The 72,089-nt window shown below is 44.9% G+C and overlaps 3 long non-coding RNA genes across 3 annotated transcripts; 1 reads left to right on the plus strand and 2 right to left on the minus strand.

Annotated features, from left to right (window-relative positions):
• The first annotated feature begins 19,074 nt into the window (after positions 1-19,074).
• Positions 19,075-19,838, plus strand: LOC306777335. The gene is made up of 4 exons (XR_013771979.1): positions 19,075-19,193; positions 19,292-19,399; positions 19,631-19,692; positions 19,784-19,838. It is a non-coding gene; the product is annotated as an uncharacterized lncRNA (long non-coding RNA).
• Positions 19,839-38,942: 19,104 nt separating this feature from the next.
• Positions 38,943-39,481, minus strand: LOC306777999. Its single transcript, XR_013772020.1, has 3 exons — positions 39,387-39,481; positions 39,094-39,155; positions 38,943-39,002 (listed from the first exon to the last, which is right to left on the minus strand). It is a non-coding gene; the product is annotated as an uncharacterized lncRNA (long non-coding RNA).
• A 498-nt stretch (positions 39,482-39,979) lies between these two features.
• On the minus strand, positions 39,980-40,359 carry LOC306777441. The gene is made up of 3 exons (XR_013771989.1): positions 40,296-40,359; positions 40,112-40,166; positions 39,980-40,015 (listed from the first exon to the last, which is right to left on the minus strand). It is a non-coding gene; the product is annotated as an uncharacterized lncRNA (long non-coding RNA).
• Positions 40,360-72,089: the final 31,730 nt, after the last annotated feature.

Raw genomic sequence — 72,089 nt, forward strand, 5'->3', positions numbered from 1 at the left:
GTGACCGGACCCGGTGGTTCATGTCAATCACGTTAACGTTAAATAAACACGCACGTCTCCGTTGTATCACGTCACGTATCGTCATTAATGCATGTAGTTCATAGTTATGTACATTAACTGCTCCACGTGTGTTTGACAGCATTAGTTACTAGTTACTTGGCAGATTCAGGATATCAGACAAAATATACTCAACTAATAAATGATGTGTTATTACAGATTAAACTACCAGCAGTATATAAAGTCATTAAAGTGATGAACACATGCTTTTTTGTACTTTTACTTAAGTCAGACTTTGAGTAAGTAAGATTTGAATGCAGGACTTTCACTTAAAGAGTATTTACACCATGTGGTGGTATTAATACCTATTTTTTTACTGAAGTACAAGATGTGTAGACTTTCTCCATCACTGTTAAAATAATGTTTATGTACAAGAAGTGCAAGAAGATATTCATTTAATGAAGTTCTAATTCTCGTCTGTTTGCATCTCAGTGATGGATGAAGATGAAGAGCTGGAGAGAGGGATGCTGAGTATCTCCTTCAAAGCCACATGTGCAGAGCTGAGAGTAAACATTTGATGTCTTTCATTTCTACCACCTGAAGATTTAAAATCAGTTACAGTTCAGCCGGTTTGCTGAACGGTTAATTGTGTGTTCTATTCAGTGTATATGATATGTTTTTTGTTTATGTTTACCAGCTGTTTCTGCATCATCAAACAGCCAGATAACAACAGGCTCCGGGAACAGAAAGAGGTTTTTCACCAAAAACGTTCTGCCGTCAACAGACAAGCATGGGACCATGACTTCTTATCCCACATGAAGCATTGAACCGTTCTGTCTCATGTTTAGGTGTTCTGCTTGTTGTCCTCGTGACTATGAATTGATACCAGTCATGATGAGGGTACGTATCACTCTTTGTTTTCTTATATGGATAAAAAGAAACAATATGTATGTATGAAACTGCTGTGTTACTAACACCTGAATGCATGTGTTTGAAGTGTGCCATGTTGCTTCACCTGCCTAGGTTACATCACAATGACTGGCGACTGAATATTAACCCATTGAAAGACAAACACACGTGTATGAATGAAGTATATTCTTTATATATTAATGTGAGAAACAGTCTGTCATTGGATACGGCTGAGAAAGGTGAAGTAACGATACTAACAGTTGTGTTTCTTTGTCAAAATATAAATTACTGACAAGGTGTTTTCCATTGTAGAACCATCTGCTACACTGGCTGCACCAACTCATCTGAAGGGTTCACAAGTAGATGGTAAATACATCCAACATGTAAACACATCTGTCATATTCACTGTGCTCATATCTGTTATAAACCGTTGATTGTGTTTTGTGATCCTTCTCTCCTTGCAGCTGTAACTGTAAGGAGACCAGTGCCTGTTCCTCAGGAGCTCACGTGTCTGCTGCCAGAAGGAGCGGGTCGTCCAGCAACAGAGGCGACTGTCACAGTCCCTGGTGTGTGTTATTTTACCTATATTTGCATCTTAAAAATATACTTCATGTAGTGTTCATCAAAACTGTTGTTAATTCTATACAATTGCTGCTGCACTGTATTCAGACAACAGGTAGGCAGCACTCCAGTGTCCAGCTTGCTGAGTTTCACAGACTACAGTGTAGATGTCATGTTACATCCTTGCTTCATCTTACTGTCAATAATAATGACAACATGTTTAATATTCTCTGTAGTGTCAGAGGCCCCCCTGATTTCTCCTGAGACGTCTGCAGAGCCCGCTCAACTGTCACCTGCACAGAGAGATCAACGTTAGTGTGAGAAGGTTTTTCATGTCAAAAGATTAAATCAAGACGCACCCAGAATCGTACTAATTTGCTCCGTTTATTCTTGTCTGACTAGGTGAGCAATCACCCAGGCCGTTAGCTGTCCCCACCCGTCCTCCTCCACAGCTCCCTGGCTACGACCATGAAGTCAGCCAGTGGACCTGTTCACAGCAGCAGAGGATCTGGATGAAGACAGAGCTGGAATCCACGGCTCTCTGGCCAGGCTGCTTTCCTGTGCGCAACCTCATGAAGATGGTGTCATTGTGGCGTCTCCCTCCCCAGCCAGAATGAATCCACAGCATCTCTGATCTTCCTCCTCCAAAGTTCTTTCAGCTGGAACTGGATGCTACAAGGAAAAGGGTGGAGGACAGAGGACAGCAGAAGAGGAAGAGGACTGAATCCCAGCCCACAGGTCGCAAGTGTCGATTCTGTCAGATGGATCTGAAGCAGGATCCAAACAGTCCTCACATTCACACGGGGTTCCCTGGACTAACAGGGAAGTACATTTACTGCCCTGGTAAAGTCTTTTCCTTTTACAAAGACCAGGGCATGGAGAAGCAGACGACCTGCTTTTTATGAGACAGAAAAAAAGAGATGGGAGGTTGAAAAGGGAAAGTAAGAGAAAAGGGGAGTGTTTTGTCATTATTATATTTGTTTAACATATTTGTGTTGTGTATTTGTGACCTTGCATTATTGGCTCTGTGTTCAATATTCACTGTCCCTGTTGTGTTTAATAAATATATTTCAGTCACTAATGTTCACATGTCTCATTAATACGTGAATCATTATAGTCAACAGTAAAAACTGCAATATAATAGGTTTATAGCCAAAAATAAGTCAAGTACTTGATAATCTATCTGCCACTACAATCTAGTGACAATCAGTAAAAGGTAAAGCTGGATAAACATTTCTTGATTCATGAATAGCTCTTTGTCATTGATGAGTGGCTTAGCCCCAGTTAGACTCGAATCTGCGTCCAGGAGCTGAAACCAGCGATATGAAATGCTGCAATTTCATTGGCTGTCAGCGTATGCCAACTATACACGGCTTGCCCCCACGTGGCAGGCGAGAATTCTACCATTGAACCACCAATGCTGATGTAACACCAACCGGAGAAGGCGAGAACTGAAATTCCCGACCACCAGAAACATCTGTTTGATAGCTTTGCGTGGCCGGCATGTCAAGAATACAACCAATGTTTTCAAATGTCGGCAATCCAGCACTGACCTGAAACCATTGGCGTTTTCCCTGGTACACCATTGCATCCCAGTGTAAATGATTCCCGTAGAACCATTACCTGTATCATAACCACAGTTAACCCTTCTGCATTGGCCGGGAATCGGACCCGATCTCCCACGTGGCAGGCAAGAATTCTACCATTGAACCACCATTGAACCACCAACGCTGATGCAACAGAGAAGGCAAGAACTGAAATTCCCGACCACCAGAAACATCTGTTTGATAGCTTTGCGTGGCCGGCATGTCAAGAATACAACCAATGTTTTCAAATGTCGAGAATCCAGCACTGACCTGAAACCATGAGCGTTTTCGATGGTACACCCTTGCATCCCAGTGTAAATGATTCCCGTAGAACCATTACCTGTATCGTAACCACTTTAAAACCCTGCTGCATTGGCCGGGAATCGGACCCGGATCTCCCACGTGGCAGGCGAGAATTCTACCATTGAACCACCAATGCTGATGCAACACCAACCACAGAAGGCAAGAACTGAAATTCCCGACCACCAGAAACATCTGTTTGATAGCTTTGCGTGGCCGGCATGTCAAGAATACAACCAATGTTTTCAAATGTCGAGAATCCAGCACTGACCTGAAACCATGAGCATTTTCGATGGTACACCCTTGCATCCCAGTGTAAATGATTCCCGTAGAACCATTACCTGTATCGTAACCACTTTAAAACCCTGCTGCATTGGCCGGGAATCGGACCCGGATCTCCCACGTGGCAGGCGAGAATTCTACCATTGAACCACCAATGCTGATGCAACACCAACCGAAGAAGGCGAGAACTGAAATTCCCGACCACCAGAAACATCTGTTTGATAGCTTTGCGTGGCCGGCATGTCAAGAATACAACCAATGTTTTCAAATGTCGGCAATCCAGCACTGACCTGAAACCATTGGCGTTTTTCCTGGTACACCATTGCATCCCAGTGTAAATGATTCCCGTAGAACCATTACCTGTATCATAACCACAGTTAACCCTTCTGCATTGGCCGGGAATCGGACCCGATCTCCCACGTGGCAGGCAAGAATTCTACCATTGAACCACCAATGCTGATGCAACACCAACCAGAGAAGGCAAGAACTGAAATTCCCGACCACCAGAAACATCTGTTTGATAGCTTTGCGTGGCCGGCATGTCAAGAATACAACCAATGTTTTCAAATGTCGAGAATCCAGCACTGACCTGAAACCATGAGCGTTTTCGATGGTACACCCTTGCATCCCAGTGTAAATGATTCCCGTAGAACCATTACCTGTATCGTAACCACTTTAAAACCCTGCTGCATTGGCCGGGAATCGGACCCGGATCTCCCACGCGGCACCCGGGGATTCTTTAGCTAAAACTCCCTAAACCGTTTCCCATTCATTTTCAATGGTAGTCCTAAACCAGTACGGATGTAATATATCTTTGGCCACCAGCACCAGCAGCGCTGTGGTGCCGTTTTGCGAGAGAAAGATTTTCTCCGGTGTTTGTCAGTCAGTCGGAGCCTGGAAAGAGCATCGACAGCCCGCATTTTCCGGATCTATTCGCTGGGTGGACACTACGTTGAACGGTAAGTCATTAAGATGAATAACAATGAATTAAAATGTCATGACAATTAGTCTGGGCTGTCTGACATTCACTTGAAAGCTTCAAAGATAAAGTTAGTTGTGTTTTTTTTGTGTTATTGTGTCGAAGGCGGACTTCTGTATGAGTTCGTTACCTTACAACGTAACGTAATCTGGAGCCGTTAACGGTTCATATCGGTTAATTCATGTCCGACTTTGATGCGTTTTTGTGACCAAAAGTATCACAAGTTAACACGAACGTGCATTCAAATAAAATGAGTTGCCGTTTACGACGCATGTCAGTGAACACAGAGGCTGAGCAGCGGCCGGTTGAGGTTGTGGTGAACGTAAGATATACTCTGTTACTTTACGGACACGTAACAAAAGAACAACAAGCTGTGACCGGACCCGGTGGTTCATGTGAATCACGTTAACGTTAAATAAACACGCACGTCTCCGTTGTATCACGTCACGTATCGTCATTAATGCATGTAGTTCATAGTTATGTACATTAACTGCTCCACGTGTGTTTGACAGCATTAGTTATTAACGTTAGTTACTTGGCAGATTCAGGATATCAGACAAAATATACTCAACTAATAAATGTGTTATTACAGATTAAACTACCAGCACTATATAACGTCATTAAAGTGATGAACACATGCTTTTTTGTACTTTTACTGAAGTCAGACTTTGAGTAAGTAAGATTTGAATGCAGGACTTTCACTTAAAGAGTATTTACACCATGTGGTGGTATTAATACATATTTTCTTACTGAAGTACAAGATGTGTAGACTTTCTCCATCACTGTTAAAATAATGTTTATGTACAAGAAGTGCAAGAAGATATTCATTTAATGACGTTCTAATTCTCGTCTGTTTGCATCTCAGTGATGGATGAAGATGAAGAGCTGGAGAGAGGGATGCTGAGTATCTCCTTCAAAGCCACATGTGCAGAGCTGTGAGTAAACATTTGATGTCTTTCATTTCTACCACCTGAAGATTTAAAATCAGTTACAGTTCAGCCGGTTTGCTGACCGGTTAATCGTGTGTTCTATTCAGTGTATATGATATGTTTTTTGTTTGTTTACCAGCTGTTTCTGCATCATCAAACAGCCAGATAACAACAGGCTCCGGGAACAGAAAGAGGTTTTTCACCAAAAACGTTCTGCCATCAACAGACAAGCATGGGACCATGACTTCTTATCCCACGTGAAGCATTGAACAGTTCTGTCTCATGTTTAGGTGTTCTGCTTGTTGTCCTTGTGACTATGAATTGATACCAGTCATGATGAGGGTACGTAGCACTCTTTGTTTCCTTATATGGATAAAAAGAAACAATATGTATGTCTGAAACTGCTGTGTTACTAACACCTGAATGCATGTGTTTGAAGTGTGCCATGTTGCTTCACCTGCCTAGGTTACGTCACAATGACTGGCCACTGAATATTAACCCATTGAAAGACAAACACACGTGTATGAATGAAGTATATTCTTTATATATTAATGTGAGAAACAGTCTGTCATTGGATACGGCTGAGAAAGGTGAAGTAACGATACTAACAGTTGTGTTTCTTTGTCAAAATATAAATGACTGACAAGGTGTTTTCCATTGTAGAACCATCTGCTACACTGGCTGCACCAACTCATCTGAAGGGTTCACAAGTAGATGGTAAATACATCCAACATGTAAACACATCTGTCATATTCACTGTGCTCATATCTGTTATAAACCGTTGATTGTGTTTTGTGATCCTTCTCTCCTTGCAGCTGTAACTGTAAGGAGACCAGTGCCTGTTCCTCAGGAGCTCACGTGTCTGCTGCCAGAAGGAGCGGGTCGTCCAGCAACAGAGGCGACTGTCACAGACCCTGGTGTGTGTTATTTGACCTGTATTTGCATCTTAAAAATATACTTCATGTCGTGTTCATCAAAACTGTTGTTAATGCTATACAGTTGCTGCTGCACTGTATTCAGACAATAGGTAGGCAGCACTCCAGTGTCCAGCTTGCTGAGTTTCACAGACTACAGTGTAGCTGTCATGTTACATCCTTGCTTCATCTTACTGTCAATAATAATGACAACATGTTTAATATTCTCGATAGTGTCAGAGGCCCCCCTGATTTCTCCTGAGACGTCTGCAGAGCCCGCTCAACTGTCACCTGCACAGAGAGATCAAAGTTAGTGTGAGAAGGTTTTTCATGTCAAAAGATTAAATCAAGACGCACCCAAAATCGTACTAATTTGCTCCGTTTATTCTTGTCTGACTAGGTGAGCCATCACCCAGGACGTTAGCTGTCCCCACCCGTCCTCCTCCACAGCTCCCTGGCTACGAGCATGAAGTCAGCCAGTGGACCTGTTCACAGCAGCAGAGGATGTGGATGAAGACAGAGCTGGAATCCACGGGTCTCTGGACAGGCTGCTTTCCTGTGCGCAACCTCATGAAGATGGTGTCATTGTGACGTCTCCCTCCCCAGCCAGAATGAATCCACAGCATCTCTGATCTTCCTCCTCCAAAGTTCTTTCAGCTGGAACTGGATGCTACAAGGAAAAGGGTGGAGGACAGAGGACAGCAGAAGAGGAAGAGGACTGAATCCCAGCCCACAGGTCGCAAGTGTCAATTCTGTCAGATGGATCTGAAGCAGGATCCAAACAGTCCTCACATTCACACGGGGTTCCCTGGACTAACAGGGAAGTACATTTACTGCCCTGGTAAAGTCTTTTCCTTTTACAAAGACCAGGGCATGAGAAGCAGACGACCTGCTTTTTATGAGACAGAAAAAAAGAGATGGGAGGTTGAAAAGGGAAAGTAAGCGAAAAGGGGAGTGTTTTGTCATTATTATATTTCTTTAACATATTTGTGTTGTGTATTTGTGACCTTGCATTATTGGCTCTGTGTTCAATATTCACTGTCCCTGTTGTGTTTAATAAATATATTTCATTCACTAATGTTCACATGTCTCATTAATACGTGAATCATTATAGTCAACAGTAAAAACTACAATATAATAGGTTTATAGCCAAAAATAAGTCAAGTACTTGATAATCTATCTGCCACTACAATCTAGTGACAATCAGTAAAAGGTAAAGCTGGATAAACATTTCTTGATTTATGAATAGCTCTTTGTCATTGATGAGTGGCTTTGCCCCAGTGAGACTAGAACCTGCGTCCAGGAGCTGAAACCAGCGATATGAAATGCTGCAATTTCATTGGCTGTCAGCGTATGCCAACTATACACGGCTTGCCGCCTCGTGGCAGGCGAGAATTCTACCATTGAACCACCAATGCTGATGCAACACCAACCACAGAAGGCAAGAACTAAAATTCCCGACCACCAGAAACATCTGTTTGATAGCTTTGCGTGGCCGGCATGTCAAGAATACATCCAATGTTTTCAAATGTCGAGAATCCAGCACTGACCTGAAACCATGAGCGTTTTCGATGGTACACCCTTGCATCCCAGTGTAAATGATTCCCGTAGAACCATTACCTGTATCGTAACCACTTTAAAACCCTGCTGCATTGGCCGGGAATCGGACCCGGATCTCCCACGTGGCAGGCGAGAATTCTACCATTGAACCACCAATGCTGATGCAACACCAACCGAAGAAGGCGAGAACTGAAATTCCCGACCACCAGAAACATCTGTTTGATAGCTTTGCGTGGCCGGCATGTCAAGAATACAACCAATGTTTTCAAATGTCGGCAATCCAGCACTGACCTGAAACCATTGGCGTTTTCCCTGGTACACCATTGCATCCCAGTGTAAATGATTCCCGTAGAACCATTACCTGTATCATAACCACAGTTAACCCTTCTGCATTGGCCGGGAATCGGACCCGATCTCCCACGTGGCAGGCAAGAATTCTACCATTGAACCACCAATGCTGATGCAACACCAACCAGAGAAGGCAAGAACTGAAATTCCCGACCACCAGAAACATCTGTTTGATAGCTTTGCGTGGCCGGCATGTCAAGAATACAACCAATGTTTTCAAATGTCGAGAATCCAGCACTGACCTGAAACCATGAGCGTTTTCGATGGTACACCCTTGCATCCCAGTGTAAATGATTCCCGTAGAACCATTACCTGTATCGTAACCACTTTAAAACCCTGCTGCATTGGCCGGGAATCGGACCCGGATCTCCCACGTGGCAGGCGAGAATTCTACCATTGAACCACCAATGCTGATGCAACACCAACCACAGAAGGCAAGAACTAAAATTCCCGACCACCAGAAACATGTTTGATAGCTTTGCGTGGCCGGCATGTCAAGAATACAACCAATGTTTTCAAATGTCGAGAATCCAGCACTGACCTGAAACCATGAGCGTTTTCGATGGTACACCCTTGCATCCCAGTGTAAATGATTCCCGTAGAACCATTACCTGTATCGTAACCACTTTAAAACCCTGCTGCATTGGCCGGGTATCGGACCCGGATCTCCCACGTGGCAGGCGAGAATTCTACCATTGAACCACCAATGCTGATGCAACACCAACCAGAGAAGGCAAGAACTGAAATTCCCGACCACCAGAAACATCTGTTTGATAGCTTTGCGTGGCCGGCATGTCAAGAATACAACCAATGTTTTCAAATGTCGAGAATCCAGCACTGACCTGAAACCATGAGCGTTTTCGATGGTACACCCTTGCATCCCAGTGTAAATGATTCCCGTAGAACCATTACCTGTATCGTAACCACTTTAAAACCCTGCTGCATTGGCCGGGAATCGGACCCGGATCTCCCACGTGGCAGGCGAGAATTCTACCATTGAACCACCAATGCTGATGCAACACCAACCACAGAAGGCAAGAACTGAAATTCCCGACCACCAGAAACATGTTTGATAGCTTTGCGTGGCCGGCATGTCAAGAATACAACCAATGTTTTCAAATGTCGAGAATCCAGCACTGACCTGAAACCATGAGCGTTTTCGATGGTACACCCTTGCATCCCAGTGTAAATGATTCCCGTAGAACCCTGACATGCATCGTAACAACAGTAAAACACCGCTGCATTGGCCGGGAATCGGACCCGGATCTCCCACATGGCAGGCGAGAATTCTACCATTGAACCACCAATGCTGATGTAACACCAACCGGAGAAGGCGAGAACTGAAATTCCCGACCACCAGAAACATCTGTTTGATAGCTGTGCGTGGCCGGCATGTCAAGAATACAACCAACGTTTTCAAATGTCGGGAATCCAGCACTGACCTGAAACCATTGGTGTTTTCCCTGGTACACCATTGCATCCCAGTGTAAATGATTCCCGTAGAACCATTACCTGTATCATAACCACAGTTAACCCTTCTGCATTGGCCGGGAATCGGACCCGATCTCCCACGTGGCAGGCAAGAATGCTACCATTGAACCACCAATGCTGATGCAACACCAACCAGAGAAGGCAAGAACTGAAATTCCCGACCACCAGAAACATCTGTTTGATAGCTTTGCGTGGCCGGCATGTCAAGAATACAACCAATGTTTTCAAAGGTCGAGAATCCAGCACTGACCTGAAACCATGAGCGTTTTCGATGGTACACCCTTGCATCCCAGTGTAAATGATTCCCGTAGAACCATTACCTGTATCGTAACCACTTTAAAACCCTGCTGCATTGGCCGGGAATCGGACCCGGATCTCCCACGTGGCAGGCGAGAATTCTACCATTGAACCACCAATGCTGATGCAACACCAACCACAGAAGGCAAGAACTGAAATTCCCGACGACCAGAAACATCTGTTTGATAGCTTTGCGTGGCCGGCATGTCAAGAATACAACCAATGTTTTCAAATGTCGAGAATCCAGCACTGACCTGAAACCATGAGCGTTTTCGATGGTACACCCTTGCATCCCAGTGTAAATGATTCCCGTAGAACCATTACCTGTATCGTAACCACTTTAAAACCCTGCTGCATTGGCCGGGAATCGGACCCGGATCTCCCACGTGGCAGGCGAGAATTCTACCATTGAACCACCAATGCTGATGCAACACCAACCGAAGAAGGCGAGAACTGAAATTCCCGACCACCAGAAACATCTGTTTGATAGCTTTGCGTGGCCGGCATGTCAAGAATACAACCAATGTTTTCAAATGTCGGCAATCCAGCACTGACCTGAAACCATTGGCGTTTTCCCTGGTACACCATTGCATCCCAGTGTAAATGATTCCCGTAGAACCATTACCTGTATCATAACCACAGTTAACCCTTCTGCATTGGCCGGGAATCGGACCCGATCTCCCACGTGGCAGGCAAGAATTCTACCATTGAACCACCAATGCTGATGCAACACCAACCAGAGAAGGCAAGAACTGAAATTCCCGACCACCAGAAACATCTGTTTGATAGCTTTGCGTGGCCGGCATGTCAAGAATACAACCAATGTTTTCAAATGTCGAGAATCCAGCACTGACCTGAAACCATGAGCGTTTTCGATGGTACACCCTTGCATCCCAGTGTAAATGATTCCCGTAGAACCATTACCTGTATCGTAACCACTTTAAAACCCTGCTGCATTGGCCGGGAATCGGACCTCCCACGTGGCAGGCGAGAATTCTACCATTGAACCACCAATGCTGATGCAACACCAACCACAGAAGGCAAGAACTGAAATTCCCGACCACCAGAAACATCTGTTTGATAGCTTTCCGTGGCCGGCATGTCAAGAATACAACCAATGTTTTCAAATGTCGAGAATCCAGCACTCACCTGAAACCATGAGCGTTTTCGATGGTACACCCTTGCATCCCAGTGTAAATGATTCCCGTAGAACCATTACCTGTATCGTAACCACTTTAAAACCCTGCTGCATTGGCCGGGAATCGGACCCGGATCTCCCACGTGGCAGGCGAGAATTCTACCATTGAACCACCAATGCTGATGCAACACCAACCGAAGAAGGCGAGAACTGAAATTCCCGACCACCAGAACTATTAGTTTGATCGCTTTGCATGGCCGGCATGTCAAGAATACCACCAATGTTTTCAAATGTCGAGAATCCAGCACTGACCTGAAACCATGAGCGTCTTCGATGGTACACCCTTGCATCCCAGTGGAAATGATTCCCGTAGAACCATTATCTGTATCGTAACCACTTTAAAACCCTGCTGCATTGGCCGGGAATCGGACCAGATCTCCCACGTGGCAGGCAAGAATTCTACCATTGAACCACCAATGCTGATGCAACACCAACCAGAGAAGGCAAGAACTGAAATTCCCGACCACCAGAAACATCTGTTTGATAGCTTTGCGTGGCCGGCATGTCAAGAATCCAACCAATGTTTTCAAATGTCGAGAATCCAGCACTGACCTGAAACCATTCGCGTTTTCGCTGGTACACCCTTGCATCCCAGTGTAAATGATTCCCGTAGAACCCTGACATGCATCGTAACAACAGTAAAACACCCCTGCATTGGCCGGGAATCGGACCCGGATCTCCCACGTGGCAGGCGAGAATTCTACCATTGAACCACCAATGCTGATGCAACACCAACCAGAGAAGGCAAGAATTGAAATTCCCGACCACCAGAAACATCTGTTTGATAGCTTTGCGTGGCGGCATGTCAAGAACACAACCAATGTTTTCAAATGTCGAGAATCCAGCACTTACCTGAAACCATGAGCATTTTCGATGGTACACCCTTGCATCCCAGTGTAAATGATTCCCGTAGAACCATTACCTGTATCGTAACCACTTTAAAACCCTGCTGCATTGGCCGGGAATCGGACCCGGATCTCCCACGTGGCAGGCGAGAATTCTACCATTGAACCACCAATGCTGATGCAACACCAACCAGAGAAGGCAAGAACTGAAATTCCCGACCACCAGAAACATCTGTTTGATAGCTTTGCGTGGCCGGCATGTCAAGAATCCAACCAATGTTTTCAAATGTCGAGAATCCAGCACTGACCTGAAACCATTCGCGTTTTCGCTGGTACACCCTTGCATCCCAGTGTAAATGATTCCCGTAGAACCCTGACATGCATCGTAACAACAGTAAAACACCGCTGCATTGGCCGGGAATCGGACCCGGATCTCCCACGCGGCACCCGGGGATTCTTTAGCTAAAACTCCCTAAACCGTTTCCCATTCATTTTCAATGGTAGTCCTAAACCAGTACGGATGTAATATATCTTTGGCCACCAGCAGCAGCAGCGCTGTGGTGCCGTTTTGCGAGAGAAAGATTTTCTCCGGTGTTTGTCAGTCACTCGGAGCCTGGAAAGAGCATCGACAGCCCGCATTTTCCGGATCTATTCGCTGGGTGGACACTACGTTGAACGGTAAGTCATTAAGATGAATAACAATGAATTAAAATGTCATGACAATTAGTCTGGGCTGTCTGACATTCACTTGAAAGCTTCAAAGATAAAGTTAGTTGTGTTTTTTTTGTGTTATTGTGTCGAAGTCGGACTTCTGTATGAGTTCGTTATCTTACAACGTAACGTAATCTGGAGCCGTTAACGGTTCATATCGGTTAATTCATGTCCGACTTTGATGCGTTTTTGTGACCAAAAGTATCACAAGTTAACACGAACGTGCATTCAAATAAAATGAGTTCGCGTTTACGACGCATGTCAGTGAACACAGAGGCTGAGCAGCGGCCGGTTAAGGTTATGGTGAACGTAAGATATACTCTGTTACTTTACGGACACGTAACAAAAGAACAACAAGCTGTGACCGGACCCGGTGGTTCATGTCAATCACGTTAACGTTAAATAAACACGCACGTCTCCGTTGTATCACGTCACGTATCGTCATTAATGCATGTAGTTCATAGTTATGTACATTAACTGCTCCACGTGTGTTTGACAGCATTAGTTATTAACGTTAGTTACTTGGCAGATTCAGGATATCAGACAAAATATACTCAACTAATAAATGATGTGTTATTACAGATTAAACTACCAGCAGTATATAACGTCATTAAAGTGATGAACACATGCTTTTTTGTACTTTTACTTAAGTCAGACTTTGAGTAAGTAAGATTTGAATGCAGGACTTTCACTTAAAGAGTATTTACACCATGTGGTGGTATTAATACCTATTTTTTTACTGAAGTACAAGATGTGTAGACTTTCTCCATCACTGTTAAAATAATGTTTATGTACAAGAAGTGCAAGAAGATATTCATTTAATGAAGTTCTAATTCTCGTCTGTTTGCATCTCAGTGATGGATGAAGATGAAGAGCTGGAGAGAGGGATGCTGAGTATCTCCTTCAAAGCCACATGTGCAGAGCTGAGAGTAAACATTTGATGTCTTTCATTTCTACCACCTGAAGATTTAAAATCAGTTACAGTTCAGCCGGTTTGCTAAACGGTTAATTGTGTGTTCTATTCAGTGTATATGATATGTTTTTTGTTTATGTTTACCAGCTGTTTCTGCATCATCAAACAGCCAGATAACAACAGGCTCCGGGAACAGAAAGAGGTTTTTCACCAAAAACGTTCTGCCATCAACAGACAAGCATGGGACCATGACTTCTTATCCCACGTGAAGCATTGAACCGTTCTGTCTCATGTTTAGGTGTTCTGCTTGTTGTCCTTGTGACTATGAATTGATACCAGTCATGATGAGGGTACGTATCACTCTTTGTTTCCTTATATGGATAAAAAGAAACACTATGTATGTCTGAAACTGCTGTGTTACTAACACCTGAATGCATGTGTTTGAAGTGTGCCATGTTGCTTCACCTGCCTAGGTTACATCACAATGACTGGCCACTGAATATTAACCCATTGAAAGACAAACACACGTGTATGAATGAAGTATATTCTTTATATATTAATGTGAGAAACAGTCTGTCATTGGATACGGCTGAGAAAGGTGAAGTAACGATACTAACAGTTGTGTTTCTTTGTCAAAATATAAATTACTGACAAGGTGTTTTCCATTGTAGAACCATCTGCTACACTGGCTGCACCAACTCATCTGAAGGGTTCACAAGTAGATGGTAAATACATCCAACATATAAACACATCTGTCATATTCACTGTGCTCATATCTGTTATAAACCGTTGATTGTGTTTTGTGATCCTTCTCTCCTTGCAGCTGTAACTGTAAGGAGACCAGTGCCTGTTCCTCAGGAGCTCACGTGTCTGCTGCCAGAAGGAGCGGGTCGTCCAGCAACAGAGGCGACTGTCACAGTCCCTGGTGTGTGTTATTTGACCTGTATTTGCATCTTAAAAATATACTTCATGTAGTGTTCATCAAAACTGTTGTTAATTCTATACAGTTGCTGCTGCACTGTATTCAGACAATAGGTAGGCAGCACTCCAGTGTCCAGCTTGCTGAGTTTCACAGACTACAGTGTAGCTGTCATGTTACATCCTTGCTTCATCTTACTGTCAATAATAATGACAACATGTTTAATATTCTCTGTAGTGTCAGAGGCCCCCCTCACAGAGAGATCAAAGTTAGTGTGAGAAGGTTTTTCATGTCAAAAGATTAAATCAAGACGCAACCAGAATCGTACTCATTTGCTCCGTTTATTCTTGTCTGACTAGGTGAGCCATCACCCAGGCCGTTAGCTGTCCCCACCCGTCCTCCTCCACAGCTCCCTGGCTACGAGCATGAAGTCAGCCAGTGGACCTGTTCACAGCAGCAGAGGATCTGGATGAAGACAGAGCTGGAATCCACGGGTCTCTGGCCAGGCTCCTTTCCTGTGCACAACCTCATGAAGATGGTGTCATTGTGGCGTCTCCCTCCCCAGCCAGAATGAATCCACAGCATCTCTGATCTTCCTCCTCCAAAGTTCTTTCAGCTGGAACTGGATGCTACAAGGAAAAGGGTGGAGGGCAGAAGACAGCAGAAGAGGAAGAGGACTGAATCCCAGCCCACAGGTCGCAAGTGTCGATTCTGTCAGATGGATCTGAAGCAGGATCCAAACAGTCCTCACATTCACACGGGGTTCCCTGGACTAACAGGGAAGTACATTTACTGCCCTGGTAAAGTCTTTTCCTTTTACAAAGACCAGGGCATGAGAAGCAGACGACCTGCTTTTTATGAGACAGAAAAAAAGAGATGGGAGGTTGAAAAGGGAAAGTAAGAGAAAAGGGGAGTGTTTTGTCATTATTATATTTCTTTAACATATTTGTGTTGTGTATTTGTGACCTTGCATTATTGGCTCTGTGTTCAATATTCACTGTCCCTGTTGTGTTTAATAAATATATTTCATTCACTAATGTTCACATGTCTCATTAATACGTGAATCATTATAGTCAACAGTAAAAACTACAATATAATAGGTTTATAGCCAAAAATAAGTCAAGTACTTGATAATCTATCTGCCACTACAATCTAGTGACAATCAGTAAAAGGTAAAGCTGGAAAAACATTTCTTGATTTATGAATAGCTCTTTGTCATTGATGAGTGGCTTTGCCCCAGTGAGACTCGAATCTGCGTCCAGGAGCTGAAACCAGCGATATGAAATGCTGCAATTTCATTGGCTGTCAGCGTATGCCAACTATACACGGCTTGCCCCCACGTGGCAGGCGAGAATTCTACCATTGAACCACCAATGCTGATGTAACACCAACCAGAGAAGGCGAGAACTGACATTCTCGACCACCAGAACTATTAGTTTGATCGCTTTGCATGGCCGGCATGTCAAGAATACCACCAATGTTTTCAGATGTCGAGAATCCAGCACTGACCTGAAACCATTTGCGTTTTCGCTGGTACACCCTTGCATCCCAGTGTAAATGATTCCCGTAGAACCCTGACATGCATCGTAACAACAGTAAAACACCGCTGCATTGGCCGGGAATCGGACCCGGATCTCCCACATGGCAAGCGAGAATTCTACCATTGAACCACCAATGCTGATGTAACACCAACCGGAGAAGGCGAGAACTGAAATTCCCGACCACCAGAAACATCTGTTTGATAGCTTTGCGTGGCCGGCATGTCAAGAATACAACCAATGTTTTCAAATGTCGGCAATCCAGCACTGACCTGAAACCATTGGCGTTTTCCCTGGTACACCATTGCATCCCAGTGTAAATGATTCCCGTAGAACCATTACCTGTATCATAACCACAGTTAACCCTTCTGCATTGGCCGGGAATCGGACCCGATCTCCCACGTGGCAGGCAAGAATTCTACCATTGAACCACCAATGCTGATGCAACACCAACCAGAGAAGGCAAGAACTGAAATTCCCGACCACCAGAAACATCAGTTTGATAGCTTTGCGTGGCCGGCATGTCAAGAATCCAACCAATGTTTTCAAATGTCGAGAATCCAGCACTGACCTGAAACCATTTGCGTTTTCGCTGGTACACCCTTGCATCCCAGTGGAAATGATTCCCGTAGAACCCTGACATGCATCGTAACAACAGTAAAACACCGCTGCATTGGCCGGGAATCGGACCCGGATCTCCCACATGGCAGGCGAGAATTCTACCATTGAACCACCAATGCTGATGTAACACCAACTGGAGAAGGCGAGAACTGAAATTCCGACCACAAGAAACATCTGTTTGATAGCTTTGCTTGGCCGGCATGTCAAGAATACAACCAATGTTTTCAAATGTCGGGAATCCAGCACTGACCTGAAACCATTGGTGTTTTCCCTGGCACACCATTGCATCCCAGTGTAAATGATTCCCGTAGAACCATTACCTGTATCGTAACCACTTTAAAACCGTGCTGCATTGGCCGGGAATCGGACCCGGATCTCCCACGGCGCGGCACCCGGGGATTCTTTAGCTAAAACTCCCTAAACCGTTTCCCATTCATTTTCAATGGTAGTCCTAAACCAGTACGGATGTAATATATCTTTGGCCACCAGCACCAGCAGCGCTGTGGTGCCGTTTTGCGAGAGAAAGATTTTCTCCGGTGTTTGTCAGTCAGTCGGAGCCTGGAAAGAGCATCGACAGCCCGCATTTTCCGGATCTATTCGCTGGGTGGACACTACGTTGAACGGTAAGTCATTAAGATGAATAACAATGAATTAAAATGTCATGACAATTAGTCTGGGCTGTCTGACATTCACTTGAAAGCTTCAAAGATAAAGTTAGTTGTGTTTTTTTTGTGTTATATTGTGTCGAAGTCGGACTTCTGACTGTATGAGTTCGTTACCTTACAACGTAACGTAATCTGGAGCCGTTAACGGTTCATATCGGTTAATTCATGTCCGACTTTGATGCGTTTTTGTGACCAAAAGTATCACAAGTTAACACGAACGTGCATTCAAATAAAATGAGTTTGCGTTTACTATGCATGTCAGTGAACACAGAGGCTGAGCAGCGGCCGGTTGAGGTTATGGTGAACGTAAGATATACTCTGTTACTTTACGGACACGTAACAAAAGAACAACAAGCTGTGACCGGACCCGGTGGTTCATGTGAATCACGTTAACGTTAAATAAACATGCACGTCTCCGTTGTATCACGTCACGTATCGTCATTAATGCATGTAGTTCATAGTTATGTACATTAACTGCTCCACGTGTGTTTGACAGCATTAGTTACTAACGTTAGTTACTTGGCAGATTCAGGATATCAGACAAAATATACTCAACTAATAAATGATGTGTTATTACAGATTAAACTACCAGCAGTATATAAAGTCATTAAAGTGATGAACACATGCTTTTTTGTACTTTTACTGAAGTCAGACTTTGAGTAAGTAAGATTTGAATGCAGGACTTTCACTTAAAGAGTATTTACACCATGTGGTGGTATTAATACATATTTTTTTACTGAAGTACAAGATGTGTAGACTTTCTCCATCACTGTTAAAATAATGTTTATGTACAAGAAGTGCAAGAAGATATTAATTTAATGAAGTTCTAATTCTCGTCTGTTTGCATCTCAGTGATGGATGAAGATGAAGAGCTGGAGAGAGGGATGCTGAGTATCTCCTTCAAAGCCACACGTGCAGAGCTGAGAGTAAACATTTGATGTCTTTCATTTCTACCACCTGAAGATTTAAAATCAGTTACAGTTCAGCCGGTTTGCTATTAATCGTGTATTCTATTCAGTGTATATGATATGTTTTTTGTTTGTTTACCAGCTGTTTCTGCATCATCAAATAGCCAGACAACAACAGGCTCCGGGAACAGAAAGAGGTTTTTCACCAAAAACGTTCTGCCATCAACAGACAAGCATGGGACCATGACTTCTTATCCCACATGAAGCATTGAACTGTTCTGTCTCATGTTGTGGTGTTCTGCTTGTTGTCCTTGTGACTATGAATTGATACCAGTCATGATGAGGGTACGTATCACTCTTTGTTTCCTTATATGGATAAAAGGAAACAATATGTATGTATGAAACTGCTGTGTTACTAACACCTGAATGCATGTGTTTGAAGTGTGCCATGTTGCTTCACCTGCCTAGGTTACATCACAATGACACACACTGAATATTAACCCATTGAAAGACAAACACACGTGTATGAATGAAGTATATTCTTTATATATTAATGTGAGAAACAGTCTGTCATTGGATACGGCTGAGAAAGGTGAAGTAACGATACTAACAGTTGTGTTTGTATATTGTCAAAATATAAATTACTGACAAGGTGTTTTCCATTGTAGAACCATCTGCTACACTGGCTGCACCAACTCATCTGAAGGGTTCACAAGTAGATGGTAAATACATCCAACATTTAAACACATCTGTCATATTCACTGTGCTCATATCTGTTATAAACCGTTGATTATGTTTTGTGATCCTTCTCACCTTGCAGCCGCCGCTGTAACTGTAAGGAGACCAGTGCCTGTTCCTCAGGAGCTCACGTGTCTGCTGCCAGAAGGAGCGGGTCGTCCAGCAACAGAGGCGACTGTCACAGTCCCTGGTGTGTGTTATTTGACCTGTATTTGCATCTTAAAAATATACTTCATGTAGTGTTCATCAAAACTGTTGTTAATTCTATACAGTTGCTGCTGCACTGTATTCAGACAATAGGTAGGCAGCACTCCAGTGTCCAGCTTGCTGAGTTTCACAGACTACAGTGTAGATGTCATGTTACATCCTTGCTTCATCTTACTGTCAATAATAATGACAACATGTTTAATATTCTCTGTAGTGTCAGAGGCCCCCCTGATTTCTCCTGAGACGCTCAACTGTCACCTGCACAGAGAGATCAAAGTTAGTGTGAGAATGTTTTTCATGTCAAAAGATTAAATCAAGACGCAACCAGAATCGTACTCATTTGCTCCGTTTATTCTTGTCTGACTAGGTGAGCCATCACCCAGGCCGTTAGCTGTCCCCACCGTCCTCCTCCACAGCTCCCTGGCTACGAGCATGAAGTCAGCCAGTGGACCTGTTCACAGCAGCAGAGGATCTGGATGAAGACAGAGCTGGAATCCACGGCTCTCTGGCCAGGCTGCTTTCCTGTGCGCAACCTCATGAAGATGGTGTCATTGTGGCGTCTCCCTCCCCAGCCAGAATGAATCCACAGCATCTCTGATCTTCCTCCTCCAACGTTCTTTCAGCTGGAACTGGATGCTACAAGGAAAAGGGTGGAGGGCAGAAGACAGCCGAAGAGGAAGAGGACTGAATCCCAGCCCACAGGTCGCAAGTGTCGATTCTGTCAGATGGATCTGAAGCAGGATCCAAACAGTCCTCACATTCACACGGGGTTCCCTGGACTAACAGGGAAGTACATTTACTGCCCTGGTAAAGTCTTTTCCTTTTACAAAGACCAGGGCATGAGAAGCAGACAACCTGCTTTTTATGAGACAGAAAAAAAGAGATGGGAGGTTGAAAAGGGAAAGTAAGAGAAAAGGGGAGTGTTTTGTCATTATTATATTTGTTTAACATATTTGTGTTGTGTATTTGTGACCTTGCATTATTGGCTCTGTGTTCAATAGTCACTGTCCCTGTTGTGTTTAATAAATATATTTCATTCACTAATGTTCACATGTCTCATTAATACGTGAATCATTATAGTCAACAGTAAAAACTACAATATAATAGGTTTATAGCCAAAAATAAGTCAAGTACTTGATAATCTATCTGCCACTACAATCTAGTGACAATCAGTAAAAGGTAAAGCTGGATAAACATTTCTTGATTTATGAATAGCTCTTTGTCATTGATGAGTGGCTTTGCCCCAGTTAGACTCGAACCTGCGTCCAGGAGCTGAAACCAGCGATATGAAATGCTGCAATTTCATTGGCTGTCAGCGTATGCCAACTATACACGGCTTGCCTCCGCGTGGCAGGCGAGAATTCTACCATTGAACCACCAATGCTGATGTAACACCAACCAGAGAAGGCGAGAACTGACATCCTCGACCACCAGAACTATTAGTTTGATCGCTTTGCATGGCCGGCATGTCAAGAATACCACCAATGTTTTCAGATGTCGAGAATCCAGCACTGACCTGAAACCATTTGCGTTTTCGCTGGTACACCCTTGCATCCCAGTGTAAATGATTCCCGTAGAACCCTGACATGCATCGTAACAACAGTAAAACACCGCTGCATTGGCCGGGAATCGGACCCGATCTCCCACGTGGCAGGCAAGAATTCTACCATTGAACCACCAATGCTGATGCAACACCAACCAGAGAAGGCAAGAACTGAAATTCCCGACCACCAGAAACATCTGTTTGATAGCTTTGCGTGGCCGGCATATCAAGAATACAACCAATGTTTTCAAATGTTGGGAATCCAGCACTGACCTGAAACCATTGGCGTTTTCCCTGGTACACCATTGCATCCCAGTGTAAATGATTCCCGTAGAACCATTACCTGTATCGTAACCACTTTAAAACCCTGCTGCATTGGCCGGGAATCAGACCCGGATCTCCCACGTGGCAGGCGAGAATTCTACCATTGAACCACCAATGCTGATGCAACACCAACCAGAGAAGGCAAGAACTGAAATTCCCGACCACCAGAAACATCTGTTTGATAGCTTTGCGTGGCGGCATGTCAAGAACACAACCAATGTTTTCAAATGTCGAGAATCCAGCACTTACCTGAAACCATGAGCGTTTTCGATGGTACACCCTTGCATCCCAGTGTAAATGATTCCCGTACAACCATTACCTGTATCGTAACCACTTTAAAACCCTGTTGCATTGGCCGGGAATCGGACCCGGATCTCCCACGTGGCAGGCGAGAATTCTACCATTGAACCACCAATGCTGATGCAGCACCAACCAGAGAAGGCAAGAACTGAAATTCCCGACCACCAGAAATATCTGTTTGATAGCTTTGCGTGGCTGGCATGTCAAGAATCCAACCAATGTTTTCAAATGTCGAGAATCCAGCACTGACCTGAAACCATTCGCGTTTTCGCTGGTACACCCTTGCATCCCAGTGTAAATGATTCCCGTAGAACCCTGACATGCATCGTAACAACAGTAAAACACCGCTGCATTGGCCGGGAATCGGACCCGGATCTCCCAGATGGCAGGCGAGAATTCTACCATTGAACCACCAATGCTGATGTAACACCAACCGGAGAAGGCGAGAACTGAAATTCCCGACCACCAGAAACATCTGTTTGATAGCTGTGCGTGGCCGGCATGTCAAGAATACAACCAACGTTTTCAAATGTCGGGAATCCAGCACTGACCTGAAACCATTGGTGTTTTCCCTGGTACACCATTGCATCCCAGTGTAAATGATTCCCGTAGAACCATTACCTGTATCGTAACCACTTTAAAACCATGCTGCATTGGCCGGGAATCGGACCCGGATCTCCCACGTGGCAGGCGAGAATTCTACCATTGAACCACCAATGCTGATGCAGCACCAACCAGAGAAGGCAAGAACTGAAATTCCCGACCACCAGAAATATCTGTTTGATAGCTTTGCGTGGCTGGCATGTCAAGAATCCAACCAATGTTTTCAAATGTCGAGAATCCAGCACTGACCTGAAACCATTCGCGTTTTCGCTGGTACACCCTTGCATCCCAGTGTAAATGATTCCCGTAGAACCCTGACATGCATCGTAACAACAGTAAAACACCGCTGCATTGGCCGGGAATCGGACCCGGATCTCCCAGATGGCAGGCGAGAATTCTACCATTGAACCACCAATGCTGATGTAACACCAACCGGAGAAGGCGAGAACTGAAATTCCCGACCACCAGAAACATCTGTTTGATAGCTGTGCGTGGCCGGCATGTCAAGAATACAACCAACGTTTTCAAATGTCGGGAATCCAGCACTGACCTGAAACCATTGGTGTTTTCCCTGGTACACCATTGCATCCCAGTGTAAATGATTCCCGTAGAACCATTACCTGTATCGTAACCACTTTAAAACCCTGCTGCATTGGCCGGGAATCGGACCCGGATCTCCCACGTGGCAGGCGAGAATTCTACCATTGAACCACCAATGCTGATGCAACACCAACTGGAGAAGGCGAGAACTGAAATTCCCGACCACCAGAAACATCTGTTTGATAGCTTTACGTGGCCGGCATGTCAAGAATACAACCAATGTTTTCAAATGTCGAGAATCCAGCACTGACCTGAACCCATGAGCGTTTTCGATGGTACACCCTTGCATCCCAGTGTAAATGATTCCCGTAGAACCATTACCTGTATCGTAACCACTTTAAAACCCTGCTGCCTTGGCCGGGAATCGGACCCGGATCTCCCACGTGGCAGGCGAGAATTCTACCATTGAACCACCAATGCTGATGTAACACCAACCGGAGAAGGCGAGAACTGAAATTCCCGACCACCAGAAACATCTGTTTGATAGCTTTGCGTGGCCGGCATGTCAAGAATACAACCAATGTTTTCAAATGTCGAGAATCCAGCACTGACCTGAAACCATGAGCGTTTTCGATGGTACACCCTTGCATCCCAGTGTAAATGATTCCCGTAGAACCATTATCTGTATCGTAACCACTTTATAACCCTGCTGCATTGGCCGGGAATCGGACCCGGATCTCCCACGTGGCAGGCGAGAATTCTACCATTGAACCACCAATGCTGATGCAACACCAACCAGAGAAGGTAAGACCTGAAATTCCCGACCACCAGAAATATCTGTTTGATAGCTTTGCGTGGCCGGCATGTCAAGAATCCAACCAATGTTTTCAAATATCGAGAATCCAGCACTGACCTGAAACCATGAGCGTTTTCGATGGCACACCCTTGCATTCCAGTGTAAATGATTCCCGTAGAACCATTACCTGTATCGTAACCACTTTAAAACCCTGCTGCATTGGCCGGGAATCGGACCCGGATCTCCCACGTGGCAGGCGAGAATTCTACCATTGAACCACCAATGCTGATGTAACACCAACCAGAGAAGGCGAGAACTGACATTCTCGACCACCAGAACTGTTAGTTTGATCGCTTTGCATGGCCGGCATGTCAAGAATACCACCAATGTTTTCAGATGTCTGGTGGTCGGGAATTTCAGTTCTCGCCTTCTTCGGTGGGTGTTGCATCAGCATTGGTGGTTCAATGGTAGAATTCTCGCCTGCCACGTGGGGGCAAGCCGTGTATAGTTGGCATACGCTGACAGCCAATGAAATTGCAGCATTTCATATCGCTGGTTTCAGCTCCTGGACGCAGGTTCGAGTCTCACTGGGGCTAAGCCACTCATCAATGACAAAGAGCTATTCATAAATCCAGAAATGTTTATCCAGCTTTACCTTTTACTGATTGTCACTAGATTGTAGTGGCAGATAGATTATCAAGTACTTGACTTATTTTTGGCTATAAACCTATTATATTGCAGTTTTTACTGTTGACTATAATGATTCACGTATTAATGAGACATGTGAACATTAGTGAATGAAATATATTTATTAAACACAACAGGGACAGTGAATATTGAACACAGAGCCAATAATGCAAGGTCACAAATACACAACACAAATATGTTAAAGAAATATAATAATGACAAAACACTCCCCTTTTCTCTTACTTTCCCTTTTCAACCTCCCATCTCTTTTTTTCTGTCTCATAAAAAGCAGGTCGTCTGCTTCTCATGCCCTGGTCTTTGTAAAAGGAAAAGACTTTACCAGGGCAGTAAATGTACTTCCCTGTTAGTCCAGGGAACCCCGTGTGGATGTGAGGACTGTTTGGATCCTGCTTCAGATCCATCTGACAGAATCGACACTTGCGACCTGTGGGCTGGGATTCAGTCCTCTTCCTCTTCTGCTGTCCTCTGTCCTCCACCCTTTTCCTTGTAGCATCCAGTTCCAGCTGAAATAACTTTGGAGGAGGAAGATCAGAGATGCTGTGGATTCATTCTGGCTGGGGAGGGAGACGTCACAATGACACCATCTTCATGAGGTTGCGCACAGGAAAGCAGCCTGTCCAGAGACCCGTGGATTCCAGCTCTGTCTTCATCCAGATCCTCTGCTGCTGTGAACAGGTCCACTGGCTGACTTCATGCTCGTAGCCAGGGAGCTGTGGAGGAGGACGGGTGGGGACAGCTAACGTCCTGGGTGATGGCTCACCTAGTCAGACAAGAATAAACGGAGCAAATTAGTACGATTTTGGGTGCGTCTTGATTTAATCTTTTGACATGAAAAACCTTCTCACACTAACTTTGATCTCTCTGTGCAGGTGACAGTTGAGCGGGCTCTGCAGACGTCTCAGGAGAAATCAGGGGGGCCTCTGACACTACAGAGAATATTAAACATGTAATCATTATTATTGACAGTAAGATGAAGCAAGGATGTAACATGACAGCTACACTGTAGTCTGTGAAACTCAGCAAGCTGGACACTGGAGTGCTGCCTACCTATTGTCTGAATACAGTGCAGCAGCAACTGTATAGCATTAACAACAGTTTTGATGAACACTACATGAAGTATATTTTTAAGATGCAAATACAGGTCAAATAACACACACCAGGGACTGTGACAGTCGCCTCTGTTGCTGGACGACCCGCTCCTTCTGGCAGCAGACACGTGAGCTCCTGAGGAACAGGCACTGGTCTCCTTACAGTTACAGCTGCGGCTGCAAGGAGAGAAGGATCACAAAACACAATCAACGGTTTATAACAGATATGAGCACAGTGAATATGACAGATGTGTTTACATGTTGGATGTATTTACCATCTACTTGTGAACCCTTCAGATGAGTTGGTGCAGCCAGTGTAGCAGATGGTTCTACAATGGAAAACACCTTGTCAGTAATTTATATTTTGACAAAGAAACACAACTGTTAGTATCGTTACTTCACCTTTCTCAGCCGTATCCAATGACAGACTGTTTCTCACATTAATATATAAAGAATATACTTCATTCATACACGTGTGTTTGTCTTTCAATGGGTTAATATTCAGTGGCCAGTCATTGTGATGTAACCTAGGCAGGTGAAGCAACATGGCACACTTCAAACACATGCATTCAGGTGTTAGTAACACAGCAGTTTCAGACATACATATTGTTTCTTTTTATCCATATAAGGAAACAAAGAGTGATACGTACCCTCATCATGACTGGTATCAATTCATAGTCACAAGGACAACAAGCAGAACACCTAAACATGAGACAGAACGGTTCAATGCTTCACGTGGGATAAGAAGTCATGGTCCCATGCTTGTCTGTTGATGGCAGAACGTTTTTGGTGAAAAACCTCTTTCTGTTCCCGGAGCCTGTTGTTGTCTGGCTGTTTGATGATGCAGAAACAGCTGGTAAACAAACAAAAACATATCATATACACTGAATAGAACACACGATTAACCGGTCAGCAAACCGGCTGAACTGTAACTGATTTTAAATCTTCAGGTGGTAGAAATGAAAGACATCAAATGTTTACTCACAGCTCTGCACATGTGGCTTTGAAGGAGATACTCAGCATCCCTCTCTCCAGCTCTTCATCTTCATCCATCACTGAGATGCAAACAGACGAGAATTAGAACGTCATTAAATGAATATCTTCTTGCACTTCTTGTACATAAACATTATTTTAACAGTGATGGAGAAAGTCTACACATCTTGTACTTCAGTAAAAAAATATGTATTAATACCACCACATGGTGTAAATACTCTTTAAGTGAAAGTCCTGCATTCAAATCTTACTTACTCAAAGTCTGACTTCAGTAAAAGTACAAAAAAGCATGTGTTCATCACTTTAATGACTTTATATACTGCTGGTAGTTTAATCTGTAATAACACATTTATTAGTTGAGTATATTTTGTCTGATATCCTGAATCTGCCAAGTAACTAACGTTAATAACTAATGCTGTCAAACACACGTGGAGCAGTTAATGTACAGAACTATGAACTACATGCATTAATGACGATACGTGACGTGATACAACGGAGACGTGCGTGTTTATTTAACGTTAACGTGATTCACATGAACCACCGGGTCCGGTCACAGCTTGTTGTTCTTTTGTTACGTGTCCGTAAAGTAACAGAGTATATCTTACGTTCACCACAACCTCAACCGGCCGCTGCTCAGCCTCTATATTCACTGACATGCGTCGTAAACGGCAACTCATTTTATTTGAATGCACGTTCGTGTTAACTTGTGATACTTTTGGTCACAAAAACGCATCAAAGTCGGACATGAATTAACCGATATGAACCGTTAACGGCTCCAGATTACGTTACGTTGTAAGGTAACGAACTCATACAGAAGTCCGCCTTCGACACAATAACACAAAAAAAACACAACTAACTTTATCTTTGAAGCTTTCAAGTGAATGTCAGACAGCCCAGACTAATTGTCATGACATTTTAATTCATTGTTATTCATCTTAATGACTTACCGTTCAACGTAGTGTCCACCCAGCGAATAGATCCGGAAAATGCGGGCTGTCGATGCTCTTTCCAGGCTCCGACTGACTGACAAACACCGGAGAAAATCTTTCTCTCGCAAAACGGCACCACAGCGCTGCTGGTGCTGGTGGCCAAAGATATATTACATCCGTACTGGTTTAGGACTACCATTGAAAATGAATGGGAAACGGTTTAGGGAGTTTTAGCTAAAGAATCCCCGGGTGCCGCGCGCGGGCAAGCCGTGTATAGTTGGCATACGCTGACAGCCAATGAAATTGCAGCATTTCATATCGCTGGTTTCAGCTCCTGGACGCAGGTTCGAGTCTAACTGGGGCAAAGCCACTCATCAATGACAAAGAGCTATTCATAAATCAAGAAATGTTTATCCAGCTTTACCTTTTACTGATTGTCACTAGATTGTAGTGGCAGATAGATTATCAAGTACTTGACTTATTTTTGGCTATAAACCTATTATATTGCAGTTTTTACTGTTGACTATAATGATTCACGTATTAATGAGACATGTGAACATTAGTGAATGAAATATATTTATTAAACACAACAGGGACAGTGAATATTGAACACAGAGCCAATAATGCAAGGTCACAAATACACAACACAAATATGTTAAAGAAATATAATAATGACAAAACACTCCCCTTTTCTCTTACTTTCCCTTTTCAACCTCCCATCTCTTTTTTTCTGTCTCATAAAAAGCAGGTCGTCTGCTTCTCCATGCCCTGGTCTTTGTAAAAGGAAAAGACTTTACCAGGGCAGTAAATGTACTTCCCTGTTAGTCCAGGGAACCCCGTGTGGATGTGAGGACTGTTTGGATCCTGCTTCAGATCCATCTGACAGAATCGACACTTGCGACCTGTGGGCTGGGATTCAGTCCTCTTCCTCTTCTGCTGTCTTCTGTCCTCCACCCTTTTCCTTGTAGCATCCAGTTCCAGCTGAAAGAACTTTGGAGGAGGAAGATCAGAGATGCTGTGGATTCATTCTGGCTGGGGAGGGAGACGTCACAATGACACCATCTTCATGAGGTTGCGCACAGGAAAGCAGCCTGTCCAGAGACCCGTGGATTCCAGCTCTGTCTTCATCCAGATCCTCTGCTGCTGTGAACAGGTCCACTGGCTGACTTCATGCTCGTAGCCAGGGAGCTGTGGAGGAGGACGGGTGGGGACAGCTAACGTCCTGGGTGATGGCTCACCTAGTCAGACAAGAATAAACGGAGCAAATTAGTACGATTCTGGTTGCGTCTTGATTTAATCTTTTGACATGAAAAACCTTCTCACACTAACTTTGATCTCTCTGTGCAGGTGACAGTTGAGCGGGCTCTGCAGACGTCTCAGGAGAAATCAGGGGGGCCTCTGACACTATCGAGAATATTAAACATGTTGTCATTATTATTGACAGTAAGATGAAGCAAGGATGTAACATGACAGCTACACTGTAGTCTGTGAAACTCAGCAAGCTGGACACTGGAGTGCTGCCTACCTATTGTCTGAATACAGTGCAGCAGCAACTGTATAGCATTAACAACAGTTTTGATGAACACGACATGAAGTATATTTTTAAGATGCAAATACAGGTCAAATAACACACACCAGGGTCTGTGACAGTCGCCTCTGTTGCTGGACGACCCGCTCCTTCTGGCAGCAGACACGTGAGCTCCTGAGGAACAGGCACTGGTCTCCTTACAGTTACAGCTGCAAGGAGAGAAGGATCACAAAACACAATCAACGGTTTATAACAGATATGAGCACAGTGAATATGACAGATGTGTTTACATGTTGGATGTATTTACCATCTACTTGTGAACCCTTCAGATGAGTTGGTGCAGCCAGTGTAGCAGATGGTTCTACAATGGAAAACACCTTGTCAGTAATTTATATTTTGACAAAGAAACACAACTGTTAGTATCGTTACTTCACCTTTCTCAGCCGTATCCAATGACAGACTGTTTCTCACATTAATATATAAAGAATATACTTCATTCATACACGTGTGTTTGTCTTTCAATGGGTTAATATTCAGTGGCCAGTCATTGTGATGTAACCTAGGCAGGTGAAGCAACATGGCACACTTCAAACACATGCATTCAGGTGTTAGTAACACAGCAGTTTCAGACATGCATATTGTTTCTTTTTATCCATATAAGGAAACAAAGAGTGCTACGTACCCTCATCATGACTGGTATCAATTCATAGTCACAAGGACAACAAGCAGAACACCTAAACATGAGACAGAACGGTTCAATGCTTCACGTGGGATAAGAAGTCATGGTCCCATGCTTGTCTGTTGATGGCAGAACGTTTTTGGTGAAAAACCTCTTTCTGTTCCCGGAGCCTGTTGTTATCTGGCTGTTTGATGATGCAGAAACAGCTGGTAAACAAACAAAAAACATATCATATACACTGAATAGAACACACGATTAACCGGTCAGCAAACCGGCTGAACTGTAACTGATTTTAAATCTTCAGGTGGTAGAAATGAAAGACATCAAATGTTTACTCACAGCTCTGCACATGTGGCTTTGAAGGAGATACTCAGCATCCCTCTCTCCAGCTCTTCATCTTCATCCATCACTGAGATGCAAACAGACGAGAATTAGAACGTCATTAAATGAATATCTTCTTGCACTTCTTGTACATAAACATTATTTTAACAGTGATGGAGAAAGTCTACACATCTTGTACTTCAGTAAGAAAATAGGTGTAAATACTCTTTAAGTGAAAGTCCTGCATTCAAATCTTACTTACTCAAAGTCTGACTTCAGTAAAAGTACAAAAAAGCATGTGTTCATCACTTTAATGACTTTATATACTGCTGGTAGTTTAATCTGTAATAACACATTTATTAGTTGAGTATATTTTGTCTGATATCCTGAATCTGCCAAGTAACTAACGTCAATAACTAATGCTGTCAAACACACGTGGAGCAGTTAATGTACATAACTATGAACTACATGCATTAATGACGATACGTGACGTGATACAACGGAGACGTGCGTGTTTATTTAACGTTAACGTGATTCACATGAACCACCGGGTCCGGTCACAGCTTGTTGTTCTTTTGTTACGTGTCCGTAAAGTAACAGAGTATATCTTACGTTCACCACAACCTCAACCGGCCGCTGCTCAGCCTCTGTGTTCACTGACATGCGTCGTAAACGGCAACTCATTTTATTTGAATGCACGTTCGTGTTAACTTGTGATACTTTTGGTCACAAAAACGCATCAAAGTCGGACATGAATTAACCGATATGAACCGTTAACGGCTCCAGATTACGTTACGTTGTAAGGTAACGAACTCATACAGAAGTCCGCCTTCGACACAATAACACAAAAAAAACACAACTAACTTTATCTTTGAAGCTTTCAAGTGAATGTCAGACAGCCCAGACTAATTGTCATGACATTTTAATTCATTGTTATTCATCTTAATGACTTACCGTTCAACGTAGTGTCCACCCAGCGAATAGATCCGGAAAATGCGGGCTGTCGATGCTCTTTCCAGGCTCCGACTGACTGACAAACACCGGAGAAAATCTTTCTCTCGCAAAACGGCACCACAGCGCTGCTGGTGCTGGTGGCCAAAGATATATTACATCCGTACTGGTTTAGGACTACCATTGAAAATGAATGGGAAACGGTTTAGGGAGTTTTAGCTAAAGAATCCCCGGGTGCCGCGCGGAGGCAAGCCGTGTATAGTTGGCATACGCTGACAGCCAATGAAATTGCAGCATTTCATATCGCTGGTTTCAGCTCCTGGACGCAGATTCGAGTCTAACTGGGGCAAAGCCACTCATCAATGACAAAGAGCTATTCATAAATCAAGAAATGTTTATCCAGCTTTACCTTTTACTGATTGTCACTAGATTGTAGTGGCAGATAGATTATCAAGTACTTGACTTATTTTTGGCTATAAACCTATTATATTGCAGTTTTTACTGTTGACTATAATGATTCACGTATTAATGAGACATGTGAACATTAGTGAATGAAATATATTTATTAAACACAACAGGGACAGTGAATATTGAACACAGAGCCAATAATGCAAGGTCACAAATACACAACACAAATATGTTAAACAAATATAATAATGACAAAACACTCCCCTTTTCTCTTACTTTCCCTTTTCAACCTCCCATCTCTTTTTTTCTGTCTCATAAAAAGCAGGTCGTCTGCTTCTCATGCCCTGGTCTTTGTAAAAGGAAAAGACTTTACCAGGGCAGTAAATGTACTTCCCTGTTAGTCCAGGGAACCCCGTGTGGATGTGAGGACTATTTGGATCCTGCTTCAGATCCATCTGACAGAATCGACACTTGCGACCTGTGGGCTGGGATTCAGTCCTCTTCCTCTTCTGCTGTCTTCTGTCCTCCACCCTTTTCCTTGTAGCATCCAGTTCCAGCTGAAAGAACTTTGGAGGAGGAAGATCAGAGATGCTGTGGATTCATTCTGGCTGGGGAGGGAGACGTCACAATGACACCATCTTCATGAGGTTGCGCACAGGAAAGCAGCCTGGCCAGAGAGCCGTGGATTCCAGCTCCGTCTTCATCCAGATCCTCTGCTGCTGTGAACAGGTCCACTGGCTGACTTCATGCTCGTAGCCAGGGAGCTGTGGAGGAGGACGGGTGGGGACAGCTAACGTCCTGGGTGATGGCTCACCTAGTCAGACAAGAATAAACGGAGCAAATTAGTACGATTCTGGTTGCGTCTTGATTTAATCTTTTGACATGAAAAACCTTCTCACACTAACTTTGATCTCTCTGTGCAGGTGACAGTTGAGCGGGCTCTGCAGACGTCTCAGGAGAAATCAGGGGGGCCTCTGACACTATCGAGAATATTAAACATGTTGTCATTATTATTGACAGTAAGATGAAGCAAGGATGTAACATGACAGCTACACTGTAGTCTGTGAAACTCAGCAAGCTGGACACTGGAGTGCTGCCTACCTATTGTCTGAATACAGTGCAGCAGCAACTGTATAGCATTAACAACAGTTTTGATGAACACGACATGAAGTATATTTTTAAGATGCAAATACAGGTCAAATAACACACACCAGGGTCTGTGACAGTCGCCTCTGTTGCTGGACGACCCGCTCCTTCTGGCAGCAGACACGTGAGCTCCTGAGGAACAGGCACTGGTCTCCTTACAGTTACAGCTGCAAGGAGAGAAGGATCACAAAACACAATCAACGGTTTATAACAGATATGAGCACAGTGAATATGACAGATGTGTTTACATGTTGGATGTATTTACCATCTACTTGTGAACCCTTCAGATGAGTTGGTGCAGCCAGTGTAGCAGATGGTTCTACAATGGAAAACACCTTGTCAGTAATTTATATTTTGACAAAGAAACACAACTGTTAGTATCGTTACTTCACCTTTCTCAGCCGTATCCAATGACAGACTGTTTCTCACATTAATATATAAAGAATATACTTCATTCATACACGTGTGTTTGTCTTTCAATGGGTTAATATTCAGTGGCCAGTCATTGTGATGTAACCTAGGCAGGTGAAGCAACATGGCACACTTCAAACACATGCATTCAGGTGTTAGTAACACAGCAGTTTCAGACATGCATATTGTTTCTTTTTATCCATATAAGGAAACAAAGAGTGCTACGTACCCTCATCATGACTGGTATCAATTCATAGTCACAAGGACAACAAGCAGAACACCTAAACATGAGACAGAACGGTTCAATGCTTCACGTGGGATAAGAAGTCATGGTCCCATGCTTGTCTGTTGATGGCAGAACGTTTTTGGTGAAAAACCTCTTTCTGTTCCCGGAGCCTGTTGTTATCTGGCTGTTTGATGATGCAGAAACAGCTGGTAAACAAACAAAAAACATATCATATACACTGAATAGAACACACGATTAACCGGTCAGCAAACCGGCTGAACTGTAACTGATTTTAAATCTTCAGGTGGTAGAAATGAAAGACATCAAATGTTTACTCACAGCTCTGCACATGTGGCTTTGAAGGAGATACTCAGCATCCCTCTCTCCAGCTCTTCATCTTCATCCATCACTGAGATGCAAACAGACGAGAATTAGAACGTCATTAAATGAATATCTTCTTGCACTTCTTGTACATAAACATTATTTTAACAGTGATGGAGAAAGTCTACACATCTTGTACTTCAGTAAGAAAATAGGTGTAAATACTCTTTAAGTGAAAGTCCTGCATTCAAATCTTACTTACTCAAAGTCTGACTTCAGTAAAAGTACAAAAAAGCATGTGTTCATCACTTTAATGACTTTATATACTGCTGGTAGTTTAATCTGTAATAACACATTTATTAGTTGAGTATATTTTGTCTGATATCCTGAATCTGCCAAGTAACTAACGTCAATAACTAATGCTGTCAAACACACGTGGAGCAGTTAATGTACATAACTATGAACTACATGCATTAATGACGATACGTGACGTGATACAACGGAGACGTGCGTGTTTATTTAACGTTAACGTGATTCACATGAACCACCGGGTCCGGTCACAGCTTGTTGTTCTTTTGTTACGTGTCCGTAAAGTAACAGAGTATATCTTACGTTCACCACAACCTCAACCGGCCGCTGCTCAGCCTCTGTGTTCACTGACATGCGTCGTAAACGGCAACTCATTTTATTTGAATGCACGTTCGTGTTAACTTGTGATACTTTTGGTCACAAAAACGCATCAAAGTCGGACATGAATTAACCGATATGAACCGTTAACGGCTCCAGATTACGTTACGTTGTAAGGTAACGAACTCATACAGAAGTCCGCCTTCGACACAATAACACAAAAAAAACACAACTAACTTTATCTTTGAAGCTTTCAAGTGAATGTCAGACAGCCCAGACTAATTGTCATGACATTTTAATTCATTGTTATTCATCTTAATGACTTACCGTTCAACGTAGTGTCCACCCAGCGAATAGATCCGGAAAATGCGGGCTGTCGATGCTCTTTCCAGGCTCCGACTGACTGACAAACACCGGAGAAAATCTTTCTCTCGCAAAACGGCACCACAGCGCTGCTGGTGCTGGTGGCCAAAGATATATTACATCCGTACTGGTTTAGGACTACCATTGAAAATGAATGGGAAACGGTTTAGGGAGTTTTAGCTAAAGAATCCCCGGGTGCCGCGCGGAGGCAAGCCGTGTATAGTTGGCATACGCTGACAGCCAATGAAATTGCAGCATTTCATATCGCTGGTTTCAGCTCCTGGACGCAGATTCGAGTCTAACTGGGGCTAAGCCACTCATCAATGACAAAGAGCTATTCATGAATCAAGAAATGTTTATCCAGCTTTACCTTTTACTGATTGTCACTAGATTGTAGTGGCAGATAGATTATCAAGTACTTGACTTATTTTTGGCTATAAACCTATTATATTGCAGTTTTTACTGTTGACTATAATGATTCACGTATTAATGAGACATGTGAACATTAGTGACTGAAATATATTTATTAAACACAACAGGGACAGTGAATATTGAACACAGAGCCAATAATGCAAGGTCACAAATACACAACACAAATATGTTAAACAAATATAATAATGACAAAACACTCCCCTTTTCTCTTACTTTCCCTTTTCAACCTCCCATCTCTTTTTTTCTGTCTCATAAAAAGCAGGTCGTCTGCTTCTCATGCCCTGGTCTTTGTAAAAGGAAAAGACTTTACCAGGGCAGTAAATGTACTTCCCTGTTAGTCCAGGGAACCCCGTGTGGATGTGAGGACTATTTGGATCCTGCTTCAGATCCATCTGACAGAATCGACACTTGCGACCTGTGGGCTGGGATTCAGTCCTCTTCCTCTTCTGCTGTCTTCTGTCCTCCACCCTTTCCCTTGTAGCATCCAGTTCCAGCTGAAAGAACTTTGGAGGAGGAAGATCAGAGATGCTGTGGATTCATTCTGGCTGGGGAGGGAGACGTCACAATGACACCATCTTCATGAGGTTGCGCACAGGAAAGCAGCCTGGCCAGAGAGCCGTGGATTCCAGCTCCGTCTTCATCCAGATCCTCTGCTGCTGTGAACAGGTCCACTGGCTGACTTCATGCTCGTAGCCAGGGAGCGGTGGAGGAGGACGGGTGGGGACAGCTAACGGCCTGGGTGATTGCTCACCTAGTCAGACAAGAATAAACGGAGCAAATTAGTACGATTTTGGGTGCGTCTTGATTTAATCTTTTGACATGAAAAACCTTCTCACACTAACTTTGATCTCTCTGTGCAGGTGACAGTTGAGCGGGCTCTGCAGACGTCTCAGGAGAAATCAGGGGGGCCTCTGACACTACAGAGAATATTAAACATGTTGTCATTATTATTGACAGTAAGATGAAGCAAGGATGTAACATGACAGCTACACTGTAGTCTGTGAAACTCAGCAAGCTGGACACTGGAGTGCTGCCTACCTATTGTCTGAATACAGTGCAGCAGCAACTGTATAGAATTAACAACAGTTTTGATGAACACTACATGAAGTATATTTTTAAGATGCAAATACAGGTCAAATAACACACACCAGGGACTGTGACAGTCGCCTCTGTTGCTGGACGACCCGCTCCTTCTGGCAGCAGACACGTGAGCTCCTGGGGAACAGGCACTGGTCTCCTTACAGTTACAGCTGCAAGGAGAGAAGGATCACAAAACACAATCAACGGTTTATAACAGATATGAGCACAGTGAATATGACAGATGTGTTTACATGTTGGATGTATTTACCATCTACTTGTGAACCCTTCAGATGAGTTGGTGCAGCCAGTGTAGCAGATGGTTCTACAATGGAAAACACCTTGTCAGTAATTTATATTTTGACAAAGAAACACAACTGTTAGTATCGTTACTTCACCTTTCTCAGCCGTATCCAATGACAGACTGTTTCTCACATTAATATATAAAGAATATACTTCATTCATACACGTGTGTTTGTCTTTCAATGGGTTAATATTCAGTGGCCAGTCATTGTGATGTAACCTAGGCAGGTGAAGCAACATGGCACACTTCAAACACATGCATTCAGGTGTTAGTAACACAGCAGTTTCAGACATACATATTGTTTCTTTTTATCCATATAAGGAAACAAAGAGTGCTACGTACCCTCATCATGACTGGTATCAATTCATAGTCACGAGGACAACAAGCAGAACACCACAACATGAGACAGAACGGTTCAATGCTTCATGTGGGATAAGAAGTCATGGTCCCATGCTTGTCTGTTGATGGCAGAACGTTTTTGGTGAAAAACCTCTTTCTGTTCCCGGAGCCTGTTGTTATCTGGCTGTTTGATGATGCAGAAACAGCTGGTAAACAAACAAAAAACATATCATATACACTGAATAGAACACACGATTAACCGGTCAGCAAACCGGCTGAACTGTAACTGATTTTAAATCTTCAGGTGGTAGAAATGAAAGACATCAAATGTTTACTCACAGCTCTGCACATGTGGCTTTGAAGGAGATACTCAGCATCCCTCTCTCCAGCTCTTCATCTTCATCCATCACTGAGATGCAAACAGACGAGAATTAGAACGTCATTAAATGAATATCTTCTTGCACTTCTTGTACATAAACATTATTTTAACAGTGATGGAGAAAGTCTACACATCTTGTACTTCAGTAAAAAAATATGTATTAATACCACCACATGGTGTAAATACTCTTTAAGTGAAAGTCCTGCATTCAAATCTTACTTACTCAAAGTCTGACTTCAGTAAAAGTACAAAAAAGCATGTGTTCATCACTTTAATGACTTTATATACTGCTGGTAGTTTAATCTGTAATAACACATCATTTATTAGTTGAGTATATTTTGTCTGATATCCTGAATCTGCCAAGTAACTAACGTTAATAACTAATGCTGTCAAACACACGTGGAGCAGTTAATGTACATAACTATGAACTACATGCATTAATGACGATACGTGACGTGATACAACGGAGACGTGCGTGTTTATTTAACGTTAACGTGATTCACATGAACCACCGGGTCCGGTCACAGCTTGTTGTTCTTTTGTTCCGTGTCCGTAAAGTAACAGAGTATATCTTACGTTCACCACAACCTCAACCGGCCGCTGCTCAGCCTCTATGTTCACTGACATGCGTCGTAAACGCGAACTCATTTTATTTGAATGCACGTTCGTGTTAACTTGTGATACTTTTGGTCACAAAAACGCATCAAAGTCGGACATGAACCTCTGTGTTCACTGACATGCGTCGTAAACGCGAACTCATTTTATTTGAATGCACGTTCGTGTTAACTTGTGATACTTTTGGTCACAAAACGCATCAAAGTCGGACATGAATTAACCGATATGAACCGTGAACGGCTCCAGATTACGTTACGTTGTAAGGTAACGAACTCATACAGAAGTCCGACTTCGACACAATATAACACAAAAAAAACACAACTAACTTTATCTTTGAAGCTTTCAAGTGAATGTCAGACAGCCCAGACTAATTGTCATGACATTTTAATTCATTGTTATTCATCTTAATGACTTACCGTTCAACGTAGTGTCCACCCAGCGAATAGATCCGGAAAATGCGGGCTGTCGATGCTCTTTCCAGGCTCCGACTGACTGACAAACACCGGAGAAAATCTTTCTCTCGCAAAACGGCACCACAGCGCTGCTGGTGCTGGTGGCCAAAGATATATTACATCCGTACTGGTTTAGGACTACCATTGAAAATGAATGGGAAACGGTTTAGGGAGTTTTAGCTAAAGAATCCCCGGGTGCCGCGCGGGGGCAAGCCGTGTATAGTTGGCATACGCTGACAGCCAATGAAATTGCAGCATTTCATATCGCTGGTTTCAGCTCCTGGACGCAGGTTCGAGTCTAACTGGGGCAAAGCCACTCATCAATGACAAAGAGCTATTCATAAATCAAGAAATGTTTATCCAGCTTTACCTTTTACTGATTATCACTAGATTGTAGTGGCAGATAGATTATCAAGTACTTGACTTATTTTTGGCTATAAACCTATTATATTGTAGTTTTTACTGTTGACTATAATGATTGACGTATTAATGAGACATGTGAACATTAGTGAATGAAATATATTTATTAAACACAACAGGGACAGTGAATATTGAACACAGAGCCAATAATGCAAGGTCACAAATACACAACACAAATATGTTAAACAAATATAATAATGACAAAACACTCCCCTTTTCTCTTACTTTCCCTTTTCAACCTCCCATCTCTTTTTTTCTGTCTCATAAAAAGCAGGTTGTCTGCTTCTCATGCCCTGGTCTTTGTAAAAGGAAAAGACTTTACCAGGGCAGTAAATGTACTTCCCTGTTAGTCCAGGGAACCCCGTGTGAATGTGAGGACTGTTTGGATCCTGCTTCAGATCCATCTGACAGAATCGACACTTGCGACCTGTGGGCTGGGATTCAGTCCTCTTCCTCTTCGGCTGTCTTCTGCCCTCCACCCTTTTCCTTGTAGCATCCAGTTCCAGCTGAAAGAACGTTGGAGGAGGAAGATCAGAGATGCTGTGGATTCATTCTGGCTGGGGAGGGAGACGCCACAATGACACCATCTTCATGAGGTTGCGCACAGGAAAGGAGCCTGGCCAGAGACCCGTGGATTCCAGCTCTGTCTTCATCCAGATCCTCTGCTGCTGTGAACAGGTCCACTGGGTGACTTCATGCTCGTAGCCAGGGAGCTGTGGAGGAGGACGGGTGGGGACAGCTAACGGCCTGGGTGATGGCTCACCTAGTCAGACAAGAATAAACGGAGCAAATGAGTACGATTCTGGTTGCGTCTTGATTTAATCTTTTGACATGAAAAACATTCTCACACTAACTTTTATCTCTCTGTGCTGGTGACAGTTGAGCGTCTCAGGAGAAATCAGGGGGGCCTCTGACACTACAGAGAATATTAAACATGTTGTCATTATTATTGACAGTAAGATGAAGCAAGGATGTAACATGACATCTACACTGTAGTCTGTGAAACTCAGCAAGCTGGACACTGGAGTGCTGCCTACCTATTGTCTGAATACAGTGCAGCAGCAACTGTATAGAATTAACAACAGTTTTGATGAACACTACATGTAGTATATTTTTAAGATGCAAATACAGGTCAAATAACACACACCAGGGACTGTGACAGTCGCCTCTGTTGCTGGACGACCCGCTCCTTCTGGCAGCAGACACGTGAGCTCCTGAGGAACAGGCACTGGTCTCCTTACAGTTACAGCTGCAAGGAGAGAAGGATCACAAAACACAATCAACGGTTTATAACAGATATGAGCACAGTGAATATGACAGATGTGTTTAAATGTTGGATGTATTTACCATCTACTTGTGAACCCTTCAGATGAGTTGGTGCAGCCAGTGTAGCAGATGGTTCTACAATGGAAAACACCTTGTCAGTAATTTATATTTTGACAATATACAAACACAACTGTTAGTATCGTTACTTCACCTTTCTCAGCCGTATCCAATGACAGACTGTTTCTCACATTAATATATAAAGAATATACTTCATTCATACACGTGTGTTTGTCTTTCAATGGGTTAATATTCAGTGTGTGTCATTGTGATGTAACCTAGGCAGGTGAAGCAACATGGCACACTTCAAACACATGCATTCAGGTGTTAGTAACACAGCAGTTTCATACATACATATTGTTTCCTTTTATCCATATAAGAAAACAAAGAGTGATACGTACCCTCATCATGACTGGTATCAATTCATAGTCACGAGGACAACAAGCAGAACACCTAAACATGAGACAGAACGGTTCAATGCTTCATGTGGGATAAGAAGTCATGGTCCCATGCTTGTCTGTTGACGGCAGAACGTTTTTGGTGAAAAACCTCTTTCTGTTCCCGGAGCCTGTTGTTGTCTGGCTGTTTGATGATGCAGAAACAGCTGGTAAACAAACAAAAAACATATCATATACACTGAATAGAACACACGATTAACCGTTCAGCAAACCGGCTGAACTGTAACTGATTTTAAATCTTCAGGTGGTAGAAATGAAAGACATCAAATGTTTACTCTCAGCTCTGCACGTGTGGCTTTGAAGGAGATACTCAGCATCCCTCTCTCCAGCTCTTCATCTTCATCCATCACTGAGATGCAAACAGACGAGAATTAGAACTTCATTAAATTAATATCTTCTTGCACTTCTTGTACATAAACATTATTTTAACAGTGATGGAGAAAGTCTACACATCTTGTACTTCAGTAAAAAAATATGTATTAATACCACCACATGGTGTAAATACTCTTTAAGTGAAAGTCCTGCATTCAAATCTTACTTACTCAAAGTCTGACTTCAGTAAAAGTACAAAAAAGCATGTGTTCATCACTTTAATGACTTTATATACTGCTGGTAGTTTAATCTGTAATAACACATCATTTATTAGTTGAGTATATTTTGTCTGATATCCTGAATCTGCCAAGTAACTAACGTTAGTAACTAATGCTGTCAAACACACGTGGAGCAGTTAATGTACATAACTATGAACTACATGCATTAATGACGATACGTGACGTGATACAACGGAGACGTGCATGTTTATTTAACGTTAACGTGATTCACATGAACCACCGGGTCCGGTCACAGCTTGTTGTTCTTTTGTTCCGTGTCCGTAAAGTAACAGAGTATATCTTACGTTCACCATAACCTCAACCGGCCGCTGCTCAGCCTCTGTGTTCACTGACATGCATAGTAAACGCGAACTCATTTTATTTGAATGCACGTTCGTGTTAACTTGTGATACTTTTGGTCACAAAAACGCATCAAAGTCGGACATGAATTAACCGGTATGAACCGTTAACGGCTCCAGATTACGTTACGTTGTAAGGTAACGAACTCATACAGTCAGAAGTCCGACTTCGACACAATATAACACAAAAAAAACACAACTAACTTTATCTTTGAAGCTTTCAAGTGAATGTCAGACAGCCCAGACTAATTGTCATGACATTTTAATTCATTGTTATTCATCTTAATGACTTACCGTTCAACGTAGTGTCCACCCAGCGAATAGATCCGGAAAATGCGGGCTGTCGATGCTCTTTCCAGGCTCCGACTGACTGACAAACACCGGAGAAAATCTTTCTCTCGCAAAACGGCACCACAGCGCTGCTGGTGCTGGTGGCCAAAGATATATTACATCCGTACTGGTTTAGGACTACCATTGAAAATGAATGGGAAACGGTTTAGGGAGTTTTAGCTAAAGAATCCCCGGGTGCCGCGCGGAAGATCCGGGTCCGATTCCCGGCCAATGCAGCAGGGTTTTAAAGTGGTTACGATACAGGTAATGGTTCTACGGGAATCATTTACACTGGTATGCAAGGGTGTACCATCGAAAACGCTCATGGTTTCAGGTCAGTGCTGGATTCTCGACATTTGAAAACATTGGTTGTATTCTTGACATGCCGGCCACGCAAAGCTATCAAACAGATGTTTCTGGTGGTCGGGAATTTCAGTTCTTGCCTTCTCTGGTTGGTGTTGCATCAGCATTGGTGGTTCAATGGTAGAATTCTTGCCTGCCACGTGGGAGATCGGGTCCGATTCCTGGCCAATGCAGAAGGGTTAACTGTGGTTATGATACAGGTAATGGTTCTACGGGAATCATTTACACTGGGATGCAATGGTGTACCAGGGAAAACGCCAATGGTTTCAGGTCAGTGCTGGATTGCCGACATTTGAAAACATTGGTTGTATTCTTGACATGCCGGCCACGCAAAGCTATCAAACAGATGTTTCTGGTGGTCGGGAATTTCAGTTCTCGCCTTCTTCGGTTGGTGTTGCATCAGCATTGGTGGTTCAATGGTAGAATTCTCGCCTGCCACGTGGGAGATCCGGGTCCGATTCCCGGCCAATGCAGCAGGGTTTTAAAGTGGTTACGATACAGGTAATGGTTCTACGGGAATCATTTACACTGGGATGCAAGGGTGTACCATCGAAAACGCTCATGGTTTCAGGTCAGTGCTGGATTCTCGACATTTGAAAACATTGGTTGTATTCTTGACATGCCGGCCACGCAAAGCTATCAAACAGATGTTTCTGGTGGTCGGGAATTTCAGTTCTTGCCTTCTGTGGTTGGTGTTGCATCAGCATTGGTGGTTCAATGGTAGAATTCTCGCCTGCCACGTGGGAGATCCGGGTCCGATTCCCGGCCAATGCAGCAGGGTTTTAAAGTGGTTACGATACAGGTAATGGTTCTACGGGAATCATTTACACTGGGATGCAAGGGTGTACCATCGAAAACGCTCATGGTTTCAGGTCAGTGCTGGATTCTCGACATTTGAAAACATTGGTTGTATTCTTGACATGCCGGCCATGCAAAGCTATCAAACAGATGTTTCTGGTGGTCGGGAATTTCAGTTCTTGCCTTCTCTGGTTGGTGTTGCATCAGCGTTGGTGGTTCAATGGTAGAATTCTTGCCTGCCACGTGGGAGATCGGGTCCGATTCCCGGCCAATGCAGAAGGGTTAACTGTGGTTATGATACAGGTAATGGTTCTACGGGAATCATTTACACTGGGATGCAATGGTGTACCAGGGAAAACGCCAATGGTTTCAGGTCAGTGCTGGATTGCCGACATTTGAAAACATTGGTTGTATTCTTGACATGCCGCCACGCAAAGCTATCAAACAGATGTTTCTGGTGGTCGAGAATTTCAGTTCTCGCCTTCTCCGGTTGGTGTTACATCAGCATTGGTGGTTCAATGGTAGAATTCTCGCTTGCCATGTGGGAGATCCGGGTCCGATTCCCGGCCAATGCAGCGGTGTTTTACTGTTGTTACGATGCATGTCAGGGTTCTACGGGAATCATTTACACTGGGATGCAAGGGTGTACCAGCGAAAACGCAAATGGTTTCAGGTCAGTGCTGGATTCTCGACATCTGAAAACATTGGTGGTATTCTTGACATGCCGGCCATGCAAAGCGATCAAACTAATAGTTCTGGTGGTCGAGAATGTCAGTTCTCGCCTTCTCTGGTTGGTGTTACATCAGCATTGGTGGTTCAATGGTAGAATTCTCGCCTGCCACGTGGGAGATCCGGGTCCGATTCCCGGCCAATGCAGCGGTGTTTTACTGTTGTTACGATGCATGTCAGGGTTCTACGGGAATCATTTACACTGGGATGCAAGGGTGTACCAGCGAAAACGCGAATGGTTTCAGGTCAGTGCTGGATTCTCGACATTTGAAAACATTGGTTGGATTCTTGACATGCCGGCCACGCAAAGCTATCAAACAGATGTTTCTGGTGGTCGTGAATTTCAGTTCTCGCCTTCTCCGGTTGTTGTTGCATCAGCATTGGTGGTTCAATGGTAGAATTCTCGCCTGCCACGTGGGAGATCCGGGTCCGATTCCCGGCCAATGCAGCGGTGTTTTACTGTTGTTACGATGCATGTCAGGGTTCTACGGGAATCATTTACACTGGGATGCAAGGGTGTACCATCGAAAATGCTCATGGTTTCAGGTAAGTGCTGGATTCTCGACATTTGAAAACATTGGTTGTGTTCTTGACATGCCGCCACGCAAAGCTATCAAACAGATGTTTCTGGTGGTCGGGAATTTCAGTTCTTGCCTTCTCTGGTTGGTGTTGCATCAGCATTGGTGGTTCAATGGTAGAATTCTCGCCTGCCACGTGGGAGATCCGGGTCCGATTCCCGGCCAATGCAGGGGTGTTTTACTGTTGTTACGATGCATGTCAGGGTTCTACGGGAATCATTTACACTGGGATGCAAGGATGTACCATCGAAAACGCGAATGGTTTCAGGTCAGTGCTGGATTCTCGACATTTGAAAACATTGGTTGGATTCTTGACATGCCGGCCACGCAAAGCTATCAAACAGATGTTTCTGGTGGTCGGGAATTTCAGTTCTCGCCTTCCCCGGTTGGTGTTACATCAGCATTGGTGGTTCAATGGTAGAATTCTGGCCTGCCACGTGGGAGATCCGGGTCCGATTCCCGGCCAATGCAGCAGGGTTTTAAAGTGGTTACCATACAGGTAATGGTTCTACGGGAATCATTTACACTGGGATGCAAGGGTGTACCATCGAAAACGCTCATGGTTTCAGGTCAGTGCTGGATTCTCGACATTTGAAAACATTGGTTGTATTCTTGACATGCCGGCCACGCAAAGCTATCAAACAGATGTTTCTGGTGGTCGGGAATTTCAGTTCTTGCCTTCTCTGGTTGGTGTTGCATCAGCGTTGGTGGTTCAATGGTAGAATTCTTGCCTGCCACGTGGGAGATCGGGTCCGATTCCCGGCCAATGCAGAAGGGTTAACTGTGGTTATGATACAGGTAATGGTTCTACGGGAATCATTTACACTGGGATGCAATGGTGTACCAGGGAAAACGCCAATGGTTTCAGGTCAGTGCTGGATTGCCGACATTTGAAAACATTGGTTGTATTCTTGACATGCCGGCCACGCAAAGCTATCAAACAGATGTTTCTGGTGGTCGAGAATTTCAGTTCTCGCCTTCTCCGGTTGGTGTTACATCAGCATTGGTGGTTCAATGGTAGAATTCTCGCTTGCCATGTGGGAGATCCGGGTCCGATTCCCGGCCAATGCAGCGGTGTTTTACTGTTGTTACGATGCATGTCAGGGTTCTACGGGAATCATTTACACTGGGATGCAAGGGTGTACCATCGAAAATGCTCATGGTTTCAGGTAAGTGCTGGATTCTCGACATTTGAAAACATTGGTTGTGTTCTTGACATGCCGCCACGCAAAGCTATCAAACAGATGTTTCTGGTGGTCGGGAATTTCAGTTCTTGCCTTCTCTGGTTGGTGTTGCATCAGCATTGGTGGTTCAATGGTAGAATTCTCGCCTGCCACGTGGGAGATCCGGGTCCGATTCCCGGCCAATGCAGGGGTGTTTTACTGTTGTTACGATGCATGTCAGGGTTCTACGGGAATCATTTACACTGGGATGCAAGGGTGTACCAGCGAAAACGCGAATGGTTTCAGGTCAGTGCTGGATTCTCGACATTTGAAAACATTGGTTGGATTCTTGACATGCCGGCCACGCAAAGCTATCAAACAGATGTTTCTGGTGGTCGGGAATTTCAGTTCTTGCCTTCTCTGGTTGGTGTTGCATCAGCATTGGTGGTTCAATGGTAGAATTCTCGCCTGCCACGTGGGAGATCCGGGTCCGATTCCCGGCCAATGCAGCAGGGTTTTAAAGTGGTTACGATACAGATAATGGTTCTACGGGAATCATTTACACTGGGATGCAAGGGTGTACCATCGAAAACGCCAATGGTTTCAGGTCAGTGCTGGATTCCCAACATTTGAAAACATTGGTTGGATTCTTGACATGCCGCCACGCAAAGCTATCAAACAGATGTTTCTGGTGGTCGGGAATTTCAGTTCTTGCCTTCTCTGGTTGGTGTTGCATCAGCATTGGTGGTTCAATGGTAGAATTCTCGCCTGCCACGTGGAGATCCGGGTCCGATTCCCGGCCAATGCAGAAGGGTAAACTGTGGTTATGATACAGGTAATGGTTCTACGGGAATCATTTACACTGGGATGCAAGGGTGTACCATCGAAAACGCTCATGGTTTCAGGTCAGTGCTGGATTCTCGACATTTGAAAACATTGGTTGTATTCTTGACATGCCGGCCACGTAAAGCTATCAAACAGATGTTTCTGGTGGTCGGGAATTTCAGTTCTCGCCTTCTCCAGTTGGTGTTGCATCAGCATTGGTGGTTCAATGGTAGAATTCTCGCCTGCCACGTGGGAGATCCGGGTCCGATTCCCGGCCAATGCAGCAGGGTTTTAAAGTGGTTACGATACAGGTAATGGTTCTACGGTAATCATTTACACTGGGATGCAATGGTGTGCCAGGGAAAACACCAATGGTTTCAGGTCAGTGCTGGATTCCCGACATTTGAAAACGTTGGTTGTATTCTTGACATGCCGGCCACGCACAGCAATCAAACAGATGTTTCTGGTGGTCGGGAATTTCAGTTCTCGCCTTCTCCGGTTGGTGTTACATCAGCATTGGTGGTTCAATGGTAGAATTCTCGCCTGCCATGTGGGAGATCCGGGTCCGATTCCCGGCCAATGCAGCGGTGTTTTACTGTTGTTACGATGCATGTCAGGGTTCTACGGGAATCATTTACACTGGGATGCAAGGGTGTACCATCGAAAACGCGAATGGTTTCAGGTCAGTGCTGGATTCTCGACATTTGAAAACATTGGTTGGATTCTTGACATGCCGGCCACGCATAGCTATCAAACTGATGTTTCTGGTGGTCGGAAATTTCAGTTCTCGCCTTCTTCGGTTGGTGTTGCATCAGCATTGGTGGTTCAATGGTAGAATTCTCGCCTGCCACGTGGGAGATCCGGGTCCGATTCCCGGCCAATGCAGCAGGGTTTTAAAGTGGTTACGATACAGGTAATGGTTCTACGGGAATCATTTACACTGGGATGCAAGGGTGTACCATCGAAAACGCTCATGGTTTCAGGTCAGTGCTGGATTCTCGACATTTGAAAACATTGGTTGTATTCTTGACATGCCGGCCACGCAAAGCTATCAAACAGATGTTTCTGGTGGTCGGGAATTTCAGTTCTTGCCTGCTGTGGTTGGTGTTGCATCAGCATTGGTGGTTCAATGGTAGAATTCTCGCCTGCCACGTGGGAGATCCGGGTCCGATTCCCGGCCAATGCAGCAGGGTTTTAAAGTGGTTACGATACAGGTAATGGTTCTACGGGAATCATTTACACTGGTATGCAAGGGTGTACCATCGAAAACGCTCCTGGTTTCAGGTCAGTGCTGGATTCTCGACATTTGAAAACATTGGTTGTATTCTTGACATGCCGGCCACGCAAAGCTATCAAACAGATGTTTCTGGTGGTCGGGAATTTCAGTTCTTGCCTTCTCTGGTTGGTGTTGCATCAGCATTGGTGGTTCAATGGTAGAATTCTTGCCTGCCACGTGGGAGATCGGGTCCGATTCCCGGCCAATGCAGAAGGGTTAACTGTGGTTATGATACAGGTAATGGTTCTACGGGAATCATTTACACTGGGATGCAATGGTGTACCAGGGAAAACGCCAATGGTTTCAGGTCAGTGCTGGATTGCCGACATTTGAAAACATTGGTTGTATTCTTGACATGCCGGCCACGCAAAGCTATCAAACAGATGTTTCTGGTGGTCGGGAATTTCAGTTCTCGCCTTCTTCGGTTGGTGTTGCATCAGCATTGGTGGTTCAATGGTAGAATTCTCGCCTGCCACGTGGGAGATCCGGGTCCGATTCCCGGCCAATGAAGCAGGGTTTTAAAGTGGTTACGATACAGGTAATGGTTCTACGGGAATCATTTACACTGGGATGCAAGGGTGTACCATCGAAAACGCTCATGGTTTCAGGTCAGTGCTGGATTCTCGACATTTGAAAACATTGGTTGTATTCTTGACATGCCGGCCACGCAAAGCTATCAAACAGATGTTTCTGGTGGTCGGGAATTTCAGTTCTTGCCTTCTGTGGTTGGTGTTGCATCAGCATTGGTGGTTCAATGGTAGAATTCTCGCCTGCCACGTGGGAGATCCGGGTCCGATTCCCGGCCAATGCAGCAGGGTTTTAAAGTGGTTACGATACAGGTAATGGTGCTACGGGAATCATTTACACTGGGATGCAAGGGTGTACCATCGAAAACGCTCATGGTTTCAGGTCAGTGCTGGATTCTCGACATTTGAAAACATTGGTTGTATTCTTGACATGCCGGCCACGCAAAGCTATCAAACAGATGTTTCTGGTGGTCGGGAATTTCAGTTCTTGCCTTCTCTGGTTGGTGTTGCATCAGCGTTGGTGGTTCAATGGTAGAATTCTTGCCTGCCACGTGGGAGATCGGGTCCGATTCCCGGCCAATGCAGCGGTGTTTTACTGTTGTTACGATGCATGTCAGGGTTCTACAGGAATCATTTACACTGGGATGCAAGGGTGTACCAGCGAAAACGCAAATGGTTTCAGGTCAGTGCTGGATTCTCGACATCTGAAAACATTGGTGGTATTCTTGACATGCCGGCCATGCAAAGCGATCAAACTAATAGTTCTGGTGGTCGAGAATGTCAGTTCTCGCCTTCTCTGGTTGGTGTTACATCAGCATTGGTGGTTCAATGGTAGAATTCTCGCCTGCCACGTGGGAGATCCGGGTCCGATTCCCGGCCAATGCAGCGGTGTTTTACTGTTGTTACGATGCATGTCAGGGTTCTACGGGAATCATTTACACTGGGATGCAAGGGTGTACCAGCGAAAACGCGAATGGTTTCAGGTCAGTGCTGGATTCTCGACATTTGAAAACATTGGTTGGATTCTTGACATGCCGGCCACGCAAAGCTATCAAACAGATGTTTCTGGTGGTCGGGAATTTCAGTTCTCGCCTTCTCCGGTTGTTGTTGCATCAGCATTGGTGGTTCAATGGTAGAATTCTCGCCTGCCACGTGGGAGATTCTGGTCCGATTCCCGGCCAATGCAGCGGTGTTTTACTGTTGTTACGATGCATGTCAGGGTTCTACGGGAATCATTTACACTGGGATGCAAGGGTGTACCATCGAAAATGCTCATGGTTTCAGGTAAGTGCTGGATTCGCGACATTTGAAAACATTGGTTGTGTTCTTGACATGCCGCCACGCAAAGCTATCAAACAGATGTTTCTGGTGGTCGGGAATTTCAGTTCTTGCCTTCTCTGGTTGGTGTTGCATCAGCATTGGTGGTTCAATGGTAGAATTCTCGCCTGCCACGTGGGAGATCCGGGTCCGATTCCCGGCCAATGCAGGGGTGTTTTACTGTTGTTACGATGCATGTCAGGGTTCTACGGGAATCATTTACACTGGGATGCAAGGGTGTACCAGCGAAAACGCGAATGGTTTCAGGTCAGTGCTGGATTCTCGACATTTGAAAACATTGGTTGGATTCTTGACATGCCGGCCACGCAAAGCTATCAAACAGATGTTTCTGGTGGTCGGGAATTTCAGTTCTTGCCTTCTCTGGTTGGTGTTGCATCAGCATTGGTGGTTCAATGGTAGAATTCTCGCCTGCCACGTGGGAGATCCGGGTCCGATTCCCGGCCAATGCAGCAGGGTTTTAAAGTGGTTACGATACAGATATGGGTTCTACGGGAATCATTTACACTGGGATGCAAGGGTGTACCATCGAAAACGCTCATGGTTTCAGGTCAGTGCTGGATTCTCGACATTTGAAAACATTGGTTGGATTCTTGACATGCCGCCAAGCAAAGCTATCAAACAGATGTTTCTGGTGGTCGGGAATTTCAGTTCTCGCCTTCTTCGGTTGGTGTTGCATCAGCATTGGTGGTTCAATGGTAGAATTCTTGCCTGCCACGTGGGAGATCGGGTCCGATTCCCGGCCAATGCAGAAGGGTTAACTGTGGTTATGATACAGGTAATGGTTCTACGGGAATCATTTACACTGGGATGCAATGGTGTACCAGGGAAAACGCCAATGGTTTCAGGTCAGTGCTGGATTCCCAACATTTGAAAACATTGGTTGTATTCTTGACATGCCGGCCACGCAAAGCTATCAAACAGATGTTTCTGGTGGTCGGGAATTTCAGTTCTTGCCTTCTCTGGTTGGTGTTGCATCAGCATTGGTGGTTCAATGGTAGAATTCTCGCCTGCCACGTGGAGATCCGGGTCCGATTCCCGGCCAATGCAGAAGGGTAAACTGTGGTTATGATACAGGTAATGGTTCTACGGGAATCATTTACACTGGGATGCAAGGATGTACCATCGAAAACGCTCATGGTTTCAGGTCAGTGCTGGATTCTCGACATTTGAAAACATTGGTTGGATTCTTGACATGCCGGCCACGCAAAGCTATCAAACAGATGTTTCTGGTGGTCGGGAATTTCAGTTCTCGCCTTCTCCGGTTGGTGTTACATCAGCATTGGTGGTTCAATGGTAGAATTCTCGCCTGCCACGTGGGAGATCCGGGTCCGATTCCCGGCCAATGCAGCAGGGTTTTAAAGTGGTTACGATACAGGTAATGGTTCTACGGGAATCATTTACACTGGGATGCAAGGGTGTACCATCGAAAACGCTCATGGTTTCAGGTCAGTGCTGGATTCTCGACATTTGAAAACATTGGTTGGATTCTTGACATGCCAGCCACGCAAAGCTATCAAACAGATATTTCTGGTGGTCGGGAATTTCAGTTCTTGCCTTCTCTGGTTGGTGTTGCATCAGCATTGGTGGTTCAATGGTAGAATTCTCGCCTGTCACGTGGGAGATCCGGGTCCGATTCCCGGCCAATGCAGCAGGGTTTTAAAGTGGTTACGATACAGATAATGGTTCTACGGGAATCATTTACACTGGGATGCAAGGGTGTACCATCGAAAACGCTCATGGTTTCAGGTCAGTGCTGGATTCTCGACATTTGAAAACATTGGTTGTATTCTTGACATGCCGGCCACGCAAAGCTATCAAACAGATGTTTCTGGTGGTCGGGAATTTCAGTTCTTGCCTTCTGTGGTTGGTGTTGCATCAGCATTGGTGGTTCAATGGTAGAATTCTCGCCTGCCACGTGGGAGATCCGGGTCCGATTCCCGGCCAATGCAGCAGGGTTTTAAAGTGGTTACGATACAGGTAATGGTTCTACGGGAATCATTTACACTGGGATGCAAGGGTGTACCATCGAAAACGCTCATGGTTTCAGGTCAGTGCTGGATTCTCGACATTTGAAAACATTGGTTGTATTCTTGACATGCCGGCCACGCAAAGCTATCAAACAGATGTTTCTGGTGGTCGGGAATTTCAGTTCTTGCCTTCTCTGGTTGGTGTTGCATCAGCATTGGTGGTTCAATGGTAGAATTCTCGCCTGCCACGTGGGAGATCCGGGTCCGATTCCCGGCCAATGCAGCAGGGTTTTAAAGTGGTTACGATACAGGTAATGGTTCTACGGGAATCATTTACACTGGGATGCAAGGGTGTACCATCGAAAACGCTCATGGTTTCAGGTCAGTGCTGGATTCTCGACATTTGAAAACATTGGTTGTATTCTTGACATGCCGGCCACGCAAAGCTATCAAACAGATGTTTCTGGTGGTCGGGAATTTCAGTTCTCGCCTTCTCCGGTTGGTGTTACATCAGCATTGGTGGTTCAATGGTAGAATTCTCGCTTGCCATGTGGGAGATCCGGGTCCGATTCCCGGCCAATGCAGCGGTGTTTTACTGTTGTTACGATGCATGTCAGGGTTCAACGGGAATCATTTCCACTGGGATGCAAGGGTGTACCAGCGAAAACGCAAATGGTTTCAGGTCAGTGCTGGATTCTCGACATTTGAAAACATTGGTTGTATTCTTGACATGCCGGCCACGCAAAGCTATCAAACAGATGTTTCTGGTGGTCGGGAATTTCAGTTCTTGCCTTCTGTGGTTGGTGTTGCATCAGCATTGGTGGTTCAATGGTAGAATTCTCGCCTGCCACGTGGGAGATCCGGGTCCGATTCCCGGCCAATGCAGCAGGGTTTTAAAGTGGTTACGATACAGGTAATGGTTCTACGGGAATCATTTACACTGGGATGCAAGGGTGTACCATCGAAAACGCTCATGGTTTCAGGTCAGTGCTGGATTCTCGACATTTGAAAACATTGGTTGTATTCTTGACATGCCGGCCACGCAAAGCTATCAAACATGTTTCTGGTGGTCGGAAATTTCAGTTCTTGCCTTCTCTGGTTGGTGTTGCATCAGCATTGGTGGTTCAATGGTAGAATTCTTGCCTGCCACGTGGGAGATCGGGTCCGATTCCCGGCCAATGCAGAAGGGTTAACTGTGGTTATGATACAGGTAATGGTTCTACGGGAATCATTTACACTGGGATGCAATGGTGTACCAGGGAAAACGCCAATGGTTTCAGGTCAGTGCTGGATTCCCGACATTTGAAAACATTGGTTGTATTCTTGACATGCCGGCCACGCAAAGCTATCAAACAGATGTTTCTGGTGGTCGGGAATTTCAGTTCTCGCCTTCTCCGGTTGGTGTTACATCAGCATTGGTGGTTCAATGGTAGAATTCTCGCTTGCCATGTGGGAGATCCGGGTCCGATTCCCGGCCAATGCAGCGGTGTTTTACTGTTGTTACGATGCATGTCAGGGTTCTACGGGAATCATTTCCACTGGGATGCAAGGGTGTACCAGCGAAAACGCAAATGGTTTCAGGTCAGTGCTGGATTCTCGACATCTGAAAACATTGGTGGTATTCTTGACATGCCGGCCATGCAAAGCGATCAAACTAATAGTTCTGGTGGTCGAGAATGTCAGTTCTCGCCTTCTCTGGTTGGTGTTACATCAGCATTGGTGGTTCAATGGTAGAATTCTCGCCTGCCATGTGGGAGATCCGGTTCCGATTCCCGGCCAATGCAGCGTGTTTTACTGTTGTTACGATGCATGTCAGGGTTCTACGGGAATCATTTACACTGGGATGCAAGGGTGTACCAGCGAAAACGCGAATGGTTTCAGGTCAGTGCTGGATTCTCGACATTTGAAAACATTGGTTGGATTCTTGACATGCCGGCCACGCAAAGCTATCAAACAGATATTTCTGGTGGTCGGGAATTTCAGTTCTTGCCTTCTCTGGTTGGTGTTGCATCAGCATTGGTGGTTCAATGGTAGAATTCTCGCCTGCCACGTGGGAGATCCGGGTCCGATTCCCGGCCAATGCACAGGGTTTTAAAGTGGTTACGATACAGATAATGGTTCTACGGGAATCATTTACACTGTGATGCAAGGGTGTACCATCGAAAACGCTCATGGTTTCAGGTCAGTGCTGGATTCTCGACATTTGAAAACATTGGTTGGATTCTTGACATGCCGGCCACGCATAGCTATCAAACAGATGTTTCTGGTGGTCGGGAATTTCAGTTCTCGCCTTCTTCGGTTGGTGTTGCATCAGCATTGGTGGTTCAATGGTAGAATTGTCGCCTGCCACGTGGGAGATCCGGGTCTGATTCCCGGCCAATGCAGCAGGGTTTTAAAGTGGTTACGATACAGGTAATGGTTCTACGGGAATCATTTACACTGGGATGCAAGGGTGTACCATCGAAAACGCTCATGGTTTCACGTCAGTGCTGGATTCTCGACATTTGAAAACATTGGTTGTATTATTGACATGCCGGCCACGCAAAGCTATCAAACAGATGCTTCTGGTGGTCGGGAATTTCAGTTATTGCCTTCTCTGGTTGGTGTTGCATCAGCATTGGTGGTTCAATGGTAGAATTCTCGCCTGCCACGTGGAGATTCGGGTCCGATTCCCGGCCAATGCAGAAGGGTAAACTGTGGTTATGATACAGGTAATGGTTCTACGGGAATCATTTACACTGGGATGCAAGGGTGTACCATCGAAAACGCTCATGGTTTCAGGTCAGTGCTGGATTCTCGACATTTGAAAACATTGGTTGGATTCTTGACATGCCGGCCACGCAAAGCTATCAAACAGATGTTTCTGGTGGTCGGGAATTTCAGTTCTCGCCTTCTCCGGTTGGTGTTACATCAGCATTGGTGGTTCAATGGTAGAATTCTTGCCTGCCAGGTGGGAGATCCGGGTCCGATTCCCGGCCAATGCAGCAGGGTTTTAAAGTGGTTACGATACAGGTAATGGTTCTACGGGAATCATTTACACTGGAATGCAAGGGTGTGCCATCGAAAACGCTCATGGTTTCAGGTCAGTGCTGGATTCTCGATATTTGAAAACATTGGTTGGATTCTTGACATGCCGGCCACGCAAAGCTATCAAACAGATATTTCTGGTGGTCGGGAATTTCAGTTCATGCCTTCTCTGGTTGGTGTTGCATCAGCATTGGTGGTTCAATGGTAGAATTCTCGCCTGCCACGTGGGAGATCCGGGTCCGATTCCCGGCCAATGCAGAAGGGTAAACTGTGGTTATGATACAGGTAATGGTTCTACGGGAATCATTTACACTGGGATGCAAGGGTGTACCAGCGAAAACGCGAATGGTTTCAGGTCAGTGCTGGATTCTCGACATTTGAAAACATTGGTTGGATTCTTGACATGCCGGCCACGCAAAGCTATCAAACAGATGTTTCTGGTGGTCGGGAATTTCAGTTCTTGCCTTCTCTGGTTGGTGTTGCATCAGCATTGGTGGTTCAATGGTAGAATTCTCGCCTGCCACGTGGAGATTCGGGTCCGATTCCCGGCCAATGCAGAAGGGTAAACTGTGGTTATGATACAGGTAATGGTTCTACGGGAATCATTTACACTGGGATGCAAGGGTGTACCATCGAAAACGCTCATGGTTTCAGGTCAGTGCTGGATTCTCGACATTTGAAAACATTGGTTGGATTCTTGACATGCCGGCCACGCAAAGCTATCAAACAGATGTTTCTGGTGGTCGGGAATTTCAGTTCTCGCCTTCTCCGGTTGGTGTTACATCAGCATTGGTGGTTCAATGGTAGAATTCTTGCCTGCCAGGTGGGAGATCCGGGTCCGATTCCCGGCCAATGCAGCAGGGTTTTAAAGTGGTTACGATACAGGTAATGGTTCTATGGAAATCATTTACACTGGGATGCAATGGTGTACCAGGGAAAACGCCAATGGTTTCAGGTCAGTGCTGGATTCCCAACATTTGAAAACATTGGTTGTATTCTTGACATGCCGGCCACGCAAAGCTATCAAACAGATGTTTCTGGTGGTCGGGAATTTCAGTTCTTGCCTTCTCTGGTTGGTGTTGCATCAGCATTGGTGGTTCAATGGTAGAATTCTCGCCTGCCACGTGGAGATCCGGGTCCGATTCCCGGCCAATGCAGCAGGGTTTTAAAGTGGTTACGATACAGATAATGGTTCTACGGGAATCATTTACACTGGGATGCAAGGGTGTACCATCGAAAACGCTCATGGTTTCAGGTCAGTGCTGGATTCTCGACATTTGAAAACATTGGTTGTATTCTTGACATGCCGGCCACGCATTGCTATCAAACAGATATTTCTGGTGGTCGGGAATTTCAGTTCTCGCCTTCTTCGGTTGGTGTTGCATCAGCATTGGTGGTTCAATGGTAGAATTCTCGCCTGCCACGTGGGAGATCCGGGTCCGATTCCCGGCCAATGCAGCAGGGTTTTAAAGTGGTTACGATACAGGTAATGGTTCTACGGGAATCATTTACACTGGGATGCAAGGGTGTACCATCGAAAACGCTAATGGTTTCAGGTCAGTGCTGGATTCTCGACATTTGAAAACATTGGTTGTATTCTTGACATGCCGGCCACGCAAAGCTATCAAACAGATGTTTCTGGTGGTCGGGAATTTCAGTTCTTGCCTTCTCTGGTTGGTGTTGCATCAGCATTGGTGGTTCAATGGTAGAATTCTCGCCTGCCACGTGGGAGATCCGGGTCCGATTCCCGGCCAATGCAGCAGGGTTTTAAAGTGGTTACAATACAGGTAATGGTTCTACGGGAATCATTTACACTGGGATGCAAGGGTGTACCATCGAAAACGCTAATGGAATTCTTGCCTGCCACGTGGGAGATCGGGTCGATTCCCGGTCAATGCAGAAGGGTTAACTGTGGTTATGATACAGGTAATGGTTCTACGGGAATCATTTACACTGGGATGCAAGGGCTCAGATGTGACCATTGTTCCAGCCATATAATCCCTGAATTAAAACAGAGTAGGATTGATTTAGTGTTGAGTACGGAGAGTCTATCAAGCAAAATGGGAGAAATTGATTATAGGGTAACTACGCTCAGTGACCATGTGGTGCTAAAATGTAGATTAGGTCATGGGTGTGAGAGGAGGGGGGGAGGTGTGTGGTGCCTGAATGGGATGTTGCTCAAAGAAGAAAGGTACAAGGAAAAGGTGAGAGAATGTATAATGGGGAGAAAGAATGAGAGCATGTATGAGGAGGATATGGGGAGGTGGTGGGAGGAGATGAAGGGGGAGCTAAAGAATCTGAGCATGAGCTACAGCAGGGATAGGAATAGAAGGGAAAGAGGGAGGGAAAGGAGACTAAAGGAAGAGTTAGCTAGAGAAGCAGAGAGTGTGGACCAGGGGGTAGGGCACGCATTAGAACGGTATAATAAAATTAAAAGTGAGCTGGAGGAGGTAGAACAGAAGAGATGCATGGGAGCAATAGTTAGAAGTAGGGCTAGATATGTGGTTGAGGGAGAGAAATGTACAGCATTCTTTTTAGGGTTAGAGAGGACGAAACAGAAAAATAATTATTTGGAGCAGGTGGAAGGGAAAAATGGAGAAAAAATAACGGATTTTGTAGGGATTGTTGGAAGGGTAGAATAATTTTATAGGGAACTATTTAGGAAAGAAGAGGTTGATGAAGAGAGCATGAAACATGTGCTGGAGAAAATGGAGTCTAAGTTGAACGAAGATGCGAAGGGGATGTGTGAAGGAGAGATAAGGATAGGTGAAATAGAAGCAGCCATATGTAGGGTTAGGCAGGAATAAAAGTCTAGGCTTAGATGGGTTAGTGGGAGAGTTTTACATAGAGTTTAAAGAGGAACTAGCGCCACTGTTGGACAGATTGTTTAAATGGATGGAAGAGAAGGATGAGATGCCGGTTAGTATGGCGACAGGGTTAGTTAGTATTATATATAAGAAAGGGAGTAGGGAGAGACTTGAAAACTATAGGCCGCTTAGCTTGTTTAAACAGTGACTATAAAATACTAGCAAGAGTCCTGGCAAATAGGATTAAGAGGGTGATAGGGACAATAGTGGGAAGCACGCAGGCTTACAGCATACCAGGGAGGGATATAGCAAACACAATCAGCAGCATTAGGGACACAATAGAACACATGAAGGGAGGGGAGGGGGAATAGTGATGAGTTTAGACTTGAACAAAGCATTTGATAGGGTAGACCATGGATACCTATATGGAGTATTAGAAAAAGTCGGGTTTGGGCAGCAGTTAGTAGGATGGATCAAAAGGTTGTAGGGTAAAGCTGTTAGTTGCGTCAAAATTAATGGGATAGTCACAGATAATTTCAGATTAGAGAGGTCGGTTAGACAGGGGTGTCCACTGTCAGCTCTGCTGTACTCACTGTCAGCAGAGCCATTGGCTGCACTGCTGAAGCAAAATAAAAAGGTCAGAGGCATAGACTTACCAGGAGGGCAAATGAGTCTATTGTACCAGTATGCGGATGACACAACAGTAACAGTACAAGACAGTGAAAGTGTCCTTGAGGTTATACAAAGTGTAGATGTTTATGGTAGAGCATCAGGAGCAAAGCTAAACATGGAAAAGTCAGAAATCATGTATGTTGGAGCCAATAGAGAAAGGAGGAGGGATATAGGATTGAAAGAGAGGAGGGACTATTTTAGGGTGTTAGGGGTGAATTTAGGGGTTGAAGACAGAGAAGGGAGAGACATGCAGTATGAAGGGATAATGAATCGCATTAAGAAGACATTAAGGTTTTGGAGACTTAGGAAGTTGAAGGGGAAAGTGGTGGTAGTGAATGGCCTGATTATGAGCAAATTGGTGTATACAATGACTGTGTTGGATGTGCCTGAGCGAGTGCTAAAGGACACAGAGAAAATGGTGAGTGAGTTTCTCTGGGGTGGGAAAGGTGTCAGAATAGCCAGGGAAGTGATGGAAAATGAATACAAGGATGGTGGGTTGAAGCTGATCAATTTAGAAAAGAATGCGCTTCGGTTGAAAATGATGACAAGATATGTAAAGGACAAGAAAGATCATGTATGGAAGCTGTTTTTGAAAGACACAATTAACAAATGTGGGGGTTGTGGAGAAAGTGGAATATTGATGGAACTGAAGAAAGGTATGTTGAGTGAGGTGTCTGAGTTCAATAAAGAGATGTTGGGAGCTTGGGGAGAGTTTGTAAAACATGTGCAGTTTCAATGCAAGAATGTAAAACAGGTGTGGGAGCAACCAGTGTTTCTAAATCCCAAAATCACGTTTGAGGGGAGCACAATTTATAACTTGGAGATGTGGAGAGCAGGCTTTAGGAAGGTGAGGGATTTAGTGTACGAGTATGTACCTGGGTTCATGGGGGCTCAGGTAGTGGTAGATGAGGTGAGAGAAAGGGGTGATGAAATGGGGTTCGGTGCAGTGGGGGAAGTGGTGGAGAAGATAAAGAAGGGGATGCCGGGTGAGTGGGTGAGAATGATTGAGAGTGAGGCGGTGGGGAGTGGAGAAGAAGGGGTGGAAATGTATGTGGGGGAAGGAGAAAGGATAGTAAGCCTGGCGTGTGTGAAAACGAGAGTGATGTACAGATGTTTAAGAATGAAAGAGGTAAGAAGGCCAGCTGCAGAGAAGGTATGGGAAAAGGTAATGGCCGGAATGGACGTAAAAAGGATGTGGCTGAACCTGGGAGTAAAATGGAATAGTATTGAATGTGAGCATTTCGATTTCCTACTACGTCACAATAGGGTGTTTAACAATCTTATAAGAAGTAAATTTAATGAGGATGTGAGGAAGGAGTGTGATGTCTGTCAGGTGGAAGTGGAGACATGTATGCATGAGTTTGTGGAATGTGGGGAGTTGGCTATGTACTTTGGGAAAGTGAAAGAGTTGATAATCAGATGTTGGAAAGGGGAATTTGTGGAGAAAATAGGGTGGAAGGAGCTGTGGTTGTTTGGTGCGGTTGCTAGAAGGAAAGGATGTAATGTCAACTTGTTGAACTACATGCTAAGCCATGCAAGGTTTGCAGTCAAGCTAAGGAGGAATGTAGCGCATTACGAGAACAGGAGAGTGGAAGTATGGGATGTGTTTAAAAGTATTATGAAAAGAGATGTAAACATATTACATAGCTATGTCAAGGAGGAAGAGTTAAAGGAGGGGTTTATTGAGGGGAGCACCTTTGTTGCGATTGGGGAGAGGGGAGGGGTTGTGTTAGATTTTGGTTAGAATCTGTGTTATGGCTAATTATCAGTGGGGATTGTTTTTGTTGTTTACATTATGTCTGAGTAAAAAGTTGGTATCTGTCTGTTTGAGTTATGGGGAGGTTTATTTTCATTGATTTTGACTTTTGTGGGTGGGGAAAGTGTTAAGTGTTTTGAATTTAAAGTTCGTGTACGTTTGGAGGGTTTATGGAGTATTTATGTTTGTGCAAATGTCATGTGGTCTTGTATTGAAGAGTAAAGTGACAAAGTGTTGATTGTAAAAATTTGAATTTTGGTAATAAAAATAAAAATAAAAAAAGTGGTTAAGGCGATGGACTGCTAATCCATTGTGCTCTGCACGCGTGGGTTAGAATCCCATCCTCGTCGCAATCAACTTCACTTTAGGCTGCCATGCCTACGTGGCATAAGACAATCCATTGTCATTGGAACAATGGGCTCAGATGTGACCATTGTTCCAGCCATATAATCCCTGAAATGCACATGTCTTCACCAAAGTTTCCAGAACACTGAAGCCCTGAAAAACAGTAAAATAACTATTTTGTTCCCTGTTATGTTGGTAAACAACAGTGATCACAATGAACAAGTCGCCATGCGACACCACTCAAATTCAATCTGCAGATGCAACTGTTGGTTTTCTCCCCTTTGTGTTCAGAAATCTAGTCCTTTTCTTCTCGACCGATCATGAAACAGAATAAACTAAATTCCTCTGGAGAATGTGGGCATCGATCCCACTACCTCTCGCATGCTAAGCAAGCACTCCACCATCTGAGCTAATCCCCCGCTGCAGAAAGCGTGTGGGTAGAATAAGCATAGCTCTCCTCCTCCTCCCCTCTACATAACGCTTTTCTACACTTCCCAGGCCTATGGAGACAGTTTGGGAGGTGACTTCGATCCGACTTTTGTTGTAAAAAGAGATCTATGGAGGACGAGGTGGCCGAGTGGTTAAGGCGATGGACTGCTAATCCATTGTGCTCTGCACGCGTGGGTTCGAATCCCATCCTCGTCGCAATCCACTTCTCTTTAGTCTGCCATGCCTACGTGGCATAAGACAATCCTTTGTCATTGGAACAATGGGCTCAGATGTGACCATTGTTCCAGCCATATAATCCCTGAAATGCATGTCTTCACCAAAGTTTCCAGAACACTGAAGCCCTGAAAAACAGGAACGTAACTATTTTGTTCCCTGTTATGTTGGTAAACAACAGTTATCACAATGAACAAGTCGCCGTGCGACACCACTCAAGTTCAATCTGCAGATGCAACTGTTGGTTTTCTCCCCATTGTGTTCCGAAATCTAGTCTTTTTTTCTCGACCGATCACGAAACAGAATAAACTAAATTCCTCTGCAGAATGTGGGCATCGATCCCACTACCTCTCGCATGCTAAGCAAGCACTCCACCATCCCAGGCCTCTGCAGAAAGCGGTGGGTAGAATCGCATTGCTCTACTCCTCCTCCCCTCAACATAACGCTTTTCTACACTTTCCAGGCCGATGGAGACAGTTTGGGAGGTGACTTCGATCCGACTTTTGTTGTAAAAAGAGATCTATGGAGGACGAGGTGGCCGAGTGCTTAAGGCGATGGACGGCTAATCAATTGTGCTCTGCACGCATGGGTTCGAATCCCATCCTCGTCGCAATCCACTTCTCTTTAGTCTGCCATGCCTACGTGGCATAAGACAATCCTTTGTCATTGGAACAATGGGCTCAGATGTGACCATTGTTCCAGCCATATAATCCCTGAAATGCATGTCTTCACCAAAGTTTCCAGAACACTGAAGCCCTGAAAAACAGGAACGTAACTATTTTGTTCCCTGTTATGTTGGTAAACAACAGTTATCACAATGAACAAGTCGCCGTGCGACACCACTCAAGTTCAATCTGCAGATGCAACTGTTGGTTTTCTCCCCGTTGTGTTCAGAAATCTAGTCCTTTTCTTCTCGACCGATCACGAAACAGAATAAACTAAATTCCTCTGGAGAATGTGGGCATCGATCCCACTACCTCTCGCATGCTAAGCAAGCACTCCACCATCTGAGCTAATTCCCCTCTGCAGAAAGAGTGTGGGTAGAATAAGCATAGCTCTCCTCCTCCTCCCCTCTACATAACGCTTTTCTACACTTCCCAGGCCTATGGAGACAGTTTGGGAGGTGACTTCGATCCGACTTTTGTTGTAAAAAGAGATCAATGGAGGACGAGGTGGCCGAGTGGTTAAGGCGATGACTGCTAATCCATTGTGCTCTGCACGCGTGGGTTCGAATCCCATCCTCGTCGCAATCAACTTCACTTTAGGCTGCCATGCCTACGTGGCATAAAACAATCCATTGTCATTGGAACAATGGGCTCAGATGTGACCATTGTTCCAGCCATATAATCCCTGAAATGCATGTCTTCACCAAAGTTTCCAGAACACTGAAGCCCTGAAAAACAGGAACGTAACTATTTTGTTACCTGTTATGTTGGTAAACAACAGTTATCACAATGAACAAGTCGCCGTGCAACACCACTCAAGTTCAATCTGCAGATGCAACTGTTGGTTTTCTCCCCATTGTGTTCAGAAATCTAGTCCTTTTCTTCTCGACCGATCACGAAACAGAATAAACTAAATTCCTCTGGAGAATGTGGGCATCGATCCCACTACCTCTCGCATGCTAAGCAAGCACTCTACCATCTGAGCTAATTCCCCTCTGCAGAAAGCATGTGGGTAGAATCGGCATAGCTCTACTCCTCCTCCCCTCAACATAACGCTTTTCTACACTTTCCAGGCCGATGGAGACAGTTTGGGAGGTGACTTCGATCCGACTTTTGTTGTAAAAAGAGATCTATGGAGGACGAGGTGGCCGAGTGCTTAAGGCGATGGACGGCTAATCAATTGTGCTCTGCACGCATGGGTTCGAATCCCATCCTCGTCGCAATCCACTTCTCTTCAGTCTGCCATGCCTACGTGGCATAAAACAATCCTTTGTCATTGGAACAATGGGCTCAGATGTGACCATTGTTCCAGCCATATAATCCCTGAAATGCATGTCTTCACCAAAGTTTCCAGAACACTGAAGCCCTGAAAAACAGGAACGTAACTATTTTGTTACCTGTTATGTTGGTAAACAACAGTTATCACAACGAACAAGTCGCCGTGCAACACCACTCAAGTTCAATCTGCAGATGCAACTGTTGGTTTTCTCCCCGTTGTGTTCAGAAATCTAGTCCTTTTCTTCTCGACCGATCACGAAACAGAATAAACTAAATTCCTCTGGAGAATGTGGGCATCGATCCCACTACCTCTCGCATGCTAAGCAAGCACTCTACCATCTGAGCTAATTCCCCTCTGCAGAAAGCATGTGGGTAGAATCGGCATAGCTCTACTCCTCCTCCCCTCAACATAACGCTTTTCTACACTTTCCAGGCCGATGGAGACAGTTTGGGAGGTGACTTCGATCCGACTTTTGTTGTAAAAAGAGATCTATGGAGGACGAGGTGGCCGAGTGCTTAAGGCGATGGACGGCTAATCAATTGTGCTCTGCACGCATGGGTTCGAATCCCATCCTCGTCGCAATCCACTTCTCTTTAGTCTGCCATGCCTACGTGGCATAAGACAATCCTTTGTCATTGGAACAATGGGCTCAGATGTGACCATTGTTCCAGCCATATAATCCCTGAAATGCATGTCTTCACCAAAGTTTCCAGAACACTGAAGCCCTGAAAAACAGGAACGTAACTATTTTGTTCCCTGTTATGTTGGTAAACAACAGTTATCACAACGAACAAGTCGCCGTGCGACACCACTCAAGTTCAATCTGCAGATGCAACTGTTGGTTTTCTCCCCGTTGTGTTCAGAAATCTAGTCCTTTTCTTCTCGACCGATCACGAAACAGAATAAACTAAATTCCTCTGGAGAATGTGGGCATCGATCCCACTACCTCTCGCATGCTAAGCAAGCACTCCACCATCTGAGCTAATTCCCCTCTGCAGAAAGTGTGTGGGTAGAATAAGCATAGCTCTCCTCCTCCTCCCCTCTACATAACGCTTTTCTACACTTCCCAGGCCTATGGAGACAGTTTGGGAGGTGACTTCGATCCGACTTTTGTTGTAAAAAGAGATCTATGGAGGACGAGGTGGCCGAGTGCTTAAGGCGATGACTGCTAATCCATTGTGCTCTGCACGCGTGGGTTCGAATCCCATCCTCGTCGCAATCAACTTCACTTTAGGCTGCCATGCCTACGTGGCATAAAACAATCCATTGTCATTGGAACAATGGGCTCAGATGTGACCATTGTTCCAGCCATATAATCCCTGAAATGCATGTCTTCACCAAAGTTTCCAGAACACTGAAGCCCTGAAAAACAGGAACGTAACTATTTTGTTACCTGTTATGTTGGTAAACAACAGTTATCACAATGAACAAGTCGCCGTGCAACACCACTCAAGTTCAATCTGCAGATGCAACTGTTGGTTTTCTCCCCGTTGTGTTCAGAAATCTAGTCCTTTTCTTCTCGACCGATCACGAAACAGAATAAACTAAATTCCTCTGCAGAATGTGGGCATCGATCCCACTACCTCTCGCATGCTAAGCAAGCACTCCACCATCCCAGGCCTCTGCAGAAAGCGGTGGGTAGAATAAGCATAGCTCTCCTCCTCCTCCCCTCTACATAACGCTTTTCTACACTTCCCAGGCCTATGGAGACAGTTTGGGAGGTGACTTCGATCCGACTTTTGTTGTAAAAAGAGATCTATGGAGGACGAGGTGGCCGAGTGGTTAAGGCGATGGACTGCTAATCCATTGTGCCCTGCACGCGTGGGTTCGAATCCCATCCTCGTCGCAATCCACTTCTCTTTAGTCTGCCATGCCTACGTGGCATAAGACAATCCTTTGTCATTCGAACAATGGGCTCAGATGTGACCATTGTTCCAGCCATATAATCCCTGAAATGCATGTCTTCACCAAAGTTTCCAGAACACTGAAGCCCTGAAAAACAGGAACGTAACTATTTTGTTCCCTGTTATGTTGGTAAACAACAGTTATCACAATGAACAAGTCGCCGTGCGACACCACTCAAGTTCAATCTGCAGATGCAACTGTTGGTTTTCTCCCCATTGTGTTCAGAAATCTAGTCTTTTTTTCTCACCAATCACAAGCACAGAAGAAACCAAATTCATCTGGAGAATGTGGGCATCGATCTCACTACCTCTCGCATGCTAAGCAAGCGCACCACCATTTGAGCTAACTCCCCTCTGCAGAAAGGGTGGGGTAGAATCGGCATAGCTCTCCTCCTCCTCCCCTCTACATAACGCTTTTCTACACTTCCCAGGCCTATGGAGACAGTTTGGGAGGTGACTTCGATCCGAATTTTGTTGTAAAAAGAGATCTATGGAGGACGAGGTGGCCGAGTGGTTAAGGCGATGGACTGCTAATCCATTGTGCTCTGCACGCGTGGGTTCGAATCCCATCCTCGTCGCAATCAACTTCACTTTAGGCTGCCATGCCTACGTGGCATAAAACAATCCATTGTCATTGGAACAATGGGCTCAGATGTGACCATTGTTCCAGCCATATAATCCCTGAAATGCATGTCTTCACCAAAGTTTCCAGAACACTGAAGCCCTGAAAAACAGGAACGTAGCTATTTTGTTCCCTGTTATGTTGGTAAACAACAGTGATCACAATGAACAAGTCGTCGTGCGACACCACTCGAGTTCAATCTGCAGATGCAACTGTTGGTTTTCTCCCCGTTGTGTTCAGAAATCTAGTCCTTTTCTTCTCGACCGATCACGAAACAGAATAAACTAAATTCCTCTGGAGAATGTGGGCATCGATCCCACTACCTCTCGCATGCTAAGCAAGCACTCTACCATCTGAGCTAATTCCCCTCTGCAGAAAGCATGTGGGTAGAATCGGCATAGCTCTACTCCTCCTCCCCTCAACATAACGCTTTTCTACACTTTCCAGGCCGATGGAGACAGTTTGGGAGGTGACTTCGATCCGACTTTTGTTGTAAAAAGAGATCTATGGAGGACGAGGTGGCCGAGTGCTTAAGGCGATGGACGGCTAATCAATTGTGCTCTGCACGCATGGGTTCGAATCCCATCCTCGTCGCAATCCACTTCTCTTTAGTCTGCCATGCCTACGTGGCATAAGACAATCCTTTGTCATTGGAACAATGGGCTCAGATGTGACCATTGTTCCAGCCATATAATCCCTGAAATGCATGTCTTCACCAAAGTTTCCAGAACACTGAAGCCCTGAAAAACAGGAACGTAACTATTTTGTTACCTGTTATGTTGGTAAACAACAGTTATCACAATGAACAAGTCGCCGTGCAACACCACTCAAGTTCAATCTGCAGATGCAACTGTTGGTTTTCTCCCCGTTGTGTTCAGAAATCTAGTCCTTTTCTTCTCGACCGATCACGAAACAGAATAAACTAAATTCCTCTGGAGAATGTGGGCATCGATCCCACTACCTCTCGCATGCTAAGCAAGCACTCTACCATCTGAGCTAATTCCCCTCTGCAGAAAGCATGTGGGTAGAATCGGCATAGCTCTACTCCTCCTCCCCTCAACATAACGCTTTTCTACACTTTCCAGGCCGATGGAGACAGTTTGGGAGGTGACTTCGATCCGACTTTTGTTGTAAAAAGAGATCTATGGAGGACGAGGTGGCCGAGTGCTTAAGGCGATGGACGGCTAATCAATTGTGCTCTGCACGCATGGGTTCGAATCCCATCCTCGTCGCAATCCACTTCTCTTTAGTCTGCCATGCCTACGTGGCATAAGACAATCCTTTGTCATTGGAACAATGGGCTCAGATGTGACCATTGTTCCAGCCATATAATCCCTGAAATGCATGTCTTCACCAAAGTTTCCAGAACACTGAAGCCCTGAAAAACAGGAACGTAACTATTTTGTTCCCTGTTATGTTGGTAAACAACAGTTATCACAATGAACAAGTCGCCGTGCGACACCACTCAAGTTCAATCTGCAGATGCAACTGTTGGTTTTCTCCCCGTTGTGTTCAGAAATCTAGTCCTTTTCTTCTCGACCAATCACGAAACAGAATAAACTAAATTCCTCTGGAGAATGTGGGCATCGACCCCACTACCTCTCGCATGCTAAGCAAGCACTCCACCATCTGAGCTAATTCCCCTCTGCAGAAAGTGTGTGGGTAGAATAAGCATAGCTCTCCTCCTCCTCCCCTCTACATAACGCTTTTCTACACTTCCCAGGCCTATGGAGACAGTTTGGGAGGTGACTTCGATCCGACTTTTGTTGTAAAAAGAGATCTATGGCGGACGAGGTGGCCGAGTGGTTAAGGCGATGACTGCTAATCCATTGTGCTCTGCACGCGTGGGTTCGAATCCCATCCTCGTCGCAATCAACTTCACTTTAGGCTGCCATGCCTACGTGGCATAAAACAATCCATTGTCATTGGAACAATGGGCTCAGATGTGACCATTGTTCCAGCCATATAATCCCTGAAATGCATGTCTTCACCAAAGTTTCCAGAACACTGAAGCCCTGAAAAACAGGAACGTAACTATTTTGTTACTTGTTATGTTGGTAAACAACAGTTATCACAATGAACAAGTCGCCGTGCAACACCACTCAAGTTCAATCTGCAGATGCAACTGTTGGTTTTCTCCCCATTGTGTTCAGAAATCTAGTCCTTTTCTTCTCGACCGATCACGAAACAGAATAAACTAAATTCCTCTGGAGAATGTGGGCATCGATCCCACTACCTCTCGCATGCTAAGCAAGCACTCTACCATCTGAGCTAATTCCCCTCTGCAGAAAGCATGTGGGTAGAATCGGCATAGCTCTACTCCTCCTCCCCTCAACATAACGCTTTTCTACACTTTCCAGGCCGATGGAGACAGTTTGGGAGGTGACTTCGATCCGACTTTTGTTGTAAAAAGAGATCTATGGAGGACGAGGTGGCCGAGTGCTTAAGGCGATGGACGGCTAATCAATTGTGCTCTGCACGCATGGGTTCGAATCCCATCCTCGTCGCAATCCACTTCTCTTCAGTCTGCCATGCCTACGTGGCATAAAACAATCCTTTGTCATTGGAACAATGTTCTCAGATGTGACCATTGTTCCAGCCATATAATCCCTGAAATGCATGTCTTCACCAAAGTTTCCAGAACACTGAAGCCCTGAAAAACAGGAACGTAACTATTTTGTTACCTGTTATGTTGGTAAACAACAGTTATCACAACGAACAAGTCGCCGTGCAACACCACTCAAGTTCAATCTGCAGATGCAACTGTTGGTTTTCTCCCCGTTGTGTTCAGAAATCTAGTCCTTTTCTTCTCGACCGATCACGAAACAGAATAAACTAAATTCCTCTGGAGAATGTGGGCATCGATCCCACTACCTCTCGCATGCTAAGCAAGCACTCTACCATCTGAGCTAATTCCCCTCTGCAGAAAGCATGTGGGTAGAATCGGCATAGCTCTCCTCCTCCTCCCCTCTACATAACACTTTTCTACACTTCCCAGGCCTATGGAGACAGTTTGGGAGGTGACTTCGATCCGACTTTTGTTGTAAAAAGAGATCTATGGAGGACGAGGTGGCCGAGTGCTTAAGGCGATGACTGCTAATCCATTGTGCTCTGCACGCGTGGGTTCGAATCCCATCCTCGTCGCAATCAACTTCACTTTAGGCTGCCATGCCTACGTGGCATAAAACAATCCATTGTCATTGGAACAATGGGCTCAGATGTGACCATTGTTCCAGCCATATAATCCCTGAAATGCATGTCTTCACCAAAGTTTCCAGAACACTGAAGCCCTGAAAAACAGGAACGTAACTATTTTGTTACCTGTTATGTTGGTAAACAACAGTTATCACAATGAACAAGTCGCCGTGCAACACCACTCAAGTTCAATCTGCAGATGCAACTGTTGGTTTTCTCCCCGTTGTGTTCAGAAATCTAGTCCTTTTCTTCTCGACCGATCACGAAACAGAATAAACTAAATTCCTCTGCAGAATGTGGGCATCGATCCCACTACCTCTCGCATGCTAAGCAAGCACTCCACCATCCCAGGCCTCTGCAGAAAGCGGTGGGTAGAATAAGCATAGCTCTCCTCCTCCTCCCCTCTACATAACGCTTTTCTACACTTCCCAGGCCTATGGAGACAGTTTGGGAGGTGACTTCGATCCGACTTTTGTTGTAAAAAGAGATCTATGGAGGACGAGGTGGCCGAGTGGTTAAGGCGATGGACTGCTAATCCATTGTGCCCTGCACGCGTGGGTTCGAATCCCATCCTCGTCGCAATCCACTTCTCTTTAGTCTGCCATGCCTACGTGGCATAAGACAATCCTTTGTCATTCGAACAATGGGCTCAGATGTGACCATTGTTCCAGCCATATAATCCCTGAAATGCATGTCTTCACCAAAGTTTCCAGAACACTGAAGCCCTGAAAAACAGGAACGTAACTATTTTGTTCCCTGTTATGTTGGTAAACAACAGTTATCACAATGAACAAGTCGCCGTGCGACACCACTCAAGTTCAATCTGCAGATGCAACTGTTGGTTTTCTCCCCATTGTGTTCAGAAATCTAGTCTTTTTTTCTCACCAATCACAAGCACAGAAGAAACCAAATTCATCTGGAGAATGTGGGCATCGATCTCACTACCTCTCGCATGCTAAGCAAGCGCACCACCATTTGAGCTAACTCCCCTCTGCAGAAAGGGTGGGGTAGAATCGGCATAGCTCTCCTCCTCCTCCCCTCTACATAACGCTTTTCTACACTTCCCAGGCCTATGGAGACAGTTTGGGAGGTGACTTCGATCCGAATTTTGTTGTAAAAAGAGATCTATGGAGGACGAGGTGGCCGAGTGGTTAAGGCGATGGACTGCTAATCCATTGTGCTCTGCACGCGTGGGTTCGAATCCCATCCTCGTCGCAATCAACTTCACTTTAGGCTGCCATGCCTACGTGGCATAAAACAATCCATTGTCATTGGAACAATGGGCTCAGATGTGACCATTGTTCCAGCCATATAATCCCTGAAATGCATGTCTTCACCAAAGTTTCCAGAACACTGAAGCCCTGAAAAACAGGAACGTAGCTATTTTGTTCCCTGTTATGTTGGTAAACAACAGTGATCACAATGAACAAGTCGTCGTGCGACACCACTCGAGTTCAATTTGCAGATGCAACTGTTGGTTTTTTCCCCATTGTGTTCCGAAATCTAGTCTTTTTTTCTCACCAATCACAAGCACAGAAGAAACCAAATTCATCTGGAGAATGTGGGAATCAATCCCACTACCTCTCGCATGCTAAGCAAGCGCTCTACCATTTGAGCTAATTCCCCTCTGCAGAAAGCATGTGGGTAGAATCGGCATAGCTCTCCCCCTCCTCCCCTCTAGATAATGCTTTTCTACACTTTCCAGGCCTATGGCGACAGTTTGGGAGGTGACTTCGATCTGACTTTTGTTGTAAAAAGAGATCTATGGAGGACGAGGTGGCCGAGTGCTTAAGGCGATGGACGGCTAATCAATTGTGCTCTGCACGCATGGGTTCGAATCCCATCCTCGTCGCAATCCACTTCTCTTTAGTCTGCCATGCCTACGTGGCATAAGACAATCCTTTGTCATTGGAACAATGGGCTCAGATGTGACCATTGTTCCAGCCATATAATCCCTGAAATGCATGTCTTCACCAAAGTTTCCAGAACACTGAAGCCCTGAAAAACAGGAACGTAACTATTTTGTTCCCTGTTATGTTGGTAAACAACAGTTATCACAATGAACAAGTCGCCGTGCGACACCACTCAAGTTCAATCTGCAGATGCAACTGTTGGTTTTCTCCCCGTTGTGTTCAGAAATCTAGTCCTTTTCTTCTCGACCGATCACGAAACAGAATAAACTAAATTCCTCTGGAGAATGTGGGCATCGATCCCACTACCTCTCGCATGCTAAGCAAGCACTCCACCATCTGAGCTAATTCCCCTCTGCAGAAAGTGTGTGGGTAGAATAAGCATAGCTCTCCTCCTCCTCCCCTCTACATAACGCTTTTCTACACTTCCCAGGCCTATGGAGACAGTTTGGGAGGTGACTTCGATCCGACTTTTGTTGTAAAAAGAGATCTATGGAGGACGAGGTGGCCGAGTGGTTAAGGCGATGGACTGCTAATCCATTGTGCTCTGCACGCGTGGGTTCGAATCCCATCCTCGTCGCAATCAACTTCACTTTAGGCTGCCATGCCTACGTGGCATAAAACAATCCATTGTCATTGGAACAATGGGCTCAGATGTGACCATTGTTCCAGCCATATAATCCCTGAAATGCATGTCTTCACCAAAGTTTCCAGAACACTGAAGCCCTGAAAAACAGATACGTAGCTATTTTGTTCCCTGTTATGTTGGTAAACAACAGTGATCACAATGAACAAGTCGTTGTGCGACACCACTCGAGTTCAATTTGCAGATGCAACTGTTGGTTTTTTCCCCATTGTGTTCGGAAATCTAGTCTTTTTTTCTCACCAATCACAACCACAGAAGAAACCAAATTCATCTGGAGAATGTGGGCATCGATCCCACTACCTCTCGCATGCTAAGCAAGCACTCCACCATTTGAGCTAACTCCCCTCTGCAGAAAGCATGTGGATAGAATCGGCATAGCTCTCTTCCTCCCCTCTCAATCGGCATATCTCTTCTCCTCCTCCCCTCAACATAACACTTTTCTACACTTCCCAGGCCGATGGAGACAGTTTGGGAGGTGACTTCGATCCGACTTTTGTTGTAAAAAGAGATCTATGGAGGACGAGGTGGCTGAGTTGTTCAGGGGATGGACTGTGAATCCATTGTGCTCTGCACGCGTGGGTTCGAATCCCATCCTCGTCGCAATCAACTTCACTTTAGGCTGCCATGCCATGCCAGGTCGAGGGCTGCAATCCCTATGAACCACCACATGAGCGAGGGGTGAGGTCTGTCCCTGGCAGACGTCAATGTGTTTGCCGGCCAATATGTTAGCCGTGAGTGCCGGCTAATTCTGTCTGACTGTTTAATCCACAAAAAGGATAAACTCAAAAGTGACCTGACACTGTTTGCGGGCCGGTGACCAAGTTGCCTTTCTGGCCAGGGGCTGGACTTTGGCCCTAAGCAGTCCCTTCGTAAGACACACCCCCAGAACGACTGGCAAACTCTGAGAATCCCTCTGTGAAATCAGCAGTGGGATAAGCCGCACTGTGTAAGGTCGGTCATGCCAAATTTATCACCCTGAGCACATGGGACAACTTTAAGCCCTTTATTGTGGGAACGACACCTTTAATCCCCTTGTTGTCCACCTTTTGCTGCCGTCTTTATCGGACGGCAGAAAGTCCTGAAGGTAAACTTCTACCATGTGCCTTTCCCGCATGGAGCTGTCAGGCAATCGTAGAGGGGTCTGCACCGTTTCCTCTCTTTCAGCATGCTCTCTTGACAAGGTGTTACTTCCTTGTGTTACCACCGTGTTGCGGCGCACCTTGTTCGGGGCAACACGGGCTGGCCAAAATGTGGAAACGCTTCACGAATTTGCGTGTCATCCTTTCGCAGGGGCCATGCTAATCTTCTCTGTATCGATTCCAATTTATTAGATGTGCTGCCTTAGCAAGCACATTGACTCACAGGCGCCGCCGACCATTTGAACCCCCTGTTGTCCCAACCACACCTTCACAGCGGTGAGGGTCGGAGGGCTGCAATCCCTATGAACCACCACAAGAGCGAGGGGTGAGGTCTGTCCCTGGCAGACGTCAATGTGTTTGCCGGCCAATATGTTAGCCGTGAGTGCCGGCTAATTCTGTCTGACTGTTTAATCCACAAAAAGGATAAGCTCAAAAGTGACCTGACACTGTTTGCGGGCCGGTGACCAAGTTGCCTTTCTGGCCAGGGGCTGGACTTTGGCCCTAAGCAGTCCCTTCGTAAGACACACCCCCAGAACGACTGGCAAACTCTGAGAATCCCTCTGTGAAATCAGCAGTGGGATAAGCCGCACTGTGTA

Source organism: Melanostigma gelatinosum (assembly GCF_949748355.1).
Source record: "Melanostigma gelatinosum genome assembly, chromosome: 5".
In the NCBI taxonomy this organism is placed as follows: domain Eukaryota; kingdom Metazoa; phylum Chordata; class Actinopteri; order Perciformes; family Zoarcidae; genus Melanostigma; species Melanostigma gelatinosum.